At 40.6% G+C, this 72,089-nt stretch overlaps 2 protein-coding genes across 4 annotated transcripts; one reads left to right on the top strand and one right to left on the bottom strand.

Moving 5' to 3' along the window:
• Nucleotides 1–4,817: 4,817 nt before the first annotated feature.
• On the bottom strand, nt 4,818–47,142 carry zic6 (zic family member 6). 3 transcript variants are annotated; one of them, XM_034181674.1, is made up of 4 exons: nt 38,416–39,848; nt 36,288–36,952; nt 32,398–32,400; nt 4,818–4,859 (listed from the first exon to the last, which is right to left on the bottom strand). In XM_034181674.1, the coding sequence occupies exons 1-2, from the start codon at nt 39,476–39,478 to the stop codon at nt 36,333–36,335; spliced, it is 1,683 nt and encodes a 560-aa protein (XP_034037565.1). In that variant the 5' UTR covers nt 39,479–39,848; the 3' UTR covers nt 4,818–4,859; nt 32,398–32,400; nt 36,288–36,332. The 3 variants fall into 3 exon arrangements, 1 of the variants encoding a protein (XP_034037565.1); XR_004563615.1 differs by lacking the exons at nt 4,818–4,859; nt 32,398–32,400; nt 38,416–39,848 and adding exons at nt 46,124–46,282; nt 46,903–47,142 and having other exon boundaries at nt 36,890–36,952; XR_004563614.1 differs by lacking the exons at nt 4,818–4,859; nt 32,398–32,400; nt 38,416–39,848 and adding an exon at nt 46,124–46,304 and having other exon boundaries at nt 36,890–36,952.
• Nucleotides 47,143–47,218: 76 nt separating this feature from the next.
• zic3 (zic family member 3 heterotaxy 1 (odd-paired homolog, Drosophila)) lies at nt 47,219–52,445 on the top strand. Its single transcript, XM_034181675.1, has 3 exons — nt 47,219–48,374; nt 49,153–49,316; nt 50,027–52,445. The coding sequence occupies exons 1-3, from the start codon at nt 47,384–47,386 to the stop codon at nt 50,207–50,209; spliced, it is 1,338 nt and encodes a 445-aa protein (XP_034037566.1). The 5' UTR covers nt 47,219–47,383; the 3' UTR covers nt 50,210–52,445.
• The last annotated feature ends 19,644 nt before the right edge of the window (nt 52,446–72,089 follow it).

Here is a 72,089-nt window from a genome sequence, read left to right on the forward strand (position 1 = left end):
GCAGCCAAAATTTTGTGCAGCTCAAAAGTCCTGGCAACGGAAAAACGTGCCTCTGCGGATAATTGCGGATGTGTGCACAGCCATTTTCAGATCTCTCCAGAGATGTTCAATTGGATTCAGGTCTGGGCTCTGGCTGGGTCACTCAAGCACATTCACAGAGTTGTCCTGAAGCCATTCCTTTGATATCTTGGCTGTGTGCTTAGGGTCATTGTCCTGCTGAAAGATGAACCGTCACCCCAGTCTGAGGTCAAGAGCGCTCTGGAGCAGGTTTTCATCCAGGATGTCTCTGTACATTGCTGCATTCATTTTCCCTTAATCCTGACTAGTCTCCCAGTTCCTGCTGCTGAAAAACATCCCCACAGCATGATGCTGCCACCACCATGCTTCACTGTAGGGATGGTGGCTAGTTTCCTCCAAAAATGATGCCTGGCATTCACGCCAAAGAGTTCAATTGTTGTCTCATCAGACCAGAGAATTTTGTCTCTCGTGAAACTCCAGGTGGGCTGCCATGTGCCTTTTACTAACAACTGGCTTAGGTTTGGCCACTCTACCATACAGACCTGATTGGTGTACTGCTGCAGAGATGGTTGTCCTTCTAAAAGGTTCTCCTGTCTCCACAGAGGAATGCTGGAGCTCTGACAGAGGGACCACCGGTTCTTGGTCACCTAAGTGACTCCCAGTCGCTCAGTTTAAGCCCCGGCCACACTGCATTAACGAAGGACACCGAAGCCGAAACTAAACAAGAAATCTGGACCTACGTTGACTTTCGGAGACATCGTTTAACCATCGTCCAGCTTTGTTTCTTTAGCTGCCGCTTCGTCAGCATTTTCAAACTGTTGAAAAATGTGAACAAATCCTGACGACAACCTCAATTCATCCATATTCCATTTTACTTTCTGTCTTGACGGTTCCTCATCATTTGCATAGTTCCTGTACTGTCAGCGTTCCGTTTGTCATACAACTTCGTCCAACCTCCACCCTCTCTCTCTCTTTCTCTCCAGCCTCTCAACTTCTCTGGCTAAGGCGTGCGTGTGCATGCACACATTGTCAAGACAGCGGTGCTGCAGGTGGCTGTTGACAGCACAGACTCGCTGCAGAAATGATCACATGCTGATGCTTCATTTTGATTTTGTTTATGTGTCAAGGTCACTGTTTGCTTAGTTTTGCTTTCATTTTGGTCTTTTATGCGCTCTGCACTCGCAGGTTTTTCCATGATGTGAGAAGTCCATGCTCATTCGTCCACTTTTTCTCAATGATTTCTGGCTTTGGGACTTTTTTCCTTCATTCAGCTAACGCCGTGTGCCAAGTGACCAGGACATAAGACAGACGGTCAGCACTAGGAAGAGTCCTGGTGAATCTGAACATCTTCCATTTACGGATGATAGAGGCAACTGTGCTCATTGAAACCTTTAAAGCAATAGAAATATTTCTGGACTCTTCCCCAGATTTGTGCCTTGAGACAATCCTGTCTTGGAGGTCTACAGACAATTCCTTTGCCTTCATGCTTGGTTTGTGCTCTGACATGCACTGTCAACTGTGGGACCTTATATGTAGACAGGTGTGTGTCTTTCCAAATCATGTCCAGTCAAATGAATTTACCCCAGGTGGACTCCAATTAAGCTGTAGCAACATCTCAAGGGTGATCCGTGGAAACAGGATGCACCTGAGCTCAGTTTTGAACGTCATGGCAAAAGGGTCTGAATACGTATGTACATTAGTATGAAGTATTGTGTGTAGAATTTTGAGGGGAAAAAAATATTTTATCCATTTTGGAATAAGGCTGTAACAGTAAAAAATACGGGAAAAAAAGTGTAGCGCTGGGAATACTTTCTGGATGCACTGTAATATGACTAGATTTGTAAAAATGTGAATGTATCCACTAACAGATTAGGTTATCTTAATTTATTACACAGCAAAGGGCACCAAAGTTTGGGCTGGAATCTGACTGACATTTGACTGATGTCGTTTGAAAAAACACCACGGTATTGAGCCATTGAACATAAATGTTCCAAACTTCTGCTTGTTCAAACATTCAGATGGAGCAAGTTAGTTTGACAAAAGAAGGTTCAGCAAATTTGTACACAACAGACAAGAATGGGAAATGATAGTACTGATGATGAACCACAATTCACTTCATCCAGCAGAGTAACTGCCGTGCTTTTTTACAACTGGCAAAAATGTACAAGAGGTAATGATGCAATTATCCAACTATGGTTCAAGTGTGTGCATTGATTTTGTGTTTAGTCTTAGATATATCTAACCCAGTGTTACATGATAAACCAAAGCCAAATTCCAGGCATACTGGTTGCCCATAAACCAATCTAACTATATAAGCTGAATTCAAGAGGAAAATTATACATATAATATGAAGTTCTTTTCAGCCTTGATGAGTGCAATATGAGCTCATAAACCCCTCTGCTGTGTTCAGTGTGTGTACTTTATGGAGTCTGTCTTGTGATTAATGGAATGAAAAGCTATACTGTTATGACAAAATTGACCATCATGTCTGGAATAATAAGGATTAAATTCATGCTGAGTTCGCCTTGTGTTTCCATCACTTCAGCCAACTGGCACCAAGATGGCGTCCTATACCCGGCACAGAGCCAGGGACAGCATCATCTCGGGACGGCGTGGCATGTAAAATTGACAATAAAAGCAAAGATTTAGAGCATTTGTAACATCTAAAGACAATTAAATTGAGTTAATTAAGTGGTCTTTAAAAAAATACACATTCCACTATGAAAAGGTTGCAGCCTCAACATAGGCTTAAAAAACGGATAACTACAGTTTGAAAGTAGCCATAACTCAGTGCTTTTGAGACATACGAGGTCTGTGAGAAAAGTAACGGACCTTTTTATTTTTTTCAAAAACTCTATGGATTTGATTCATATGTTTTTATGTCAGCCAAGCTTGAACCTTCGTGCGCATGCGTGAGTTTTTCCACACCTGTCGGTTGCGTCATTCACCTGTGAGCACGCCTTGTGGGAGGAGTGGTCCAGCCCCCTCGTCGGATTTTCATTGTCAGGAAATGGCGGAATGATTTGGGCTTTTTTTCCATCAGAATTTTTTCAGAAACTGTTAGAGACAAGCAGCTGGAAACCATTCGAAAAGTTTATCTGGCTTTCGGTGAAAATTTTACAGGCTTCACAGAGAATGTTACTACAGCTATAAGGATGCCCCACAATGGCGCACGGCGCGCTGCGCTCCGAGCCGCCATCGAGAGGCAGAAAACACCACATAATTTCTAAACAGATGGCTGTGTGGAGCCGGGACTGTTGTGTGCAATTTCTCTGGTTATCACAAGAGCTGGACATCAGCCATTTTCCAGCAGATTCACTTTTAACAAGAGATTTGGTCATGCAAAGCCGCGCTGAGGCTTCGCGCGTCAGGACCGATTCGCTGATCGAGCGAGACAAAGGAACACCTCCGTTTCGGAGTGCCAGGGGACAAGTTGGGACATGCCCAGCTCTCCACAATTTCTCTTATACTCACTGGGCTGGTAAGCATTGAAAGCCGAGATAGGCATGTTCAAATCAAATCTTCAAATCTCGGTTGTCGTCCTGCGTCTTTGTTTGTCTGTGTGATTATTGTTTTTCTGTGCTGATGGGGGTTTTTTTCCTCATTGCTGCTGTGTAACGCAGCGGCTATGAGGGTTTTTTTTCTCTCCTTTTTCCCTCGTGTGTGCTTTTTTAATATGTGTTTATGTACCGGGCCGGCCTATGTGTGTTGTGTGTTGTGTGTCGTTTGTTATGGGTCGGTCTTGGTTTGCTCAGCCCTGCTGTTGACCAAGGCAGGGATGTACATCTGGAGCTGGTCCCCGGGCGCCTAATGGCGACTTCTGCTCCTACTGGCAATTAGGATGGGTTAAATGCAGTAGACACATTTCATTGTGCAGGGAACATGTTCTTTGTGCATATGACAATAAAATTCTTTTGAATCCTTTGAATCCTTGAATCCTTGAACATTATAGTCCATATTTTGCATTTAATAAGTAATTTTGAAATTATATATTTTATTATAGAATGTTGTTAATAATAGTAATATTTAATGAATTAGTGTGTGTTGATGGTGGGCAAGATAGGCAAGGGATGTTCTTCCTGCCCCTTCTTGAACATATTTCTATTGTTTGCATTGTAATAATCCACCTCTTGTTGCCTGTCTTTAACCTTTGTTAAAAATAAATCAACATCCAGTTTTTGTTATTACTGTGACAAGAAGGAAGAGTGGACCATTTTTAACTTTTGATGGCCCATACAGTCACAGTGGTAGAATTTTCCATCACCTTCTCACTGAAAGTAAAGTAACATCTGGTTTAGTATCTGCTGCATACCGCCTGCATGTGAATGCATCACAAACCATAAAGAGACAGTGACAACTGTCTCCTGGATCTGCAGTCAAACCCAGATCCATCACCAAAAGTAATGGATTCTTTATCTTCCAACAACTGATTTTTGCCACCAGCTTTCATAGAAATCAGTGGATTTGTTTTTGAATAATCCTGCTCCCAGTTCGTGCATTCCCACATTGTCATTGTCTTCAGCTGAGGGCGAGTGATGGTTTTGTGTGTGTGTTGTGTGTGTGTGTGTGTGTGTGTGTGTGTGTGTGTGTGTGTGTGTGTGTGTGTGTGTGTGTGTGTGTGTGTGTGTGTGTGTGTGTGTGTGTGTGTGTGAATACCCTGCTGCCAAATGCAGCATCAGCAATCTAAACACTTTAATTGGTGTGTGAAAAGCTGCAGCATTAAGTGAACATCACATAGATTTATGTGTCCTCTGGACGTTGGCCTCTTGTAAACACACACATACACGCACACGCACACACACACACACACAAACACACACACACACACACACACACACACACTTGTCAGCAGTGCGTCTAATTTGTTGGATAAATCTGCGTTTGTGACAGCAGGCTGCTGTTCTGAAGAGTTGATTAAATATTTAATTTAGTCATTAAAAAAATGATTTTGGTTACATGATCTTACACTTTTACAACTCATTTGACAGCTACCCTGAATTGTTCTTTGGACATTTTAACTGTTTGCACAGTCTTCATATATCAGCTAGAATTGATGAATAAAATAAACTTATCAAAACCATAATCAAAATCACAGTGATGATCACTTGTAATTTCACATGGAATTACAGAAGGAAAACTTTCAACATGGGTATAAAGTATGAAAAACTTTAATGCATTTTGAGGCCTGCTGAATTCTAAATTTATTAGTCACTGATAAATTCTAATCACAATTCTGATCTATAGCCCACTTTTGTACAAAGTGGATATTTTAAACTCCAAAGTAATTATTCTGGGGGGTTTTTAAATATATATAAGTAAGGTAAGTGACTTTATGTGATAATTGCATTTCAAAAAATACATTTCTTTTGAAACGAGTGATTACAGACCGTTTCCTCAGAGCAGTAACAAAGCTATGAACAATTCACCTCTGTTTTTGTGGATGACTGCTGGCTGAACTCTCTACCCCCACTGAGGCAATAAAACAGCTGGATGACGAGCAGAAAGGATGACAGTTTATAACCCAAAGAGGCAAAGCTACATATAAAGATTTAGTAATGGTAACAGATTGGAATTCTCAGCCCGAGGTCAGATGGCCAAAGTTTACCTTTTTTTTCAATTCCCTGAAGGTGTATGAGGAAACAAACCAGGACAGGAGCTGTAGCAGACACTTACATCCCTTTAGTTTTAGACAAAAGAGTTTTCAAGCTAAATCAAAAGTCTCATCATGTTGAGTTTTGTAACATCACTGATAAGACATAAACATTCACTTTCCTGCTAAATGATGTGTTTTCTCAAAGGAGGAAAGTGGTGATGTCCTGACAAAGACTTTATAATAATAACTACCTGTTTAATTCAGCCGACATATTTTGATTGAAGTCTGTAAATTTGTTGCCTTTCAGACAATTGTTTTATTTCCATTTTTTTTCATAAAATCTCCCAGCCAAACATTCTAAAATGGTCTTTTTGCACCTGTTTAGTCCATTCAGGTGACATATAAATTAAAGTCTTTGTTTTTATTAAATACAGTTGTAAAATGTTTTAAAAATGCAGACTACATAAGGCAGAAAACACTCATTTGGGTTTTTTGTTTTTTTCAAAAGAGGGAGGAAAATAAGTAAAATCCCGGAACAATGTTCATGTGGAGCGTGAACTGATATGTTACAATATTATTACAAATAACAAAAATAAAATTAGTCATTCCTCACCTATTATTATTACAACTCGAACTTGTTTTAATATATTTGCATATTATTGTCATCTAATTTGATAATGGGTTACTAGGTTATTTTTCAAGCAAAATATCAAATATGTAAATATGTTCCAACTTTGTCCAATGTACAAATCTGTTGCTTTCATCTCTTCTTTTTATGTTAATTTTATAACAGAATATGAGCATTTTACGTTGTTAATCAGACAAAGCAATACTTCATTAAGCATGAGGTATTTTGTTTTCAATTTTGAACAGTTTGCAGTCTAAACGATTAAGTAAATAGTTGAAGAACTGTACAAAAGTGTTAAATATCAGAGTCATTTACAAAACATTAATTTTCAAAAACAAGTGATGTAAAAACCAGATTACTCTGTAATGCCTGATTCCACAAAGATAATAAATGTCATAACAATCAAAGAATTAATTAATCAAGATGATGCTTTTGTAAAAACCATACACAAAATAATTAATGTTCAAAGTTTGTCTGTAATGGTGAACATATTCTATTGTAAAACCTTTCATTGTTTTACAGTATTTTTACTTTATAAATAGCTACATGCCTCCAATCTTTGAGCATACTGCAATCGGCTGTATTTGTTTTACATATAATTTGATAAAACAGCTTCACGTGTACATAGTGCATACATACTTAATTTTTATTTATTTATTTATTTTAAGCAGTCGCACTATAAAATATTACTGCTGTTAGACTGACAGGTACATTATGATTTGAGAATTGTGTAAAACTCTTGATCTTTTCACACTTGAAGAAAGAACGGCTCTTGGAGAGGATTTGGTGTGAGATTCTCTTTTCATTCTAACGGCATTAAAAAGCGTAAAGACTCTGAGACAGAGGAGTGAGGCTGACGTCACAGTCCAAGAATCACCCGCCCGTGTGTTTCGGCGTCTCCAAGTAAAGACTTATCTGTAAAGAAGTTTGGACGGACAATGTGGGTGGACTGGGTGTGAAACTACTATCATCATCAAGTTTTGAATGAAAAAAGAAAACATATCTTCCACAAAAAAGAAGGCTCATTCCATTCAGCTGCGTTTGTTAGGACAACGAGACCTCCCTCAGATGATTAGTTCCCTTCAAAAGAATTTACTTCCGCAATGGAAACGTCCCCCTTTTGTGTCCTTACACAGGGTTTTCCTCAGCCCAAAAGAAGAATCGTATGTTTAGTCACCGTTTATTATTCCTTCTGTTCACACTACAATTGTATTAAATAAATAGAGTACTGCTAACAAAGGCCTATTAGCCCATAAACAGTGTCCTACTACACCAAAAAAAAGACTAAATCACAGTCTCCGCTAAAGAAGTTAAGACCACAAATGCTGGTAAAGCCATAAACTACATTGCTTAGGATGTGGTGCCAAACTGAAGATGTTTTGTAACTGACATCATGAAACATGCATGTTGTGCGTTTTTGTCTGAGGATTTGTCTCCATGTTGAAAGACTAAAACAAAGCTGGTCACTGGTGATGCTGTCAGGTAGCAGAGTTTTATTTTCAAAAGACACCAAATCCGCTTTACAGGCTGTTCTGTTCCACAGAAAGACTCGGATGTGAAAGCTGGACTCTTCAAAAACAATTTGGAAAATAAACATTCTTTACACACTTTTGATCTCAAAAACATAATTAACTGCTATTTTACAGTGTTTGAGATGCTGATATTAAAAGTCACTTGAAAGCAAATTTTTGATGTAGCCTGCCCCTGCAAAATCGGTTGAAGTGTTGATTTTGCTAGCGTTTTTTCTTACAAAACGGCCTGCTGATTTTGAGATAAATGTTGTGAAGGAGCTGGTTGAGATAAAATAAAAAAAAAATACAGTTGTTGTGATGATTGAGATGACATCAGTTTAATACAAGCTCTGTCCTTAACATTCTTGCCTTATGACATCACAAAGATACGACAAGATCCTCAGTTGGCTGGTGATTCTGATCCCCAGCAAAGGTATAGCTCTTTGATGATTAATTTCAAAAGATAAAGCCTAGAATTCCAGAAGAAGAAGAAGAGAAATACCTGTGGAACAGATATAGCATAAGGGCAAAGCACAAACTTTATTTCTTAATGGGTCATAAATAAGTTTGTAGTCAACTAATTTACTTCTTTTTTTCCGACGGAAACTACTATTTTTTAAAAATGTCATCAAGCTACTTTGATCCTTTTAGAGGTCTGCTAACACTGTCTTTGATGGTTTTATAATCCAATGAGAAGTAGTTTACTGGAATCATTCCTGGTGGCCATTCAGGGGTAATCAGCTTAATTATCAAAGCATCATGTAAAATGAATGAACCTCCTTATGATCAAAACGATATTTATACACTGGGCAGGAAATCAATCAATTCATCAATTTTTTATATAGCGCCAATCACAACAAACAGTTGCCCCAAGGCGCTTTATATTGTAAGGCAAGGCCATACAATAATTATGTAAAACCCCACGGTCAAGAACGACCCCCTGTGAGCAAGCACTTGGCTACAGTGGGAAGGAAAACTCCCCTTTTACAGGAAGAACCTCCAGCATAACCGCTCAGGGAGGGGTGCAGTCTTCTGCTGGGACTGTTTGGGGCTGAGGGAGAGACCAGGAAAAAAGACATGCTGTGGAGGGGAGCAGAGAGCGATCACTAATGATTAAATGCAGAGTGGTGCGTACAGAGCAAAAAAGAAAGAAACAGTGCAGCATGGGAACCCCCCAGCAGTTTACGTCTATAGCAGCATAACTAAGGGATGTTCAGGGTCACCTGATCCAGCCCTAACTCTAAGCTTTAGCAAAAAGGAAGTTTTAAGGCCTAATCTTAAAAAGTAGAGAGGGTGTCCTGTCTCCCTGACTGAACTGGGAGCTGGTTCCACAGGAGAGGAGCCTGAAAGCTGAAGGCATCTGCCTCCCATTCTACTCTTACAAACCCTAGAACTACAAGTAGCCTGCAGTCTGAGAGCGAAGCGATCTATTGGGGTGAATGGTACTACGAGGTCCCTAAGATAATGGACCTGATTATTCAAAACCTTATAAGTAAGAAGAAGAATTTTAAATTCTATTCTAGAAATTAACAGGAAGCCAATGAAGAGAGCCAATATGGTGAGATATGCTCTCTCCTTCTAGTCCCCGTCAGTACTCTAGCTGCGCATTTTGAATTACTGAAGGCTTTTTAGGGAACTTTTAGGACAACCTGATAATAATGATTACAATAGTCCAGCCTAGAGGAAATAAATGCATGAATTAGTTTTTTCAGCATCACTCTGAGACAAGACCTTTCTGATTTTAGAGATATTGCGTAAATGCAAAAAAGCAGTCCTACATATTTGTTTAATAGGCGCTTTGAATGACATATCCTGATCAAAAATGACTCCAAGATTTCCTCACAGTAATACTAGAGGTCAAGGGTAATGCCAGGGCCAGAGATAGGATCTGGTTAGGGACACCATGTTCTCTAATATTTGTGGGGCCAAGTACAATAACGTTCATTTTATCTGAGTTTAAAGCAGGAAGTTAGAGGTCATCCATGATCTTATTGTCTGTAGACATCGCTGCAGTTTAGCTAATGTGGTGGTGTGTCCTCTGGCTCATGGATAGATAAAAAAGCCTCTTGGATACAGGAGATATGAACAATAGCACATTTCGATGTTAGCAAGTGTCACGAGCTTTGGATTTGTAAATTATGAGTGAAGGTCGTAAGAATAATGTCACCTCACCACCATTTGTACATAAGCTGGGAAACTAAGCCTGCAACATAGGTCCGTGAATCCGTAGCAGATTTGGACACGATCTCATACTTTGGTTGAAATTCCACTTACATTGCATAGATAGGTTTACATACTGAAATCTTGGCTAACAACTTTCAAAAGCATTTTTCCCTGCTACGCTGCTTTATTTCATTTTTAAACATAATTACCTCTGAAAGATTGCTCAAATTGATTAAATGAACTTCTAAAAGCTTTGGAAAGATAACAAACTCAGGGTTGTTAACCCCCAAAATGTGAATCTGCTGTAATCATGAATTATCTGCAAACCTTGAATGCAAAATGTAATACTGACAAAACATATCTCACAAAACGTGAATGCACAACTCCCAAAATTCTTTCTTTACAACTACGGATATTTCAATATGACTATAAATAATTGTTGATCATTAATGGAGCAAACCACAAGAACAACATAGAAAATCCATACATTTTCCAAAACATATTAAACTACTCAACAACTCATGCACTTCTTTGTTGATTTTACTATTTATACTGCCATGCCAAAACCACATCTGAGTGAGAGAAACATACATGTATACATACGCACATTAAGCATATATACCTATTCATGATGCATGGAATGCTTAAAATCATAACTGACGATAAAGCAGGAGAAATATTTACATGTTATAATTTAATATTTTTTAAGAAATTTATCAAATGCCCAACTGTAAAGATTGAGTGAATATCTATTTAAATCAATGATCCCTCTGAAAAAAAAATCAGTCAGCTGTTTGTGTTGTGAAAGTGTAGGAACACGGACCTACAACAGGGGGCACTAAATGAACGGACAATGGATAAGCCAAACAGTAACAATTTAATGTTGTGAAATGCACAACGGAATACAGACAAACACAGTTTTGGTACCACAGACAATTAAATGTTAAGTGACATGTGGGCAGGCTTGAGGATAGGAGACCTCCGTCTAGAACCGAGCCGGATCCCACACAGCCTCCACCGCCAACGGATCTGAAGAACACCGGAGCCGCCAAGTCCTGGAGCCCCAGGTGCCCACTGTCTCCAGCTGTCAGACCGGGTACTGCTGGCAGAGAACAGAAACAGTTTTGATGAGTTTGAGTTCGCACACTCAGTAATTCCACCGTCTGTGTTCTTTTGAGAGGGAGTACCTCCAACTCCAATCACACATTCATGCAGCTCCTGTCTAACCACTTATCTGGTTGGAGTGTGAAGCGAAGCCGTCGCTGATCACACTTTTACGCCAATCCCACAGATAAGGAAACGCCACAGGAAAACGGCTGCAAAGAAGTTCAGATTATTACTCAATGTTTTAAGTCAGCAGAGAAAATTACCTCCAAGGTAGCAGATTTCTCGGCGGGGAGGTGGAGTTGCAGTCCGGCCTTTATGGTGGTGGTGGTATGATGTGAAATGAGTGACAGCTGGTGCTGATGACGGGTGACAGCTGCCACTCCCAGTTGCTATGACGCCCTCGTGCTTGAAGCCCGCACTTCAAGCAGGGCGCCATCTGGTGGCGGTGGGCCAGCAGTACCTCCTCTTCAGCGGCCCACACAACAGTTTGCCCCCAAAATGGCCTTTTATTGTGGTCATCCTAAGGCACACCTGTGCAAAAATCATGCTGTCTAATCAGCATCTTGATATGCGATACCTGTGAGGTGGGATGGATTATCTCAGCAAAGGAGAAGTGCTCACTAACACAGATTTAGACAGATTTGTGAATAATATTTGAGAGAAATCGGTCTTTTGCGTATGTAGAAAATATTTTAGACCTTTAAGTTTAGCTGATGAAAAATGGGAGCAAAAACAAAAGTGTTGTGTTTATATTTCTGTTCAGTGTAAATGGATGGTGATACTGAAAGGAATAGTCTGAAGCAGAGCTTAGGGCCCGTCGCCACAGTGATATATGTTTTTAGTTATGTCCACGTGATGACAGCTAGCAGATACACGTGCGTCACAGTGGGCAGTTGTTAGTCCATGTCTGTCCAAACACAGTACGTGTTGTCCAGCTGGGATGTCCAGAGCGACAGATCTCCACTGTCGGCAGCCACACCTCCTGTCAGTTCAGTGCACAGACCAAAGCCACACTCGTGGGGCACTTAGACAAATTTCACTGACAGCAAAACAGTGATTGTCTGCTGACTGTTGTTGTGCTAATAGTGCGAATGGCCACACAATTTCTAAGCGCCATGCGAGCGGTGTTAGATGTATGTTAGTGTGATATATGACACGAGCCTAGGCTAAGTGTTAGCTGGTCAAATTGATGCCGATGTCTCACTGGACCTCTAACCTTGGTGACATGAAATACGGGGATCTACAGGGGTTCGACTTAGGCCCCCTGCTATTCTCCCTTTATATAACACCCCTTCAAGCACATACTGCAATGTTATGGGGTTACTTTTCATTGCTACACTGATGATACTCAGTTGTACATGCCGATAACTGCTGGTAATCTCATACATATAAAGTCTTTAGAGGATTGCTTTGTGTCCATAAAAAGCTGGATGTCAAGCAATTTCTTACTTTTAAACTTTAACGAGACTAAAATGATGGTCCTTGGTCCAGCGAGAAATCAACATCAGTTTGACCAGCTGACGCTTAAGTTAGGGCCCCTTCACACATAGTACGAATGAAAGTGCGCATGAAGTTGGAATCGTATGCAATATGTGTATAATTGTAGCTGCCTCCAACGCCTCATACACCTGTTGCTACAACTATTTGTGCACACCAATGGCTGAAAGACAGAGTGTGCCCTGTGAGTGCCCATTCAATCCGTTTCACGGCAGGTGTCGGCCAAATTCCAGGTGACACGCTCGCACATATAACACCGCTCGCTTGGCACTTAGAAAATGTGTGGCCATTCGCACTATTAGTTTGAAAACAGTCAGCAGACGATTGCTGTTGAGCTGGATGTGAAATTTGTGTCCATGAATGTGGCTTTGCAAACAGACACAAACAGAGACATGCATATGGTCTGCATGTGTATCACACGTGTGCACATGTGTCGTGCTCCGTCCAAAACACATGTGGCATATGTGTGGTTGGGGCAGGTCAGAGCGCCCAGAGCACAGCGAGGTCAGCTGCTGACCAAAGACTCACTGACAGCTCACATAACACAGACACAGTGACATGTTGGTGTGTGTGCTGAACTGACAGGGGGTGTGTCGGCCCAGAGGAGCAGCTGTGGAGATATCTGGTTGTGGACGTCCCAGCTGGAGAACATGTACCGTGTTTGGACAGACATAAACTAACAGCTGCCCACTGTGACACATGTGTGTCTGCTTGCTGTCCTCATGTGGTTGCAATGGGCTGCAGCGAGTGAGCGCACGCCGCGCACATTGATAGGCTACCCCAGGTGAAACGGACTATCAGATCATAACATGCAGCAGGCGATCTGAATGTCACGTCATCCACGTGAGCTCTGTTCCACATAACGCAGTGTCTGTCCTGTGGTGCGCTGTCCACAAGACACACAGGTCTGGCCTGAGACATGTGTGGGGCTGGCTGGACACACCGCCAGCAGAAATGGACATGATAAGAGTGCCCTGCTTCATTATTCATGTCATTTCATGACTGTACGCCTGTGACCATGAGTCATCTGTAGAGGAACAGACAGATCATACTTGTATTGTCTGGTTGATAAGAGGGATTCAATAAAATGGGGTGTTTTTATATGGTGTGTGGTTTTATTTTTTTTAAATACGTCCATGTCCTTCTTGATATCAGGCATTTTCCCACACCTTTTACAGGGCAGTGATGGTAGCTCAGTGATAAAGTTTCTGGCTCGCAATCAGAGCTTTTGGAAATTGCAGGTTCGAATCCCATGGGTGGCTTGTATTTTTTTTATTTTCACAGCAGCTGCGCGATGTGGATACATATCACGCAGCTGCTCGCACTGTGTTCCTGCATGCACAACACCACCGCAGCAGCATTGTTCACACCTGCCCATCGATCAATGTTTTCGTGGCTTGCTCACACAAGTTGTTCCGCCTTGATTCTCCCTGATTTATACTTATTCATACTATGTGTGAAAGGGCCCTTAGGCTTGTGTGCCATACATCACACTGACAAAGTGAGGAACCTTGGGGTGATTTTTGATCCCACACTGTCCTTTGACCTCCACATTACAGATATTATGAGAACTGCTTTCTTCCACCTAAGAAACATAGCAAAGATTTGTCTCATCCTCTCTATGGCTGATGCAGAGACTCTGATCCATGCATTTGTCGCTTCTCAACTGGACTACTGCAATGTTCTATTTTCGGATTTACCACAGTCCAACATTATGGTTCTCCAATTGGTTAAACATTCTGCTGCCAAAGTTTTGATGAGAAGCAGAAGGTTTGACCACATTACTCCAATTTTGGCATCTCTTCACTGGCTTCCTGTCCCTGTGAGGTCAGCTTTTAAGTTTCTGCTATAAACCTATAAAATTATTGACAAACTAGTACCTCCCTACTTAACTGACTTAACTGAACCATACACACCGGCACAGGCTATACGCTCTCAGGGCGCAGGACTACTTTGTGTCCCGAGGATGAATAAAAAGTCCACAGGCCACAGAGCCGTGTCTTATCATGACCCTGTTTTTCTGGAATGATCTCCCTGCAAAGATAAAACATTCAGATTCTTTAGAGATATTCAAATCCAGACTGAAGATGCATTTATTCTCCCTCTCGCATGGCTAGAATACTGGCATAGTATGGAACTATGCTTCCTATCTATTTAACTCATCTTATTTGCAACGGAACAGGTCTCAGACTCACTTTATATTAGTGAAGCTCAGAGCTAGCTGCTGGGGAGCACCTTAGTATTTTCTCTGTTTCCCTGTCAATTTACTGCAGGTGAATTCATACCTTAAGTGTAGGTATTTCCGGCCGACTGATTCTGCTCTTTTTCTCTCTGTCTGAAGCATAGATCACATCACACAAGGCTGACCACAGGGTGCTGAATTGACCAAGAGATGCCCTGGCTGAAGCTGATGCAGCACACTGCAGTCTGCTTTTGGAATGTACTCCTACATGATGACGTGATGGATGGATGCTGGACCTGCATCCCAGGAAGCTGGACAACCCCTGCCAGTGATTGTGTGCTCATCTCAGTGATGCACTTTGTTTTGATGCTATTCTGGTTTTTCTGTTTCCTGTTTCTTCAGCTTGGTCAAAAACTTTGTAAAAACCTTGTAACTATTAGAATGGCCTAAGCAGTGGATCCTCCCTCTGATTCTGGTCTGCTTGAGGTTTCTTCCTCAACATCATCAGAGGGAGGTTTTCCTTACCACTGTCCCCTGGGTGCTTGTACAACCCCTGGCAATAATTATGGAATCACCAGCCTCGGAGGATGTTCATTCAGTTGTTTAATTTTGTAGAAAAAAAGCAGATCACAGACATGACACAAAACTAAAGTCATTTCAAATGGCAACTTTCTGGCTTTAAGAAACACTATAAGAAATCAGGAAAAAAAAATGTGGCAGTCAGTAACGTTTACTTTTTTAGACCAAGCAGAGGGAAAAAAAATATGGACTCACTCAATTCTGAGGAATAAATTATGGAATCACTTTGTAAATTTTCATCCCCAAAACTAACACCTGCATCAAATCAGATCTGCTCAATAGTCTGCATCTAAAAAGGAGTGATCACACCTTGGAGAGCTGTTGCACCAAGTGGAATGACATGGATCATGGCTCCAACACGAGATATGTGTTGTGTGGGCCGCCAGAAGAGGTACTGCTGGCCCACCACCAAAGGGCGCCCTGCCTGAAGTGCGGGCTTCAGGCACGAGAGGGCGCTGCCGCCACGGACACAGCTGGGAGTGACAGCTGTCACTCATTAATTCCTGACAGCTGTCACACATTCTTCATCATCACACTCCATAAAGACCAGACGTCATCTCCACCTCGTTGCCGAGATATCGTACTTCATTGTAGGTAATATCCTCAGCCTTTTTGTGTTTATCTGTAATCTGTACATTGTGAGTGTTTGCAGGCGTACCGGTTCCTTGTTTTGTGGAAGCTGAGTGAGTGCAGGACGGCACTCTTTTTCTCTGAGGGATCACTGCAAACACATCAGCATATTGAGTGAGAGGTGGAGGTGGCATTCCCACCGTTATTGTTACTGGGTGTACACACACCCACACTTGACTGTCTTTGTTCTCGCCAGCAGTACCAGATCCGACAGTCGGGGACGGTGATCACCTGGGAATTCGGGACTTGGCAGCTCCAGTATTCTCTGGGTTCGGTGGCGGAGGAAATCGTGTGGTTCCGGTTCATCTCAGGACAGACGTCTTCTATCCTCGAGCCTGCCCACACGTCACCTTTGTGATTTGACTGTAATTATATTCTGAGGTTGTCTGTATATTCGTTGTGCACGTTTCACAACATTAAATTGTTACTTTTTGGCTTATCTATTGGCCGTTCATTTGCGCCCCCTGTTGTGGGTCTGTGTCACTACACTTTCACAACAATATGTCAATTGAAACAAAGGAGAGGATTATCAAACTCTTAAAAGAGGGTAAATCATCACGCAATGTTGCAAAAGATGTTGGTTGTTCACAGTCAGCTGTGTCTAAACTCTGGACCAAATACAAACAACATGGGAAGGCTGTTAAAGGCAAACATACTGGTAGAGCAAGGAAGACATCAAAGTGTCAAGACAGAAAACTTAAAGCAATATGTCTCAAAAATCAAAAATGCACAACAAAACAAATGAGGAACGAATGGGAGGAAACTGGAGTCAACGTCTGTGACCGAACTGTAAGAAACTGCCTAAAGGAAATGTGATTTACATACAGAAAAGCTAAACAAAAGCCATCATTAACACCTCAACAGAAAAAAACAAGGTTACAATGGGCTAAGGAAATGCAATTGTGGACTGTGGATGACTGGATGAAAGTCATATTCAGTGATGAATCTCGAATCTGCATTGGGCAAGGTGATGATGCTGGAACTTTTGTTTGGTGCCGTTCCAATGAGATTTATAAAGATGACTGCCTGAAGAGAACATGTAAATTTCCACAGTCATTGGTGATATGGGGCTGCATGTCAGGTAAAGGCATTGGGGAGATGGCTGTCATTACATCATCAATAAATGCACAAGTTTACATTGATATTTTGGACACTTTTCTTATCCCATCAATTGAAAGGATGTTTGGGGATGATGAAATCAGTTTTCAAGATGATAATGCATCTTGCCATAGAGCAAAAACTGTGAAAACATTCCTTGCAAAAAGACACATAGGGTCAATGTCATGGCCTGCAAATAGTCCGAATGTTAATCCAATTGAAAATCTTTGGTGGAAGTTGAAGAAAATGGTCCATGACAAGGCTCCAACCTGCAAAGCTGATCTGGCAACAGCAATCAGAGAAGGTTGGAGCCAGATTGATGAAGAGTACTGTTTGTCACTCATTAAGTCCATGCCTCAGAGACTGCAAGCTGTTATAAAAGCCAGAGGTGGTGCAACAAAATACTAGTGATATGTTGGAGCGTTCTTTTGTTTTCATGATTCCATAATTTTTTCCTCAGAATTGAGTGATTACATATTTTTTCCCTCTGCTTGGTCTAAAAAAGTAACCGTTACTGACTGCCACAATTTTTTTTCCTGATTTCTTATAGTGTTTCTTAAAGCCAGAAAGTTGCCATTTGAAATGACTTTAGTTTTGTGTCATGTCTGTGATCTTCTTTTTTTCTACAAAATTAAACAACTGAATGAACATCCTCCGAGGCTGGTGATTCCATAATTTTTGCCAGGGGTTGCACTAGGGGTTGGTAATGTTAGACCTTACTCGTGTGAAGCACCTTGAGGCAGCTTTGTTGTGATTTGGCACTGTATAAATGAAACAAATTAAATTAAATTGAATTCTAACTAGCTTAAAATGCTGCATGATAGTGAGGCACAGTAATTGCTCTTTTTTAAAGCACCTTAAGTTAAACAGCAACAAAGAAGGAGTCATGATGCAAACTTCATGAACCTGGTGATAGATGCAGCAGAATCATCAATCAACTCTCAAGTAGCAAAGAGAAGCAACATGACAAAGTTTTATTTGAGATTTTAAAAATGCTAACACTCAGAAAAAGTTCCCACGGTCCTATAAACAACAGTGTGTAAAATTTAAAATGAGGGCTGCCCATGAAATGTAATTTTAATTTTGTTACTTTCACATAAAAGCATTTTCTTAATTAAAAAAAAAACAGATTTGTTTTTCAGAAAGCCTTTTTTTAAATAATATGTCTTAAAAAGGGAAGTTGTCTTATAATCAGTGTCCCCTTATATTTGGATGAATGCGGTAATACATGCTTTCCTGTGAATATGAAGAGGTAATGAATTGTTTTAATCTAAAGTGAAAAATGAGGAAAGAGAATAAAATAGGTTTTAAATCCATAATTTTGTTCCTATTTCTAATGAGGATGAGATGGTTTGGGAGGGGGGAAAGATCCCAAATCAACTGCAACTAATTGGGTCTTTCATCTGCCCAATTAAAAGCAGAATTTTAATTTGAGTAGTTTATTTCTTGTTTTGATAGTTTATGGCACACCACAGCCTTTTAATCAGCACACAGAATGTAAGTGTTGCATTTTATTTCAGCACTGAGGGCTGAGCTGTTATTGACACTGCTGATTTTCATCATTCTTCAAACCTTGCACAAGGGGCCCTCTAGGGCCAATCCCACAATGACCGACAACTATGCTGAGCTAACAGCTAAATACTGACATTTTCAATCCACAGCCACTCAGGTGTGCACGTGTGAGAGAGTGTGCAGAGGTGGTTAAACGGTGCAGAGGATCAATAGGGTGTTGTTGTCAGGGAGAGACCTTTCAAGGCAAACACGAGTGAGGTGGCATCACGAGTTGTCATGTGTGATGTTTGTGAGATGTTCCAGTGACTGAATGCCTCTTCTGCATGCCTGTGATGAAACAGCTCAAATGCATCAGGTAATCTCAGCCGCAACCAAATGAGATGGTAATGTGTTCGCTCAGAGAGCTCAGCTGCACCCTCAAGTCCCTTGCATAAGACTAATAATAGTGCTCCTCTTCTCTTAATTTGAAATCTATATTGTGTACTTCAAAAATGAGATCAACTATATGGGTCAGTGGGATTTCCATGTGGAAAAAAAAAGAAAACACAGAAAGCAGCAACTAAAAAGTGGGGGGTGGGTGGTACAAAAAAAACACTCTCCTGACAACACATCTAAGGAACGCGGTGACTAATAAGAAAATGATTTGGGCAGAGTCACAGCTCAGAACTTTAATTAACAGAGCTGCTTTTAATTGATTGAAAGGGAATACATGTCCACGCTCATGCTAGTCTAATTATTTTCAGCGCCTTGATTGTCTAAATAGGTTTTATAAATAAAGGCACAAGTGACTTGAAATGATTAAAGGAAAATATTTTAGAAATGATCAAAGCCAAATCTTTCAGAAATTCTGTGATCTATGAATACATGAGAACTTCAGTCTTCCACAAGCCTCAGCTTCATTTGAACTTTGGCAGAGAAACACCCCTATTATCACAACACATACATGTACGTACACACCACCGTAACCATGACTCCACATGCAATAAGAGCTTTTTTATGAGCTAAAATCTCAGCACAAGCTGCACATAGATAAAAACCAAATGAAATAAGACAAAAAAATTATATCAGGACTAGTGATATGATATGATCAACCGGATCTCATGCCAAATTGGTGATGGCGTCACGAAAAGTGATTTAATCCATTTGTTTGTGATACCATCATGAAATGGAGTAGATTTTTGTGATGTGTCATGCAAAAATTTTGGATGGTATAAAAAAAAGCATGAGACTGGGCAGGATATGACATGACATGATGTGACATATGATACCAAACAATGTGATAAGATGTGTTATCACATTTACAACAAAAAGCTTCCCTATATTCATAAACCAGCCCTCATGAGATACAAGAAAAATAGGGCTGATAAATAATACACTTTTCCTATCAATTTTACTACCCTGGAAACTGTGGCAAGAAAATCAGGGTGATACAAATCTTAAAACAGGGCAATACAAAAAAGACATTGAAAATACCAGGCTTTGTATCGCCTCGTTTTTCATCCACTCAGGAGCCCCCATTTCTCAACCCCATCAATGACACACCCCCATTTTGTGTTACCCTGGTGAGAAGTGCAGGATCCTGATACAGGATCCAGATCATTTCATTCAGCCAAGATGTCTGATCAAGGTGAGAGAGTTTTAGCCTCCCTAGCAGGGACAATTCTACAACTTGAGTCTCATACTGACATTGTTAGACATCAGTGAAGAGGACACTCATGACTTTATAGAGAGACATAAGAACATAACACCACCAGGAAAATGGAGAGTGGTGTGGATTTTTTTCACTGAATGTTTGAGTGGAACCAAGGACATGAAAGGGCTCCTTGTTCTTTCTCCAATGGAACTTGACAAATGGAGTTGACTATAATTATATGGTTCTTGTTTTTTATTTTTGTTGTAATATGTGATAAATATCTTATCACATCTGTTTATGTATCATGCCCTGTATCATGCCCCAATGTATCTGTATACAGATATAAGGTATACATGCGATGTGATATGATACAGTACAATACAATATGATATATTAGATAACACGACATAGCCTGATTTTTTTTTTTTCCTTTATATAGCACCAAATCACAACAGAGTTGCCTCAAGGCACTTCACACAGGTAAGGTCTAACCTTACCAACCCCCAGAGCAACAGTGTTAAGGAAAACCTCCCTCTGAGGAAGAAACCTCAAGCAGACCAGACTCAAAGGGGCGACCCTCTGCTTGGGCCATGCTACAAACATAAATTACAGAAATAATTCACAGAACAATTCACGGACAAATATACAAGAATTGCTGTTGGTGCACAGGACAGGAGGATCGCCATCACAAACACAACTCCCATCTCTGGATGGAGCTGCACCTATAATATGATTTTATATCATATAATATAAAATCATATGATATAAAACAGATATATATAATATGACATGACACATGAAATATCTCCTTCTTTTGGCTGCTCCCATTAGAGGTTGCTGCAGCAGATCATCTGCCTCCATCTCACACTGTCCTCTCTATCTTCCTCTGTCACAACAACTACCTTCATGTCCTCCCTCACCACTTCCGCAAACCTCCTTGTTGGCCTCGATCTTCTCCTTCGCAGCATTTTCAGCTCCTGTTTTCTTGTTCACAGCAACCACATGTAAACATACACTTCAATACCACCTTGTAAACTTTCCCTTTCACTCTTGTGGATACAGTTTTGTCACAAATCCCTCCTGCCACATTTCTCCACCCACTCTACCCTGCCTGCACATTGTTCTTCACCTCTCTACCACACTCTCCATTGCTTTGGGTAGCTGACCCTAAGTATACCTTCACCACCTCTAGTTCATGCAACTGCTCCACCATCTTCACATGTTCCCTTCACTATCATAGCCACTGACGCAACTCATGGAGAAATGTGCAGGGTGGGGTTTGAACCATGAACCTTCCACACTGAAACCAAGCACATTAACCACTTACACCACCCCTGTGTGTGATATACACGATATGATATGATATGATATGATATGATATGATATGATATTACTGTGGGTCATGTACACATTTTTTAAGATACATGTAGTAGCTTAAAAAATGCAGCATAAAATGTTCTACCCAGTCTTTCAGTATAATCGTTTTTCCACACAACATGAAAGCCTGTTTTATAATGATGATGAATAATAAAAATGTGTTTAGATAATTGTGTCAGTGCGTTTATGTCGCCTCTGGCATAAAATACATATTTGTGTGTGTTTTCCAGCCCACGCTGCCTCTTGATCCATTTTCAGTCTTTTTTTTTATGTACAGAACCGGCTGGTATCTTTGCTTTGTTTGTTGATAAAAGGAACAAATACAATATTTCAAAACATATGTATTAAAAACAAAACCACACACAATTTGTTACTTACAGCTCCGTGGTAATAAGTCAGGGTGGGAGTGACATCTTTTTCTTTTTTCTCTCAGGCTCCGTGGCATTATTCATGGCTGGTAAGAGGTGGCATAATCTGGATTAAATTAATACAGAGGGCATAGTTAATGATATATTTGACTAAGTCTTAATAATACCAGTGCATGGGTGATAACATATGTAGGGTTTTTTGATGATTATTTTATAGCTGGTTGCTGTAAATTTTCAAATATTATGTGATTGGCCTCTACTGGTGGTTGGCTCTCATTGCGGTATTGTATCACTTCCTGTTCCGGAGCACAGCGGTGTTTTTCTGTATCTGTTAGCTGTTTAATCTGTGCAGTTAGATTGATCTAGTTATCTAGATTACGATTTGTTTCCCAGTGTAATCTTTACGTGCCTTAACTAAAGCACTCCTTCTGCTGAATCACCTCTAAATTATTTACACATTATTCACTTTGCGTGTTTTTAGGAATCCGCTAGCTTACGTAGCTACTAGCTCTTAGCCAATTTAGCATGGCGGCTTCTCCTGTCTCTCCCGCACTTTTCTGCTCTGGGTGTGAAATATTTAGTTATTCCTCGGCCTCCTTTAGCAGTAACGGTACTTGTAATAAGTGTAGCTTATTCGTAGCTTTGGAGGCCAGGCTGGGCGATTTGGAGACTCGGCTCCGCACCGTGGAAAATTCTACAGTTAGCCAGGCCCCTGTAGTCGGTGCGGACCAAGGTAGCTTAGCCGCCGTTAGTTACCCCCTGGCAGATCCCGAGCAGCCGGGAAAGCAGGCCGACTGGGTGACTGTGAGGAGGAAGCGTAGCCCTAAACAGAAGCCCCGTGTACACCGCCAACCCGTTCACATTTCTAACCGTTTTTCCCCACTCGACGACACACCCGCCGAGGATCAAACTCTGGTTATTGGCGACTCTGTTTTGAGAAATGTGAAGTTAGCGACACCAGCAATCATAGTCAATTGTCTTCCGGGGGCCAGAGCAGGCGACATTGAAGGAAATTTGAAACTGCTGGCTAAGGCTAAGCGTAAATTTGGTAAAATTGTAATTCACGTCGGCAGTAATGACACCCAGTTACGCCAATCGGAGGTCACTAAAATTAACATTAAATCGGTGTGTAACTTTGCAAAAACAATGTCGGACTCTGTAGTTTTCTCTGGGCCCCTCCCCAATCAGACTGGGAGTGACATGTTTAGCCGCATGTTCTCCTTGAATTGCTGGCTGTCTGAGTGGTGTCCAAAAAATGAGGTGGGCTTCATAGATAATTGGCAAAGCTTCTGGGGAAAACCTGGTCTTGTTAGGAGAGACGGCATCCATCCCACTTTGGATGGAGCAGCTCTCATTTCTAGAAATCTGGCCAATTTTCTTAAATCCTCCAAACCGTGACTATCCAGGGTTGGGACCAGGAAGCAGAGTTGTAGTCTTACACACCTCTCTGCAGCTTCTCTCCCCCTGCCATCCCCTCATTACCCCATCCCCGTAGAGACGGTGCCTGCTCCCAGACTACCAATAACCAGCAAAAATCTATTTAAGCATAAAAATTCAAAAAGAAAAATAATATAGCACCTTCAACTGCACCACAGACTAAAACAGTTAAATGTGGTCTATTAAACATTAGGTCTCTCTCTTCTAAGTCCCTGTTGGTAAATGATATAATAATTGATCAACATATTGATTTATTCTGCCTTACAGAAACCTGGTTACAGCAGGATGAATATGTTAGTTTAAATGAGTCAACACCCCCGAGTCACACTAACTGTCAGAATGCTCGTAGCACGGGCCGGGGCGGAGGATTAGCAGCAATCTTCCATTCCATCTTATTAATTAATCAAAAACAAAGACAGAGCTTTAATTCATTTGAAAGCTTGACTCTTAGTCTTGTCCATCCAAATTGGAAGTACCAAAAACCAGTTTTATTTGTTATTATCTATCGTCCACCTGGTCGTTACTGTGAGTTTCTCTGTGAATTTTCAGACCTTTTGTCTGACTTAGTGCTTAGCTCAGATAAGATAATTATAGTGGGCGATTTTAACATCCACACAGATGCTGAGAATGACAGCCTCACCACTGCATTTAATCTATTATTAGACTCTATTGGCTTTGCTCAAAAAGTAAATGAGTCCACCCACCACTTTAATCATATCTTAGATCTTGTTCTTACTTATGGTATGGAAATAGAAGACTTAACAGTATTCCCTAAAAACTCCCTTCTGTCTGATCATTTCTTAATAACATTTACATTTACTCTGATGGACTACCCAGCAGTGGGGAATAAGTTTCATTACACTAGAAGTCTTTCAGAAAGCGCTGTAACTAGGTTTAAGGATATGATTCCTTCTTTATGTTCTCTAATGCCATATACCAACACAGTGCAGAGTAGCTACCTAAACTCTGTAACTGAGATAGAGTATCTTGTCAATAGTTTTACATCCTCATTGAAGACAACTTTGGATGCTGTAGCTCCTCTGAAAAAGAGAGCTTTAAATCAGAAGTGCCTGACTTTTTGACCGTTGGGGTTTTACATAATTATTGTATGGCCTTGCCTTGCAATATAAAGCGCCTTGGGGCAACTGTTTGTTGTGATTTGGCGCTATATAAAAAAAATGATTAAAAATTGATTGATTGATTGATTGATTGATTTCAAACCCGGAATGTCATGGTTTCTGCAGCAGTGCATATTTAATACACATCAGATTTTGTTTCGGCAAACAACATGATATCTGACACTTTGGGGATTTTGTGCTGGTTTGACTGAAATCTATGTGTTTTTACAGGAATGTGCTGTTTTTGTTGCAGACTAACATTTCCGAGGCCCACAGCAGTCACACAGATGGATTGCAAAATTCTCTCAGTTACATAACTGAAGAAATAAAGTGACGCTCATAATAGCAATAGTATATACATAGTGCAATAATTTCACCAATAAGCTACAGTAACAATGTATACCGCCACTAATTCTGACCTCAGATTGATTCTGTGACAAACAAACTACAGCTTGTTATGATGGTAAGTAAACAAGTACACACAAAGCACTGCAGAACGTTGTGTAAGCCATTACCATATCATAGCGTATGTCCAATACAAGGTTAGGATTCTTTATTGATCACCTCAAAGATAAAGGGACAGTCCAACACTTTGCCCAGATTAAACCTGAACTCCTCAAAGCTGGTGTAAAACTAATCACTCTCTCATGCCCCGAGAGCTCCCTTTGGTCTGTCGCTGATGCCGGACTGCTTCCATCAATATTTCTTTCACTTCAAAAAGAATTAAATGATCTGTGAGAGTTATTATATTGATGAGTGTACATAAATTAGCCAATGTGAGGTTGTTAGATCTGCCTCAGGGGTTAGGTTTATCTATCTGTCTGTTAGCAGCATTTGTCAACAATTGTTGATGTGATGTCTCCAAAAAACAAAACAAAAAAATTAATGGTCAGTTTTATCCATAGACAAAAATAAAATAAAATAAAATAACAAAAAACTATTATTAGATTTTGGTGTTGCCCTGAATTGGGATGTGGATTGTAATTGAATTGTTTTTACTTTCTTTTAAATAGAAAATGGAGGTGATGGTCTAGTGGTTAAAGTGTTGGGCTTCAGACCAGAGGATCCTCGGTTCAAATCCCAGCCTGACCAGAAAATCAAGGTCCTTAATCCCCTAGTTGCTCCTGGTGTGTAGTGGGCACCTTGCATGGTAGCAGCCTCACAATGGGGTGAATGTGACACATTTGATGTGTAAAGCACTTTGAGCGTCTGATGCAGATGGAAAAGCGTTATATAAAAGCAGTCCATTTACCATTTATGGAAAGATATTTATTTATTTATTGCATTGTAATCAATTTCTTAAAAACTAATGCCCCGTTTACACTGGACCGAGACCCATATAAAACCAACAAGACCATGACATGTTATCAACTCTCAGAAGTCTTGGTTGGTCTCCAGTTTGATCTGTTATTTGTGTTTACACCAAGCGTGCATTGCAATTGAATTGTGCAGGTGAAATATATATTAATATCCATGATCAGTGATTCAACCCCATGCAGAGTCAATTCAGACTCTATATCGACCAATAGGATGAGGTTGGGAGTGGGTTACTACCTGTGAGAGTTAACAAGACCGATTATGAGACCCATGTATCCTTTAACTGGACGCACAACTGCTGCGAGTGTTTTAAACAGTTCAATACACTCGTGCACCTGTTGGAGACCGATGGAGAGTGAAGGCGAACAAGAGGGATCATTGTTCCGACCATGGAGACCCCACTGTGACCAGCCTGCAACCCAGTGAGAGCCAGTGAGAGTGACGGGGAGCAGAAGCCATTTTTCAATCACGCATAGGCCGTGGACTCGGCATAAACAGGGTGTAACCCAACAATCATGATGAAACCTGTCAGTTTCACCTATTTAATCAAACTAACACGGGATATTTTGTGCAGATCTGGATAAGGATCTGGATTTTTCACAATGTAATAATGATGAGAAAAACATCTTCTCAGCACTTTAATGTGGCTTTTATAGATGTGATATTTTTATTTAGCATAACTTGGAACAACCTTGCCAAGCCAAATCTTCCCAAAACAAAGGTTATTGTTACACAGTCAGAATTTACAAGTGTTCACACACATGAGGGATCGTCTCTTGATGATTTATAACATGTGGTCTAACGTGCATGTGGGGAAGTGCATTTTCATCCATGCTCCTATCTTTGTACAACCGCAATTCCAATGAAGTTGGGACATTGTGTAAAATGTAAATAAAAACAGAATATAATGATTTGCAAATCCTCTTCAACCTATATTCAACTGAATACACCACAAAGGCAAGATATTTAATGTTCAAACTGATAAACTTTGTTTTTGTGCAAATATTTGCTCATTTTGAAATGGATGCCTGCAACACATTTCAAAAAAGCTGGGACAGTGGTATGTTTACCACTGTGTTACATCACCTTTCCTTCTAACAACACTCAGTAAGCATTTGGGAACTGAAGACACTAACTGTTGAAGCTTTGTAGGTGGAATTCTTTCCCATTCTTGCTCGCTGTACAACTACAGTTGTTCAACAGTCCGGGGTCTCCGTTGTCGTATTTTGCGCTTCATAATGTGCCACACATTTTCAATGGGCGACAGTTCTGGACTGCAGGGGGCCAGTCTAGTACCAGCACTCTTTTACTACGAAGCCACGCTGTTGTAACACGTGCAGAATGTGGCTCCAAGAATGTGCAGCATGTGTTGCTCCAAAACCTGGACGTACCTTTCAGCATTGATGGTGCCATCACAGATGTGTAAGTTGCCCATGCCATGGGCAAAACACACCCCCATACCATCACAGATGCTGGCTTTTGAACTTTGTGCTGGTAACAATCTGGTTGGTCTTTTTCCTCTTTTGTCCAGAGGACATGATGTCCATGATTTCCAAAAACAATTTAAAATGTGGACTCATCAAACCACAGCACACTTTTCCACTTTGCGTCTGTCCTTTTCAAATGAGCTTGGGCCCAGAGAAGGCGGTGGCATTTCTGGATGTTGTTGATGTATGGCTTTTGCTTTGCATGGTAGAATTTTAACTTGCATTTGTAGATGTAGCGATGAACTGTGTTAACTGATAATGGTTTTCTGAAGTGTTCCTGAGCCCACGTAGTAAGATCCTTTTTTAATGCAGTGCTGCCTGAGGGATCAAAGGTCACGGGCATTCAATGTTGGTTTTCAACAAGTAGCTCACGTGTAGAAAGTTCTCCACATTCTCTGAATCTTCTTATTATATTGTGGACTGCAGATGATGGAATCCCTAAATTCCTTGCAATTGAACATTGAGAAACATTGTTCTTAAACTGTTGGACAATTTTTCACGCAGTTGTTCACAAAGTGGTGATCCTCGCCCCATCTTTGCTTGTGAATGGCTGAGCCTTTTGGCTCCTTTTACACCCAATTATGACACTCACAATTAGTGTCTTCAGTTCGCAGCTTTGCTGCAGACCAATGACTGATGATGATGATGATGATGATGATGATGATGATGATGATGATGATGATGATGATGATGATGATGATGATGATGATGATATCCAGCACAAGCAGAGGATGCGCATTTTGGAAACCCAACTACTGTATGTAAGGTGTATCTGAAAATTGCTCAGTAAAAATAACAGTTGAAACTATGTGCTTGACTTTGGAATTGTTTTTTATCTATCTATAGTACAACCACTTTCTTCTGCTCAATCTAAGACCAGCACACCAGTGCAAGCACAGAGAAGCATAAGTACATTTGGTATTTAAACGCTGTCTGGTCTGTCAGCCACATGGCTCATTTTTGTTGCCTTTGCCAATTTTTCAACTTCACAACTTCAAAATAGTGCACCCACCCAATAGTGTATCCCACCAACAAGCATGACCATTGTCTTTTTTGTCTTTCATTTGGATGGAACCAAATGCCTTATACGAAACATTTGTAGTAAAATGTACAAAAGGTAATGCACAATAATGTGTATATGACCCATGTATTCATCAGGTGGCAGTCTGTGACAACATGATCAAAAAAAAGTTGACATTATGAACAAAAAATAAAACAGGGATGGGCAGAGGGAGTCATCTTATTCTTGTTATTTTTGTTATTCTAACGCTAAACCTAACCCTAAATATAACTATAACCCTAATGCTAACCATCAGGTCTGAACAGTTATTGTAAGATGCACATACATATGTATTTATGGGATTATGCACAAGGTATTGTGCATAATGTTTCGTAACATATCATACAAACCATTTCACAAGAATATGTACGAGGTCTGTTAGAAAAGTATCTGACCTTTTTATTTTTTACAAAAGCTGATGGATTTGAATTACTTGTGCTTGCATGAGCCAACCTTGAACCTTTGTGCGCATGCGTGAATTTTTTCACGCCTGTCGATTGCGTCATTTGCTTGTAGGCAGCCTTTGTGTGAGGATGGGTGTAGTCTCTCATTGGATTTTCATTGCAAGGAAAATGGCTGAACGACTGGAGCAGCACGACTGCATCAAATTTTGCCAGAAACTGGGCGACAGCCAGGTGGAAACCATTCGGAAGATTCAGATGGCTTTCAGTGATGATCCTTTGGGCATCACACAGATTAAGAAGCGGTACAACCGGTTTAAAGACGTCCGCACAATGGTGGAGAGCGAGCCACGCTCCGGTCGGCCATCAACATGCTGAAATGACCAGATCATTTCCAAAGTAAATGCTGTGGTGATGCGTGACTGTCATGTGAATATCCGAGAAATTGCTGAAGAGGTGGACATCAGCACTTTTTCAGTACATTCCACTGTGACAGAAGATATGGCCATAAAAAGAGTGGCGGCGAAATTCATGCCGAAGCTGACGACGGAGCAAAAGCAACTCCATGTTGAAGTCTCACAGGACATTCTGGACTCCGAAAAATGAAGCCCACCTCTTCCACCATTCGGAAGATTCAGACGGCTTTCGGTGGCTTTTCAGTCGTGTGACTATCCGAGAAATTGTGGAAGAGGTGGGCATGTCACAGCATGTCCTGTGAGACTTCTACACGAAGGTGCTTTTGCTCCACCGTTAGCAGCTTCGTGCCAATTTCACCGCCACTCTTTTCATGGCCAAATCTTCTGTCACAGTGGAATGTACCGAAAAAGTGCTGATGTCCATCTCTTCCGCAATTTCTCAGATAGTCACACGACGGTCCCGCATCACCACAGCATTCACTTTGGAAATGATCTGGTCATTTCAGCATGTTGATGGCTGACCGGAGCGTGGCTCGCTCTCCACCATTGTGCGGCCGTCTTTAAACCAGTTGTACCGCTCCTTAATCTGTGTGACGCCCAAAGCATCATCACCAAAAGCTGTCTGAATAATCTGAATGGTTTCCACCTCGCTGTCACCCAGTTTCTGGCAAAATTAGATGCAGTCACGCTGCTCCAGTTGTTCTGCCATTTTCCTTGCAATGAAAATCCGACAAGAGACTATACACCGTCCTCACACAAAGGCTGCTTACCAGCAAATTACGCAATCGACAGGCGTGAAAAAATTCACGCATGCGCACGAAGGTTCAAGGTTGGCTCATGCAAGCACATGTGATTCAAATCCATCAGGTTTTTGCAAAAAATAAAAAGGTTGGATACTTTTCTAACAGACCTCGTATAACTGAGCTATTTAGAATTTGCATCAAGATGATGCAAACGTATTTAATGTGAGCTCTACCCTGGATAATTACTCATCAAAATTCAAAAAGATTTGCCAAAGAACAACACAGACATTTACAATTCTGAAATTGTGCATGTTGCAAAATCTACCAAGAGTATCTTCTTGCCACAGAAATGAAAGCTTATAAGTTCTCAATACAAATTCAAGAAATAAGTGCAAAAACCAAGATACTGTATGCCTTATCAAATACAAAGCTACATTTAATGCTGCATTGCTCAGCGTGCATTATTATTACATTATTGTATTGTAAGCAGTAAGACTACAAACACAGTGTTGTTAAAATTCCATCATTATCTGAAATCAGCAGAGGTATGTGCTGTTTGAATGCCCCTCTCCTTCCTCCATTTATTTCTGTTGCCTTTATCCTTCTGTCTTTCACATGCACTTTAGGGTCAGCACCACACCAAATCACATTTGTCTGCTCTATTAACATCGCAGTCTTAAAGCAACATATCATCACAGTCTGGCGCTTGGTCTAACTGTAATTGAAAAGGCCCAAGGGGAATTCTCGGGTTGTGTGCGGGGCCCCCTAACCCCCTACACCCTGCATCCATCATTGTACCCTCAGGCCCTGGGGTGCTCTTGTAATGCATAAAGTTAACAGCGAGATAGCCCTGCAACACACATCCTTGAGCCCAGCTCTCTCAAATGTTGCCTCTTGGATCCTCAGTATGGCTATAGGAGTAATAAACCTCACCTAAAAACAAGTTTTTTTGCATCATGTCGAGTATATGTGTTAAGCTACCGGGTACATACCAAAGCTGTAAACCCAAGAGCGTGAACACACCCATGTTCAGCAAATGGATGGACTTCAGTAGGGATGTGATCAGAAACAGAATCCTTCCGTCAGATGTCGAGTTCACAGGCTTGATTACACAGCTGCCTTGCAATGCATACTGCAACACATAAAATTAAACACTCGCGATTGCTCACTGCTGTGAAAAATCCTGGACCATGATCAGTGTGATCCTTTTTAAGGTCCACCTCAAACAGCAGAGATTTGAGAAATCACCCCAAAAAAAAAGTATTCAAACGCACTCTCTCGCAACAGAACCAATTTGGTGCTAATGAATGTGATCATTTTGAGAGACAAGAAAAAACACACCAAGCATTTAGGGTCTCTTTGTGCTTTGTTTGAAACATGAAGGTGTTCGTGCTCTTTCAGCACAACGATCAAAGACGTCTTAACGTTTTCTAAATGCATTCTGTAGAATGTGAATCATTAAACGCAGCTGTACAAAACGTAACCAATAATTTCTTAAAGGCATTATTGAGCTTTTAAGGAGCTCAGATAAGGATAAAGATGTCAATTCCTGCTCCAATGTGGAGGTTTATGCACGTTCATCTGGCTGCTTATCATACGTGAACGCAACCACGTGCCTGTGCCAAAATGTGGCGGGTGTGGGTGTGGAGGTGGGGACAGGCACATTAACGCTCAAACTGGTTGATCTCTGCTGGCAAAGGTCTGAAGGAGGTCTCTCTTAAAAGGACGGTGTTGCATCTTGAGCTTGCAAAATCCGAAAGATCTTCAAAGGTCTGCTCACGCCAAGCAACCTACTCTAACTCCCATAACACCTTGGTAGCATGAATTTTAAAAGATGTGGATTTTTAAAAGTGCATTTCTTTTGCTTTTGCTGTGCACAAGGAACTACAAAGCCACACATGATAACCTTGCTCTTTTGGAAAAGGGAATCACGGATAATCATGTGGTGCTCAATGGAGATACTATATTAAAGTCTTCATAAATTCTTTGTCATCATAAAGTGTCTAAATTGTTGGTTACACAAGGCCACAGATACTTTTTTAATACAAGAACTATCCACAGGGGTAAACTGCAATGTATCACAAGATAACTGCACATTAGATAAGAAAGTAGGTGTCACCGTTCACTCTGTCCTACTGCATATCATGCATTCAGCCATAACTCCATCTCTGCTGCAACAATAGCCAGAAGGCTGAGTGTGTGAGGGGATTAGACTGAAGATGACAGTGCAGCAACCAGAGGGCAGAGTGAAAAGGAGCCTATTTAATAAGCCCATGTGCAGGCTGGATGACACAGCTCCATGTGTGTGTGTGTGTTTGGGGATGTGGATGGGGGGGATTCTAAAATTAGATAAATGCAGTGCAGATGAAGATGAGGGAGAATCTAAAAAATCAGCCCGCGTCAATCCAAAAGCTGAGCCACTGGCACTCTGCTGTCTTTGTCACCATTGTGTAGTTTGCACATCACTCGACACAAACCTACCTCAGTGCACGTTGAACATAAATGATTGTCTTACATAAAACCAGCTTCTGATGGTGTATTTGTTTAAGCCTATTAACTACCAAGCTGTCAAATTTGCGCAGGATAAACCGATTACCTTATTATGCTCTCTGCTGCTCTTCTGCTTGCAATATTTACCTAGAGTCCATCTATTGTTCGTTATTGTGCATTGTAATGTTTGGATGCCAAACCACTCAGCAGCTGTGTATTCTTGCTAAAAAAAAAAATTTAAGAGTGAAATGGATGCAGCTGTGCAGAGCAGACTGAAGCACAGCTCCATCCAAAAGATATTTGTGTCAGACTACATGCATCTGGTAAAGCAAACCTACTTAAGCACACAGGCAGAGATTAGGGAGCCATCGTGAAGGAGCCACAGAGGCTGAACACAGCCAGGAGCTGCAGGGGCACAAACAGCTGAGAAACAATACGACCTGGCCAAAGCAGGGAGGTGGCACAGAGCACGAGACGGGGAGAGGAAAAAAAAAAGTCAACATCACACCGGCTTGATCTGGGATTATGAAGAAACCGAAGATCCAATTAAAATCACACATCACCGTCCTCGCCACTATACTGTCAGTCAGAGTCAACCGCAGCAGCTCAGACAAAGCGGCCTTATGCCGGAGCAGCGCGGTGTACGTTACGCAAGATGACATACATGATGATGCATAAAACCAAAAAACCAGGAGCGACAAAGCAGCCCACCCTCTGTTACACAGCTGGGGCTCATCCCCAACAATGCCGGGGTGCCAAACGCCAGTTTAATGAATCACAAGATGAAACTATTTTATTTACATTATGTCGACGTACACGCCATATACCCTGTCCAAAACGGAGCATACTGCTTGTTGCTAGGCAGAGAGCGCTCAAGTAAAAATGGCGGCCGACAAGTGGCACACTGGGAAGCGGAGGCCTAGTCGATTGTGATTGCTGGAGTGGGGGGGGGAGGGCGTGGCAGGGTTCAACGATATAGAATATCATCCCATTTGGTCAGAAGAACGATATCACACTGTATATTTGTCGAAATTCACCAACGTAGTCTGGCACAAGCTTCCCCTGCACAAAAAACTGGAAAAGGTGATTTCTTTTAAAGACGCACAGATAAGCGTTTGAGCACATCATCTTTGATCACTTCTGTTATGTTTTTCTGTGGTGAGGTTTACTATTTTAAGACAAAGAAGAGAAAAAGGCTGCAATATGTAGCACTTACACTCAGAAGACAAGCACGGAAAGAAAAATGTTAAGACTTCGTTTAATCCAAAAAACAAAAACAAAACAAAAAATATATGCTGGTGTGATTTGACGCTATTGAAAAACTTTCCAAAATTTCAGTTGTGTTAATGTGTATGGATCAAAGGCAACCCACTTCACCTCAATTTATGAGAAGAAAGAAGCATGTCACCATTAAAAACTCATATAGCAAGCATTTTAAAGGATTTATCGCAAGCCATATCAGAGTTCTTACCCAAAACTCAACAAAAAAAAAAGCTCATTGTCCTGACATTTCCAGGTGCTCTTCTAATGCTTGCTGGCTGAGCAAAAATCAAGAAGAAGGCAGTTTCACTTGACAGCTATAACAGTTAGGTTACAAAAACTGGAATTATAGCTGGTGTTCAGAGAGTGAGGCCTCTTAAAAACTTGAAAGAAATAAATCTGAATCCTACTACAGTCACTCTCAGAGGAATCTGTTAAAAACACTACCAAAAATATGCACAACTTTCCCCAAAGATGCATTCCCATGAGTTTGATGTGCAGCATATACAGTTTAACAAATTAAAAGTAGGAATAAACAGACTCACCTCATCTGTGATACACTGTGGAAATATTCCACTGTGAACATCCTAAAGTTAAATGCACACCTTCTAGGTTTTGTATTATATCTGTTCCCATTTAAAGTACTCCAGATGTGTTGAGAAACATTATTTGCTTGTATTTTGTCTTATGTAGTTTCATGCAAGTGGACATAATGTGGTGCTGAGGCCCAACTTCGATGATGGTTAATTAACCCAAATGTGGAAGCTCCTGCAAGGGAAAATGCATTAATACAAAATGATTTTGAGTATTATTAGCAACATTTCTGAGTACAAAACTTAAAAGGAAATCTGAATTTATACTATATGCATCTCAATTATTTCATTTTATTTTTTGTAACCAAATTTGTGTATGATTGTGCATCATCATCTGTATATATAGTAATAAAATTTTAACTTTCATACACATAGAGGCAAATGTAAATGTTATGAACAGCTGAGGATTTGTATATTTTTGTTACCCTATTTTGCAGTGTGTGTTTATATATATATGTAGCACGATGTAGCAATGCACCATTAAATAAACACTATAGTGTCATTTAAATTTAAATTATTATTTGCCAATTACTGGCTCTTTGTTCTTCTATGAAGGCAGAACAGATATAATCACTGACAGATGATATAGGGTATGTAAACTAAATATGAGCAATGTGATACTAATAACTATTCAGAGATTAATTTTATCTTTGCACCAGGATTAGCACTGAAGCTGAATTCAAGCTCTGCAAAATGGAAAAGTCAAGATTTAAAAAAAAAAAAACGTTTTTTCTGATATAATGAGGTGCTTGTTGAAATTTGCATTCCAGAAAACAGAAAAAGCAAATGAAAAGCATACTTGCCAGCGGAGCCACAACTTAGACAAAGTGAAGCAAAAACATCACCAATAGTGTAAAGTAAAAATATCTTTTGAAACAAGTCAAAGTCCATTTCCAAACCAGATATGGAACACAATTTGTCTGCTTTTGTGAGTGGATGGTGAAATCCAAACTCGTAAAACAGCATCTGATTTAAAGTGGGAGACCAGTTTCAATGCTAAAATATGATGTCATTTAAAAAACAGATGAATAAAGTTAGTTTGAAAAATATCATCTGGATCCAATCGGAATTGAGTGCAGCTTGTTGTAAAGAGATTATTTATTTATTTACTTATTTATTATGTTTGATTGAGAGGACACAATTACCAGCCGGGGCTCACGCAAAAGGGGCAAATATTCTTGACAAATCTGAAGTCGCTCAGCTAAATTAAAAAACGCACTTTTATTCGCAATTGTTCAACTTTACTGTTTTTAACGTGCCAGACTTTCGGATTAATATCATATTAGACTGGTTTTACCTGCACTTTTTTTTTTTTTTTTTTTTTTTTTTTTTTTGCTTTTCCATTTTTCTCGAACTGAAAACCAGTAATAATGACTTTTTTGCGAGACAGGCGGGGGGGGGGGGGGGGGGTGTCACTGGCATGAAAATGCGCAGATTGTGTGTCACCATACGCGCCCGATCAAAGAGAAGAGACACTTTAATAAAATATACAATGCATTATTAATTACACTGTATGCTAATTGAACGTGTTTAATTGTATATCACGAACACTGTGGTTTATTTTCACACTGACTTTGCACAAACATGTGAAATATACATTTAATACAATAAAAAATAGGGGGAAAAATATTAAAATAAAAAAATAAAGTATAAAAGTTGTGTAAATCCTACTGAGCACAGCAGTATTTTAATTACGGACAAATAAAGCTCCAGGCCAATGAAACAGGCTTGTTAACGTCCCCAAATTAAACTTAAAAAGAAAGAAAGAAAGAAAAAAAGGTCTGATATTTATTTAATTTTGCCACAAAAACATGAATAATTTTCATATTTATACCTACATTCAGCTAAGATCCCCACACTTATACAGGGCTACATTCAGAAAAATCTTTCAGTTCCATTAAAAACACTCATTTTTTATTGTTAATTCTGTATTACTTATAGATATTTGTTATAATGCTACATGTTTCGCCCATTTCGATCCAAAGCGCACAGGCCACCGCAGCAAACAGATAGAGATTTGGTTTTACATTCCAACAATAACTGCACAGAACATTTTTTTTTTTAAACACACAGACACGTGGCTACAGAAACGAGTAGGTCCAGAAGGTTGGAAGTCAGATTGTCGGGATGTTATTACACTGCTTTGTTGGGAAGGAGTCCACTCCGCTGTGGCATGTGTACCATCCGTTGACGAGACTTTTCTGAAAGGAGGGGGCGGAGGAGAAGGTCCGTGCGCTCTGGGCAAAAGTGTGACCCGCCTGTCCGCAGGGGTACTGAGAAGACTGGGACCTGTAACTGCTCCTCTGCACCAACAAAGGCTCCAAGAGGGGCTGCGACATGTGTGCGCAGTACTCCGAACTGCTGTCAAACGTGTGATGGAAAAGTGACCTCGGGGTGGACTTGTCCCGACTCTCTGGGGACAGGGGGGCATCATCGTGAGTGGAGCTCTGGGGCTGAGTGGGGCTGATCTGGGCCCCGGTTGATCTGGACTCGGCCGCGTTCTCGCCGACGGGACGCGCGTCCCCGTCTTTGGCGTGCACCTGGGCCTTGCTGCTGCAGTGGAGCTTCATGTGCTTGCGCAGGGAGCTCGGGTGGGTGTAGCACTTGTCGCAGCCCCTGACTTTGCACGTGTAGGGTTTGTCGCTGGAGTGCACGTGAGAGTGCTTCTTTCTGTCGCTGCTGTTCGCGAACCTCCGGTTGCAGCCCTCGAAATCGCATTTAAACGGTTTCTCACCTGAAGAGAGAAATGAGGGCGTGTTACTCATGTCCGTGCACGTGCGTCAAAAGTATACATCCAGAATGCACTCCACACAGAAGTGTCGCGATTTTACAACCTTTCAACAAAAGAAATTGAAGCATTTTTACTGGATAAAGCCTTTTTTTTTTTTTACTTTTTGCGCCATGCGCTTGGCAACAAGGGCGTAAATGGATCCATAAATCAGATGACTTCATTTGACTAGGTGGAACTTGCACAATTATTAAAAAATTATCATAAATTAAAGGAATGATTGTGATCAATAATGCAAATTATGCACGACAGTGCAATCAGGTGCGTGCAAATCCTTACGGGCGGACAATCAGCAAAACCTGAAAATCGGGGCTTATAAATATAATAATTTTAAACATCTGAATACGATTAATTAGTTAATTAATCGTATTAATGGCTGCTTTCTCATAAATACAATTGGGAAAAACTAAGATATTTTTCATTTGTGTGAAAATACCGCTTGCACGTCATTAAGTGTCATTTTGTCTTGCTTTGATTTAATTAAAAAAGCAAATGGAAGCACAAAATAGTATTTTCGTTTGTTTATTTTATTTTGTCAGGGTTCGTTCATTCTATTTTTCAATCCAAAATCATTTAGAATTGTGAGATGTTGCATTCCCTATTTATGAAGGTAATTAAAAAGATAATGTTCAGCAAAAGCTGTTTAATTAAAAATTCTGGAAAAAAAACCCTTGAATAAGTCAAAGGAGCGTAATTTCATCACTTCGTGGGGCCTGCAAAAGCTATATAAATATCACAAGGATAATTTATTTTAATGCATTTTCACGCATGTTCCGTTTGTATTCTGGCTTATTTCCTGTCCTGGCTGAAATATTGCGTTTATATACCCATTTTAATTATTTATTTCCCTCTAACTCACTACGTGATGCGCTGTGCTGCTGTTTTGCGCAGCAGATGAAGCCCTGGGAGGCAGAGGCAACGTAACGGTTACGTCACAACTCTCCGGTGTCCCAGCATTTATTTATTCATTTTACTGAATGAAGTGAGAGAGGCACCCGAACGGCTGCAGGCCTGCAGACTACAATCGCTTGGAACTATAGTTTACTATACTGGCCATCTGTGAAAACCTGTCCAAAACAAGTGACGGCCGAAAAAACACAGCAGTAAAATGAATACATGTGTAACAAAATTTAAGAAATAATTATTGCATAATTTAAATAATAATAATTACATAATTAAAATAATAATAATACCTTAAAATGATCATGCATAATTAAACAGTTTTAACAATAGTATTGGAATATTTTAAAACTGTAAAATTTAAGTAAAGGTTATTGTTATTATTTATTAATCTGACTGTATTATTTATTCTTTATTATTATTATTGTTATTATTATTATTATTATTATCATTATTATTATTATTATTGTTGTTTTGTTGTTGCTGCTTTTGTTGTATGGTAAACTAACCTGTGTGAGTCCTCTTGTGGATCTTTAGATTTTCTGATCTCGCAAACACTTTCTCACAGCCGTGAAAGGGGCAGGGAAACGGTTTTTCCCCCGTGTGCACCCTGACGTGGTTCACCAGTTTGTATTTGGCCTTAAAAGGCTTCCTGTCCCTCGCACAGTTCTCCCAGTGACACACATATTCGGAGGGATCGGGTCCTCCGACATGCTCCACTGTCACATGAGTGACAAGTTCATACATGCTCCCGAATGCTCTGGAGCAAGGCACCTTCCCGGCCCCCTCTTGGCCGTCGCTCCACTTGCACACCAGCTCGTGTTTGACTGTTTGTTTTGGGCACCTGAGGAACGCGTCGCCTCCTCCGCGCTGCTGAAACGCCATGTTCAGCGGATTGTACAGATCCAGGAACTGCGTAACGAGCTGCTGCTGCTGCTGCTGATAATGATGATGATGATGATGATGATGATGATGCTGGTTGTTCCCTTTCGGGTGGACGGCTTGCCCGTAAGGGTGAGTCCGGGTAAGAAGGTCGCCCGGTAAACCCAGCGTCATTTGACTGCCCAGATCGCGCTTTGCTGCTTCGGCGGAGCCGTGGGCCTGCTCCTGGTAGCTGCTGAAAAAAGCTTGGCTTCTGTTGTCTCTGCAGCCGGGAAGGTCCCGGTACCTTCCGATCCCGCCATGTTGGTTTGCTCTTGATGCCAGCTGATGATCAGTGACGGGTGGCATGCCGGCTCCAGGGAGGGTGGCTCCAATGAAAATGCCCCTAGGGCTGCTGTGGTATCCAGAGTCTGCAAAAGTGGGAACCGAATGGTCAACATATGCACTGGACCTCGTCTCGGGGTAGTCTCGCAAATTGTGCGAGGGGCAGAGTTTTAAGGAACTGCCAGTGGGGTGTCCCATGTGCTCTCCTGCCAAAGGTGGCAGCACCACGCTGGGTTCAGTATTGCTCTCCCCGGGGTTGACGCAAGAGAGAGGGCAGCCACTGAACCTCGACAGGCTTGTCATGTTTTTTGGTTGTGAGCGTCTAAAAAACCAGTGCAGCATACACCTAGAAAATATCATCTGCATGTGAAATTCTTGGCAGTGAACTTCGCAAAAGTATGCACCTGCAGACTCGGTTTGGTTCGAGTTGGTGTGAGTCCCATGCCGCTCACTTTGCCCTCTTGATTTGTGGCAATAACCGTGGTAGTCAAAAAAATGCTTCGAAACAGGCCATGGTGCAATATAAAAGCACAGCAGGCGAAACCTGCTTTTAAAAAGGGAGCTTTGGGATTGGTTGGAATGCGCGGTGATTGACAGGCGCTGGGTTTGTTTTAAAAGGGACACGCAGGCGTTCGCCGCACGACTCCGCTTTCAAATATGGCAGAGAAAACGCTTTGAAACGTGCCGCATTACTCCCAAATATTGGTGCCTTTTTAACTCCAGTCTTCTCATAAGACTCCTTCTCCAAATCTGTGTCAAATGCACACAGGGTAACACTAATCATCTGATAATACATAAATAAATAAATAAATAAAATCAAGTGATAAAGCAAAGCAAAGCACAATCTCCTTTTATTTATCCGGAAATCTTGCCAAAAAATGTGCCACTCTGCACTGCAGCAATAATAGAGAGACTTGCATTGTGTGTCTAGGCCACGTACTGTCAGGACACATTCTGAGTGAGACAAAAGCGGAAAAAAAAATGCAGCAAACTAATTAAAATAATTAAATCACTTATATGGGATCAAAACTCATTTCGGTTTGGGTGAATTTGCTCAAAAGTGTAATGTGCATGCTTTTTCATAAAGTCAAGTGTGGCAAAGCAACAAGTAGACCAACTGCTCAACACAACATAAACATTTATATTTTATTAGAAATCCTCTCCAACGTCTTAAAAAAAATAAAAGAAGCAAACTTTAATTAGGAGTAACTTTAATATTTTCCTATGCACTGCACATTAATTAATATCATCCAAAAGTACAGGTAAAATGTGGAGCGATGTATCAAAATGAAATATAACGAAATATGCAGCATGCAGCTGTGTGCTCCACTGCTCATATAAGAAACAGATAATATGGCTCTGGGGTCCCATAAGGACACTGCACCTTCAAGCTTTGCACACTCCTCCACTGAAGCACATATTTCTGCACGTGTCCTCATTTGCAAGACTCTGCAGCTGCCCAGCTCCTACTTATAGAAGAGTTCACTTCTGAATATTAAAAAAAAAGTTTTAAACTGTTTATTTTAAGCCTGCACGCTGCATGAGCTCTATAGGCTGGGGCTTTAAGATTTAAAGGGGTCATATTCAAGAAGCTAATATAAGTTATCAGATGTTCTAAAAGTTGCATATTAAAATTTGTACCCAATAATTGAAAATAAATACCACAATGATGATGCATCCTAAAAATTAAAGAAAAAGTCTGCAAGAAAGAACAAGCAGTTAGTTGCTTGCCGCATCGGTTGCTAGAGACCTCGGAAGGAAACAACCCCAGGACCAGCGATTTTGGAACCACTACACAAAACTTATGAAAAATGGTGAAAAATCTCCTGTTCTTTTTTTTTTATTTATTTCTAATGTAATTTCTAACACTGAACGCTGTGTACTCGTCAACCTGTCTTAAAGTCCACTGCAGAAAACACGCGAATTCCACAATATAGTGGCTCAGAGATCATATTGATACCGGTGTTACCGAAGTCATTTGAGAGATTTTCCATAGATGGTATATATACTGGATAAAGCCTGCATGACGACACCCGTAGAGACCCGGAGCAGACAACAAAAAGCCCATATATGGGGATCCCCATGTTGGCACCCCTGACTTGGGCTACATTACAACGAACCCATAAATGGGTAAAGAGGTGGAGTGTAGGGGAGTGTGGGGGACAAAAGAAGCTTGAACACTCCCATCTTCAAGGCCTAACCAGCTGCTAACAGGCTAACCTCAGTTCAGGTGTTTATCAAATCATATTTTTGGGGACTGCATGGTGGTTCTCACAACAGTTTTCTTTGGTGTGGGCATTAAAAGTTATAAACTGATTATTTTCTCATTACTCAACCATTAACAGGACCTAATGGATCAAGCTACAGATAGCTGCTAAAAGCGCTAACACAATTAGCAGGCAACATTAAATGAGACGAGAATTTTCCTCAGTATGAACATTGCAGCAGGGACAGCTGATCTATAGGACATTTCACCACATAAGAAACCATATTATTACAGGTGTTTGTAAAAAAATACTCCAAACAACACACACACAGCCTCCACAATAGCTAGCAGCTACTGCTAGCAGACAGTGAGTTACAGACGTTACAAGAGTTGGGATTGGCTTAGTAACTGTCACTCAAAGTGACCACGCCCCCAATTATGCATAATTTTCTGTCTTAAAATGCCTTAAACTGAATTCACCCTTTGTGCTTGTAATGGAGTGGAAAACTAGCTATAGAGACCCAAACCATTTTTTGTACAAGGCTGTAAATATGTTAATTCTGCTCTAAAGTTTGACATTTTAACATGTACTTCAATGGGAACCTGGTCGCTTCTGGAGCTAGTCAACGAATGCAACTTTTTCCTTCTTCCAAGTGGGCAACATCTGCGACCAAAGCTTACCGCTTGGAGACATCTCTCTGTTTCTGTGTGGGTGTGTCCCACACAGCAGATCAACTCAGTGGGTGTGTCTCCCAGAACAATCAGAAGTCCTGATACGGACTTATATAAAAGTACAAAATATAAAAGTATGGACTTATATAAACCAAAACAGTGCTTGTAGCTGGGAAGTTTCTGCATCCACACACATAGAATAATTATGTGTGGATTGACATGAAACTCCAATCATATTTAACTGTTACAAGCTAATATCTGATTTTAAACAATAAGTCCCTTCAGCTGCTCCCTTGTTTGCACTAAGGATCGCCACAGCAAATCCGAGGTGAATCTGCTTGTTGAATTGGCACAAGTTTTATATCGGATGCCTTTCCTGACTCAACTCCACATTACATGGAGAAATGTGGCAGGAGTGGGGTTTGAACCGGGAACCTTCCACACTGGATCCAAGTGCACTAACCACTTGGCCTGATTTAAAACAGTACAACCCCTTTAATATGACCCAACTTGCCCTGCTTTATTTTTTGGTTTCCAAACATTGTATTGTTGACATTTTAAGAAACTCCTTCTTGCACATTATATTTTGCTGATATCACCTACAGTGGTTCCTGTGCAGAGACAAAGCCAAGGGGCCCACTTAACAGCAGCAGACTGGTTCAGTACAGGGCTCATTCCACCGTCACTGTAAACGATGCTCACATTTGTCAACCTTTAACCCGATGCATTTCCGAAAATGACTGAGGTGAAAGGCCAATAAAGCAAGAGTCTTTAATCTGTCATTCAGATAGCCAAAAAGACTGAAGACCAGCCCCTCGGAAGCCCTTATTTGGAGCAAAAAGGCAAAACACAAAGTGCACTGCAGCAAATTAACAACACTTCATGATTTGACAAATGTAGATCCCGTGCGTTTTCATTCACTTCTCTGTGACTTACAAGCTCACAGCGAGCAAAATCATCTCTACTGCTAATGAAACAGACTCTCTTCCGTTATATAATAAGATTATAAAATCTGATTATTTTTAAATTACCCTTAATGGGGTCATAAGTTAATTCATGTTCAGCCTAAATGTTTTTCATAAAATGGATTTCTGTTCAATCTGTTATAATAAATGTCACTGTAATAATAACACAGTCAACAAACTGCACAAGAAATCAGTGGATAAAAATACACAAATTATCTGATCACATTTAAATTTCAAAGAAAATTTGTAGTTATAAACTTAACATCTTTAGCAATATATGAAAAATTTAAGATATGAAAATTCATGCAATTACTGCAATTATTTGTTAACTGGGGCCTGGAATTGTACATTTTCATCCATTAATATGGAAATTTAGCAAAATATGACAAATCGTAAACAGATTAGTGGCACTTTTACCATTTTGACAGCCCTTTCAATCCATTAGGTCTATACATCCAGTCTGTTATGTTGGGTGGTTGACGGGTTGACTAAATCCTTGTGACTGCAGCATTCACAATATCACTCCAAACAATCAAAACATTTGCACGAATCATTCATAATGTTTAAGTCACCACAAGCAAAGCGAATATACAGAGCAAATTAACAACAGCAAAATGCAAAAGGCCGAAGAATTCTTTTTTAAATACACAGAATATTACATCTTTAATTTTGAATTTAAAAAATAGTCCAACTCAGTCAAGTATGTATTCACAAGAAGAATATCGGTGTAATGTAAAAATGTGAGTTTATGTTAAACAAATGCATGTGTGGGGAGTGTTCTGAAATAACTGATACAGGATAGCAGTGCACACTGCCATGACTTTATATAATTTAGATGAATTAACAGGTTTAGGAAGAGTCCACGGACAGACGGATACTCCAGTAAATCACAGCAAGGAGTCTATTAGTCGATTTTATGAAGGGCAACAGTAAAAAGTCACCCAAAATACAGCTGAAGACCCAACTGTGTGTGTAAAACACAGTAATAATTTACAGTGGTGCAGTACGCAAAGAAAATGTACAATGATCCTTTTAATTCTGTGAAAACTAATAAAATGTATATTATCACAATGCACAAAAAATAACAGTGACCAATATACAAATATACACTAGATCGTCAAATTGTAAATTACAGAGAATGGAAACTGTCATTCATCATATTAACCTAAAGCATGAGGCATCGTGATGGGGGCACGAAAAAAGTATGAGACTGGGCTGGTTTGTGCACTTTGTTTATATGGTCCATATATCCACAGACACACACACACACACACGTATATATATATATATATATATATATATATATATATATATATGCATGTGCACATCATTCTGAAAGATGAGCATATTTACCTGTGAAATTAGTATGAAGCTAATGAAGCTAACCATGCAGGTTAGAATCGCAAATCAGTGCATGCGTATGCATACACACACACACACACACACACACACACACCAACAACAACAAATTATTTTTTGCAACCAAAAATTCAATAAATTCCATTAGGAAAAAAACTGCATACATACATTAATAATAATGATTATTTACTGTCAGAATGTGCATTCAGGTTCTATTAAAATGCATTAATTAAAAAGCATAAAGTCAAATACATGGTGTTTAAGAATGAGAGGCGATAACAGCAATTGGTCTTCGAAAAGATAAAATTTATAACACCAACGAGCTTGTATTTCTGGCTACAGGCTGAATTGTGTATATAAATAAATCAATGACTGTGTCAGTCTGTTGAAACAAGACACCAATGATGCATCATGTTCAAATATCAAATGAAGTCCCACAATTAATTTTGTATCTGCTGACTAACACTTGACAGAAAAAAAAATGTGTAAATGTCACCACGTAGCATTCTGGCTGATGTAGTGCTGCAGCTGCACAGAGGTGTGCATGATGTTTAAGGTAACGCGCATGCTCACTTAGTAGAATCTGACGCTAAAACCAATGGGTATATCCCAACGCCCAATGAGGTAATCCCAGCAGGGATAGCCGAGTAACAACGTTGCAATGGCATGGCATTAAAATATATTCAAATACTCAACAAGGCAAAGTGTTGTCTAAAATTTTGTAAAAGAAAAAAAAAGTGCTTAAATTTTTTTTTTATTGCAATTTGTGAGTTGCAGGACAAAAACGGCGCTGCAAGTGGAACTGTAAAAATCTGGTTTATGAAAAGGGATTCCCCTTCAAAACAAATTAATTAAAAAATTCTAATTACCTAATCTGCAGTGAAAATAAGCAAACAAACTGTAAATATATAAATAAATAAATAAATAAATAAATACTTCGAAGGCAGCACGACGTTTTACGTGTTATTTCCTGGCGAAAATAAGAAGGATACCTAAAAATATATTAATAATAACAACAATGTCCGCCCTGACAGAATGACACGCAATTAAAACCACGTGTTTGGAGCCACTAAATGTAACTGCTACCATCAAAGCAACAGTTGCTTTACATTACTTGATGACAGCTCCTCTTTTTCGCGCCCACTCCTCTGCGTCGTTCACTAACATTTGTGCCTCATCCAAACCATGTTAGTTCATTATTTTATAACCTCGCGCGAGCGCAAGGCGTATAACTTTTAAGCCTCCACGTTTGAACAAGTCAATAAAATATGGAAGGACGAGTGGAGAACTTAACAGGCTGCTCGTCACTTGTAGAAGTTCACAAAGGTCGCCATAAATCTGCAGAAGCGCACAGGCAAGCTGTGTGTGCGTGTGTCTGTGTGCATGTGTGCGCGTGAAAGACTGTGAGAGGGTAAAAAGGGGAGTAAACTGTGAGGGGCCAGAAAGAGAGAGAGAGAGAGAGAGAGAGAGAGAGAGAGAGAGAGAGAGAGAGAGAGAGAGAGAGAGAGAGAGAGAGAGAGAGGAAAACAGGGAATCGTATTCATCCTGTCGCTTCAGCACAAGTTGCTGCGCTTTTTTTGCGCAAATTGCGCAAGTGGCTGTAATAATTTTCACCCGTATAAAACACGCAGAGGTGTGCAGCTGATACATTACCGTGCGTAACGGCGATGTGAGCGTGCGGCTGGAGCAGGAATCCCGTGCGAGCTTCATCCTAAACATCATACAGTGATTTGATTTCCACACATTTTCACGCGTCAGGCCAGCGCGAGTCACTCGGCAACACGGGAATAAATAAGCAAGCAAACTCACCTCTTCAGTCCCCAAACTCTTTCTCCAGAAAATGTTCGGGGAGTGAATGCGGCGCGATGATGGCGAGAGCGGAATGGACTGATTTGAAGATTTTTTTTTTTTTTCATTCTTTCTTTCTTTTGGTCCACATCCCATAAAATAAAGAATGCGAGCTCCTTCCTGGGACAGATTGAGGAGAGAAAGGGGGAGGAGGAGGATGGGGAGGAGGAAAGGGGGAGAATGGGGGGAGAAAGGATATGAAAAGCTCGCAGTTAAAAAAAAGCGCCGCTTGAAGCTCTCAGCGCGTCTCTGAACTTGATCAGATTTTATGTGTCCTGCAGCGAGTCAGCGGCAGCCCTGTGAAACTTACTCAATGGCACGAATATTTTGGCTGAACTGGAGGGGGGGGGGGGGGGGGGGAACTCAGGATATTACAATTACTGCCATCTTTCTCTCTGTCTTTTATTCCTCGGTCTTTCAACCCACAGAGCCTTAAAAAATGTGAGCGGTTTCAGAAAAGGAGCTGTGCCAGATGTATCAAGTTGATAGACAGATACATACACACATAACATACACACATACACATACACATAATGCATTTTGTGTACTTTTTGTGACTTTATTGTGACAATTTTCCACTCTACCTTGTTAAAAATATGCTCATGGACCGGTGGCAGACGCTGGCTGTGCATATATTCTCAATAAATCACTCTTTCCTACTTTCTTGAGGAGTTCAAACCTGCGCCAGACTCGCATTTTGCGCGTAAATGCGCAGGACGTGCGCCAGAGCGCTGCGTTACCTGCAGAATAGCGCTCGTAAGAACCAATCAGATGAATCCAGTTGAGATGAGCTGCCATCTTCAATACCAAACCATGCCAATCACCAGAAATCCAGCCAATTAACGCCCTCCTTCGGAGTCACGTGTCGAAGGAGCATCCGAGCCCCGATTGGCTGTCGTGGCTCTGCCTCCCGAGTTCATTTATGTTCAGGGAGTGAGTGATTGACTTTATCAGTCCAAGGACATCATCCGCCTGGAAAGGGGGGGAAGTTTGATCTTCTTTCTCACGGATCGCAGTCAACGGGAATTTTTTTCCCCCCAAACTCTTGACGCGCCGGATTTTACCCGCTTTTCTTTTTTTTTTTTCTTTCTTTTTTTTTTTTTTTTTCTTTTGAGAAATAAAGCCAAACGTGGTCGATCGCGGCGCAGTGTCTGCAGCGTGCGCGCTCCGCTCTACACTGGATTTTAATTTGATTTTCTTTCCTAAGTTTGCTTCGAGCTCATGACTATGCTTCTAGATAGCGGTCCGCAGTTTGCATCCTTAGGAGTCGGGGGCTTCGGGACGCCGCGGCATCACGAAATCGGGAACAGAGACCCGAGCCTGGGACTGAATCCCTTCACAGATTCCTCCCACTCCGCGGCGTTCAAAATCAGCCCCGTGGCTCACGACATCGCCGCCAGCCAGACATCGGCGTTCACCCCGCAGGCCGGTGGATATGCGGCTGCCCTGGGACACTCTCACGGGGCGCAGATGGGCTCATACGGCGGAGGAGCTTTCAATTCCACGCGGGACTTTCTATTCCGGAACCGGAGTGTAGCGGAACCCACAGCGCCGAGCGCGCAGCATGGAATCTTTGCTGCATCGGCTGGGAGCCTCCACGGGCCGCCCGGCATCAGCGATAACCCCGGACATCTGTTGTTTCCAGGACTTCACGACCAGGGGGTGAGCCACAACTCACCGAGTGGACACGTAGTTAACAGCCAAATGCATCTTGGCTTACGCGGGGACATTTTTGGGAGGCCTGATCCCTACCGTCCGGTCGCGAGTCCTCGGACGGACCCGTACGGGACTCAGCTGCACAACTACAACCACCCGATCAACATGAACATGGGCATGAACGTGCCGACGCACCACGGTCCGGGGGCCTTCTTCAGATACATGAGGCAGCCCATTAAACAAGAATTATCCTGCAAGTGGATAGACGAGAACCAGATGAACAGACCCAAAAAGACCTGCGACAGGACTTTCAGCACCATGCACGAGATGGTCACCCATGTGTCCATGGAGCACGTCGGCGGGCCCGAGCAGAGCAACCACGTCTGCTTCTGGGAGGACTGTCCGCGAGAAGGGAAGTCTTTTAAGGCCAAGTACAAACTGGTCAATCACATCCGCGTGCACACGGGCGAGAAGCCGTTCCCGTGCCCGTTCCCGGGATGTGGAAAAATATTTGCCAGATCGGAGAATTTGAAAATCCACAAAAGAACGCACACAGGTAGGCGTGAAAGAGGGACGTTTCACGAGTGTCACGCAGAACAACAACAAATAATAATAATAATAATAATAATAATAATAATAATAATAATAATAATAATAATAATAACCTCCCCAAACAAGAACAACAAAAAGAAAAACAGAGCAGCAATGTTGCCAGATTGGGCTGTTTTTGCGGAGTTGCTTCAAAACCAAGCAGTAACAAGCTTTTTTTGTTGTTTGTTTTGTTTGTTTGTTTAGTACAGCTTTTGTGCAAACAGTTGGATATTACGCGTAAAGTGTGCATGTTAAATATCACCACGATGTGACTGAAAAGTGCAGTATTTTGTAGATGTGTGTGTGTGTGTGTGTGTGTGTGTGTGTGTGTGTGTGTGTGTGTGTGTGTGTGTGTGTGTGTGTGTGTGTGTGTGTGTGTGTGTGTGTGTGTGTGTGTGTGTGTGTGTGTGTGTGTGTGTGTGTTTCCTTAATAATCAACCTGGCTTCTCGCAGTGAAGAAATTTCCTGTTGATTCAGTGTTTACTACAACAGATGAGGCCAGCAGCAGCATAAAAGGAGCAGGCCTGCTGAATAAATAAAGCCTGACAGGGCAGCGTGTGTAGTATAGTGGGAGCTGCATCCTGTGCCTCCTCCGAAATGTAGGTTACTCTGTTACATAACGCAGCGTGCGTCCCCTGCGTCACCTGACAGGTTGGTGTTACAATTGAGGCTTTATTAATTCACTCTGTGTGTGTGTGTGTGTGTGTGTGTGTGCGCGCGCGCGTGTGCTTGAAATCCTGCAGGTGAGAAGCCGTTTAAGTGTGAATTTGATGGCTGTGACAGACGCTTCGCCAACAGCAGCGACAGGAAAAAGCACATGCATGTGCACACGTCGGACAAACCATACATCTGCAAAGTGTGCGACAAGTCCTACACGCACCCCAGCTCTCTCAGGAAACACATGAAGGTAATTAACGTCTTTAGTTAAACACATTAACGCGCGGCTACAAATGTCACTGCAGCGCTGCAAACTCTGGAGATCTTTTTGTTTTTTGTTTTTTTTTGTTTTTTTCATAAGTGGAGAATAGCAGCCACATTAGCCTCACTTAATAGGCTCATTTATTTTAAAAGATGTAACTTCTGGTTCTCAAACTGTGGGGGGCGGCCCCCTCCACGGGAAGGAGGGTGTGATGAAGCGCAATAATAACAAATACATAAAGAAGAAAATCATATGTATTCGGGATGAAATTAGTTTTTCTTTGTTTGTTTATTTGTTTGTTTGTTTGTTTAATTGACTGTAAAGTTGCTTCATTATAATAAATCCACTGTGGCTCCTTATGTTTAGTCACTAATTTGTTCAAGAATACATTTTGTGAAAACTTTCAGAGAGAGAGAAAAAGTTTAAGAACGAATCAATAAAATTCTTTAAATTTGAAGAGAGCTGCATGATAGGATTTATCTTTAATGTTACTTTTATATGGATTTTTTGCAATATAAAAATATTTTTTCTTTTGTTATATTAGGCATTTTATTATATTGCATTAGACACCTTATTATATTAAACATTTTCATCGATCCTATATTTATTATTATTATTTTTTTTATTTGTATTTTTATTTTTAATTTTAATTATTATTTTAATTTTATTATTTTATTTATTTATTTTCCTTAATGCAGGTCCACGAGTCTCAAGGATCTGAATCCTCTCCAGCAGCAAGTTCTGGATACGAATCATCCACACCGCCTGTTCTGGTTTCAGCCAGCACCGAAGACCCCACAAAAACACCCCCGTCCGCCATCCAGAACACATCCGGACACAGTGAAGGACTGGCACCGAACTTTAACGAATGGTACGTTTGAAGTCAGACGCAAATCCCGTTCTCGATGTGGACCACGTGTTGGGAGAGGGTTTGAAGATAAAAACCTTCATTAAAAAAAATATAATAACAACAAATCAACAAAATCTTTTCATTTACGCGCTCACATGCACGCACGTACACATTGGATTGAGACATGAACAGGAGAGCAAAAGGCCACGTCTGTTCTCAGGATCTCTCTCTCTCACACACACACACACACACACACATACACACACACACACACACATACACACACACACACACAAACACAAAATTTTTGACTTCAAACAAATCTCGAATAAATTTCTATAAGTATAAATAGCTGTTTTTTATCTTTTAGTTTACAGATTTCAGAATAATAAAAAATGTTTTATTTTTCATTTTATGTATTTTCTCAAATTTTTATTTAAAAAGGAATTAAAAGAAGATTATTTCACGCTGTTTTATATAACGGTGACGCGTCACCTCTTCAATTGATTGTTGGAACTTCAAACAGTCTTAAGAAACGTGCCAAAGTCTTTGTCATGAACTTGAACAGTTAAAAAAAAAACATAAATAAATATTATACTCGTGAATGTATTTCCTTGTTTGATGGGGTCGAATCTGTTGTCAGCATCCGTTTTCTTTTTTTCAGGTGGAGAAATGTGGTATTTGGTTATACGATTGTTACCGTTGAATATAACGTTGCCTTTTGTTAATACCGTTGTAAATACATATCCATGATGCCATATTTATCAATTTGTAATTTAATTATGGGTATAAGTTCTGAAACTTAAATGATATTTATGGAAATGTTTTCTAACAAGAACTGTACAGTTTTGGTCATAACCAGCTTAACGATAAAATCTTATCTCCAACACCATGATTGTATCCTTTTTTGTTTATTTGTTTCTTTCTTTTTCTTTTTTAATCAATAGGCCTACATGTGTCTTATTTGGAGTAAAGAAATCGTCTATATGATTATTATGGATTATCAATATATACTGCAGATGTTACAGTCACTTTTATTTTGTTTATGAGACCATTGACATGTAAACCCTTAGACTTTATAGACACGAGTTCAGTTGAGCTGAGAATCTGTAAAACGGTTCTGTTAATATCTTTATTTATTTCAGTCCAACTTTTTTGTGTGTGTTTTCTTTTTATAGAATCAGAGGTAGATGTCAAATCCTAGCTTTTTTTTGGGGGGGTAAACATCAGCCTATTGCACTCCTACACAGGTCTTAGAGTGTTTGAGGTTCATGATCAAATCAAGGTGACAGCATTTTGAGAAATTAATCAAATTACACCCAATTTTTACATGCGCCTGTTTGGTAACCTTTCGAGTTCCAGCAATGTCTTTGTGCAAGTATGTTTAAATGTGTGTATCGGCAACATGAGAACTGTCACAAACACAGTATCTTCAAAAATAAAAAAAAAAACAGGTTGGTTTTTTTTTCTGTCTGTCAGCTTGCATTGTTTTAAATGTAATTTTTCTGTGAATCTAAATGTGTTCTTTGTTGTGGTGTTTGCGTATAGAGCAGTTTGCTGACAAATTTGCTTGTTTTGTGTGAATAACTTGTCAGAAGAAAAAGGACTTTTTTTGGTTGTTGTGTTAACAAAATTTTTTTGAGGAAGGAATCTTAGCTCTATGGGTTGGGGGAGGAGGGGGGGGGTGCAAAAAAACAAAGTCACAGCATTGCATTGTAACCTATTCTCAAGAATTAAAATATTATGCATACACAAAATATATTGTACTCCTATACGAGAACAATTTCAGACCACCAGCACTACTTTTAAAATAAAAAATGTCAAAAAAGGTACCTCGTGACAGTGATATATAAAATAATTTTATTTAAATAATTTAAGGAATATATGTTTTATATGCTATTTTCTATACATTAATTTAAAAAAGCTACTTTTTCTTATTTCTCCCCATCTTTCTGCCCCGTGTCCACAGGTCAGAAGAAAAAAAACGTATCTGATGTATAATCACAGCTAGAATGTGATGTAACACTTTCTGGAGTCAAGTTATTCTTGAAGAGCAAAAAATTGTTACACTGATGAACTCTGTCACTGTGCCACATACTGACGCACACCAGTGGGCCTATAAGGCGTCAGACTACATTTAGAGCAGAGGCAAAGGTTCTTGTACTTTTTAGGCTACTGTACATGTTGGTTGAGTTGTTTTACCAACTATTTATGAAGAAATGTGAACGCAAGTTTTGACTGAAATTAAAACACGTCATGAAAAGCGACTTTCAGACTGCGCCGTTGATTATTATCGTCAGTGTTGTTCTGCTCTTTAAAAAGAAGAAGGGAAAAAAACAAACAGACCAGGGGGACACGCATGTTAGAAGCAGACTATTAGGAGTCACTTGAACTTGACACTGATTATTGAGGCGCCATTTTAGCGTCTTGGCTGTGTGAAAAGGGAATATTGGGAGCGGGGAAGGGTTCCAGCTTGGTACGCATTTGGCAACGGCGAGGCGAAGACTGGAGCTGAACTGCAAAAATTCTGCAGGTAAAGTTTATTTAAAAAAAAAAAAAAAGAGACAGGGGGATAGCATATGAGCTGCATAAAAATAAAGGATGGAAGGCGCAGACTGCGTGGAAGGCGGGTAACTGACACTGTGACCGTGAAATTGGAGCAGAAAGCGTTCCAAAACTGATATAAATAAAAGTGGCGCTGCTTCAGTATCTCTCACTGCAGCGATTACGGAGGAACTGCTTTGATATATGACCAACAAATAAATAAATAAATAAAAACAATCGAGCTGCCGCGTAAAATGGGCACAGTAATAAACATTTAACCGGCGCAAAATCACGAGGGCGAAATTTTGGAAATATTACGCAACGTCTTCAACGCAGATGCGCTGGAAAAAAAAACAAAAAACATTTATTTATATATTTTAAACCATGGCGCAAACGGAAGACTTCCCATTTTGGTTCATGTCATCTGAAGCAGTCGTATAAACCCCCCACATGATGCTGACTCCCCCTCCTCCTCCATCTCTCCCTCCACTAAAATGCCCCCAATCCTTCAACAAGAATATTTTTGCGCAAGCGCGCTCCTGCAGCCCGTTTGATTTGGTGTCTGTTCACCCCCCTCCTCCTCCTACGCCCCCTCCCCCCACCGTGTATATATACACACACACACACACACACACACACACACACACACACACACACACACACACACACACACACACTGCCTGTCTCGTCACACATTTCAAGTTGCTCATCTCAGACATCATGACGTCAAATGAGTGAGACCTTGCGACGCAGCCCCCCCACTCCCCTATTTTTTTTTTTTTTTTTTTTTTTGAGGAAGTGTGTGGGGGGGGGGGCTGTTGTTTTCTTTTACGTCACGCTTTTTGATCGTCATAAACAAACATTTAAAGCATTTCTACGCGCAGTGTAACATGAATGAGTTTTCCACTCCAACATCAGTTTGACGTGTGCGCACGCGTTTTGAGATAACCCAGAAAAAAAGACCAAAAAAGGCGGCTTTTTTTTTTAGGAGATTCTCAATGGATAACGTGGTCACGTGGTCTACGAACTGGCTGCACGCTCATTGATGTCGAATATGCTGTATTCGATTGCGCTCCGATGATCTCTGTGGAGCGGGAATTGTGGATATTTTACCGTGCAGGGGGAAAAAAAAAAAAAAACGCCGTTCATGCGCCTCGATCTTGGCTGAACTTTGAATCCGGATTGATCGGTCAGCCCAGACTAGGTTTGTGTCTGTCCTCAGCTCTTTGGCAGAGCAGGATGTGTGCTGGTGACGGCGCTGCGTAAGAGGATAAAGTGACACAAGCAGGTCGCCTTTTGTCACGCAACCGAGGCTGTGATCTTATATAAACACGGTGGCTAATTAATCAGTCCTTAATATAGTGTGCACGTGCAACAGATCTGATTTAAGTGTAAAAAAAATACACAGAGGGAGGCGGTGCTGAGATTAAAGGCACTCGGAATCGAGCTTCAGTAATAACGCATGACCAAAAAGTTTTTTCCAAGCAAATCTCACGTGCGTGTTCGTACTTTTTTAAACCACTTGAAGTTAAGTGGTTTAAAAACACCAAATAACTAACACGCACGTGATAATTACCTGGCGGATGTGCTCGTGTCACCTCCAGCAGCGCACTGAATATGCGTTCACAAATGCACCAAATCCACCTGGTGACGCGCTTATTGGCTTTTGTGGTGCAAACTGATTAACACAATGGCTTTTGTCTTTCTCTTCAACTGCTCCTCAATAGAGTCGAAAAAAAATTTGCATAGCCTATCACACTGTATATTGTAGCCTGTGGGCGTTTTCCCCTGATGAGGGAGCAAGTGAAAGTGGTTGATTTGGCGTGAAGTTACTCCTGGAAAGCACTTTTTTTCTTTAATGGTGCATATTCACAACCTCCACCTCTCCAATAACATTTACCCAGTGAGCGCAAAGACCTGCTGTTCGTGAGGTGTCCAACAGGAGACAGCAGTTATTCTCCAACATCTGGCGAGGTGTCAGAAACTTGATGAATTCTTTATCAGAGCAGGCGCACGAATCAGCACTAATAGGTCCCCGGAGTGGTTGAGGCAACTCTCATTCAGCAAAGCAGATGTTCGCCAATTGTGCTTTGCGTTCGTCTTTTGACGGATATATTTTCAACACCTTTTCAGAGATGGATAAATGAGCAGTTGACATCCTTTAACTCTCGGCGCAAACAAGTCATCTCCGAGGAAGGAAGGAAGGGAGGGAGGCTGTTTTTATGAATTACGCATGGAGATGGTGCGTGTTTGAGGCCATACATTTGATTCAGACTGAAAGCGTTTATGCTTTAAATGAAGTGTGAGTGTGTGTGAGTGTTTCAGGGTGCGTAAATGTTATGTTTCAGCACTTTGGAGCAGCATGTTCACCTGAGATCCTGCCCCGCGTGACGCGCTCTGTCCCTCCACGGGGCGCCTGAGGGGACGGACTCGCGTAATTCATGCATTTATCAGGCTTTCAAACAGAAGGACAATAATCCTTTAAATCATCCCTTTTTCGTGCCCCCGTCACGAAATTAGTCACATTTCTGTGATGTGTGTTTATTTTTATTTTACTATTTCTAATCCTAGACCCTTTTCCAAACTCTAACAATAACCATAACGTAAGTCTGTCCCAGCCGCCTTATTTCGTGTCCCTGTCACAAAATGAATTTGTGCCCCTGTCACGAAAAGTTCTCCCCACTTTCGTTATGGTTTCGTGGATTGCGTTGAATGTCCCCCTGCGCCTGCGCAATGTCAATAGATAGATAGATAGATAGATAGATAGATAGATAGATAGATAGATAGATAGATAGATAGATAGATAGATAGATAGATAGATAGATAGATAGATAGATAGATAGATAGATAGATAGATAGATAGATAGATAGATAGATAGATAGATAGATAGATAGATAGATAGATAGATAGATAGATAGATATTCATAATGAGAACTCTTTATCTAAAAGTGTAAGAATTATTGTTTAATCTTATTTAACAACTCTGGTGAATGTTGAAAATATTTCAACCAAAAGTCAACAAATAAACAATTGTCTACATCAAGATCTAAGCTAAACAAAAGCATTGAATTAATGAATTTGAATGAATTCATTCATTCATTTGGCACACACAGACCCAAAATAACAAAGTAAACTCAAAAAGAAAACAATCCAACAACACACCCATGTGCCCAAAAGTGTGTAGACAAGCAAAAGCTTAAAAATGCCCACCCCTTTAACCAAAAAAAATAAAAATAAAAATGTATACATATGTATATAAAAATATAGATATACCCATGATAACTAGTATTAGTTGTGCCATATAAGTGTTAATTACTTGTGCTAAATTCCATGTGGTATTAACTGACTTGTGAATGTATTCATTCTCTGACTTTTCTGAAGCCAACTGGTTGTAAAAGTGATGATTTATTTGGGGTATATCGTCTGTATTTGTGCACGTGTTTGTATTTCACTTAGATATGTTGTAGAAATGTGCGATCACTTCAAGATGAAAGAACATTTTACATTAAAGAGTGTGGGTGGGGGGAGAAGTGCAGTGCTGAAATTCATGGATGAATGAATGAATGAATGAAATCAGTTTAAATTTTTGCTGTATAATAAGTTAATCACAAATATGAAGCAAAAGTAAACTGTATCTTTTGCACAATTCTGATTTGTGTCCCAGAAATGCCAATCAACACACACATCTCTGGCATGCACACACACACACACACACACACACACACACACACACACACACACACACACACACACACACACACACACACACACACACACACACACACACACACACACACACACAAAACGATTGTATGATGTTTGCACACTTTCTAATCCGTTATGGATATGAGGCAGGGACTGCACCATGCAAAATATCAATACGTCGGCTCCTGAGGCAGCCTCAGCATGTGTGCATGTGACTGGGGCATCATAAAGGAAATAATCAAAGTTAAAAATCTTGAAGTTCTATTAAATCCACATCCAGGCTCTAAAAATGATAACGTGCAGAATGTGTCTGGAAATCTGAAACTATGAAACTGTCACAGAGGCACTAAAGTTCCGCCATCCCCACATCAGTAAAGAAAAAATAGGTTTCTCAGAGACAATTTGTTTTGTTACAGTTTGGGGGTGGTGGGTAATTTCTCTCTCTCTCCTTCAATAACACATGCTCACATGCTGCAAAATTTAATCAATGTTAAGTTCAAATGTTTGTAACTTTTACAAAAAAAAAAAAATCAGATTTTTATTTTTTTTTTATTTCATAATACATTTAAAAAAAAAGGACAGTAATGGCTGGGGCTATCTAGGAAATGTCTCAGGATCCTCCAGAAAGGGGACATGGCAGAGAGTCGAGACATGAGGGATGAGCTGCTTGATTTCCTGCCACCATGACCTGGACCCAGATAAGTGGCAGAAAATGAATGAATGAATGAATGAATGAATGACAGCAGGGCTGGACTGGGACAAAAATTCAGCCCTGAACATTTTGGTTCAGCCTGGCCCACCACTATAATCCACATGCAGATACTGTGATATCTCGCCCCTGTAGAAGTACATATAAACACACAAGCCCTTGTGTATATACTGAACAATACACCTTTATATTCTGGAGCCTTGAATAAAATAAATTCTGATTATTGTGAAAATAGCAGATCTACATATTCAACCCACATTACTGCATCATGCGGGTTGTAAGCTTGTACAATGTAAAAAATTTCACCAATGTTTACTCAAAAAATTGTGGCAACAACGTGACATATAATTGAATAGATTTTAAGTTCTACAAATCTGATTAAAAAGTATTGAATATATTAACTAAACCTAACCTAAAAAATTAACTACATGTTACTAAATGCAACAGTTGAAATATGCGTTGGATTTAGTAAATCCTAATCAATTTCACAAGGAAAGCTGATTCATATTTACTAAGTATCTGAGCAAAGATCATTTAGATTTACTAAATATCTGGAGGAAACTCATATTCTAGCACAGAAGTAAGTAAGTCTCTTCAGGTGCCCCCTTGTGGGTGGCCTATGCTGTGTTTGCAGGCTGCAGCTGAGCTCTATGGGCCAGTGTATGTTTCTCTCCCTAGGCCGGGAGAGTTACCATGACAAGGCACAGCAAAAAATAAATAAATAAATAAATGTGGGCAGCCATTTGCCCATTATTGATCGGCCCACTGAGAAAAATCCCCATACTTCCAATGGCTAATCCACCCTTGAATGACAGTAATGAAGTGTAAATAAATACATTCTCATTCACTACATGGTATTGTATTGAAGGTAAATATTGTGATTTCCTTTCCAAGTGTTCCTTTGTGAAAAACGTTTTTTGAATGACTTCAACCCATTTCTCTTATACAGAGGGTAAAATAAACATTGAACATGTTACAATATTTTTACAGTAAATATATTTCTAAAGGTGCTGTTCACATAAAATTTTCAGCAGATGTTGGTAACAACCCAAGTAATCCACACATACAAATAAATCAAAACAAATAAGTACAGAAATTAAGTTAAGTGTAATAAAAAGGAATGACACATGGAAAAAGTATTGAACACTCTTACTGAAATGTAATACTTTGTATAAAAGCCTTTGTTGATAATGACAGCTTCAAGATATTTCCTGTATGGAGAAACTAGTCGCATGCCTTGCTCATGGGATGTGTTTGACTACAGTCTGTCTGACCCTGCGCACCTTGGGGGTAGTGTTAATGTTTCCTGACCCGTGTATCTTACCCATGTGGAGCATCCAGTGTAAGCTTTGTAATTTTTGCATATTTCCATATCTATATGGAAATTTCCATCCAGATATTACTAATAAACAAACATCTTTACCATATCTTAAATTAATGACACTCTTCGGCCATATGAATAATTTGAATATTACAGTATTCTCCACTTCAAAATGTTACAATAATGGGATAACGCCAATGTAATTATGACATTTTCAAATTCACAAGAGTCTATGATTCCAGGGGGAGTCATAGAGTTGCATCCGTGAAGGAAACCTGGGATAAGCGCGGGGAGCGAAAGGCCGCAGGGCCTGTATAGACCTTATTTCTATTTCCTAACGCAGGTCTGGACCACTCATTCATTTTCAAGAATCTCCAAATACAAGAACAATGGTGAACATGGGAAATGCTTGTAAATCAATGGCTTGAGTCATGAAGACGTATGAGTGCTATTCTTGCATGAAGCTGATTGTTTTTTGGGTTAATGTCTGCAGCTCTGCAGGAAGGATAACTAAGACAAGAGAGGAAATGTGAGACAATTACAAACTGAGACCTGATTGCGTCACAATCTTCAGTCAGGCTGGATATTTGCTATATTGCAGTAAGCCGCGTGGTGACTGGGTCTGCAGGAAAACAAGCTGGTTCTGGATGGGTCTCAAAGAGTTCCATTCAACAGCTGTAATAAAAACAACTGGCCAGAGCGCAAAGCGTTTTGTCCCCACTTTAATCCAGACAAACATCACACGTATTATTTATCTACAGTTGTTTGCTGTCCAGACAGGTTCACAGCTCAGTGTTCAACAGACATTTTTTCTTTTCAACTCCACCAAACTAACTTCCCACCTCCTACTTCTGCTCTCAGGGCAGACCTCCCGGTGACCATCCTGGGACAATAATGGGACGGATTTAGGGGAGGAGGTACAGGAGCAAAAAAGGGGATCAGGTCGGAGGGCCTAGTGAAGGGTGAGGATGGTGGGGAGGGGGGGGGGGGGGGGGGGGGCTAAGAAAGCCAGGTGCTGCTGGTGGAAATTGGCAGACGATTGCCAAAGCAACCTCATGCCAGGATAATGTATGGTGGCCATAGGTGTCCCCCGAGGCAATCCTAACAGTCATGCTGATAGCTTTTCAAAGCTGAGGGCCAATCTGCCCAATAATTGCTTTTCCTGTTTCGATTTTTTTCTTAGCACCAGTGACAAAAGAGAAAAGACTTTGTTTCTCACAATCACTGCAAAAATGCTTGATGTCTATTGGAGCCTCAATTCTTATTTTAAGTAAATCTTTGAACACACAGAGCATGACTGCAAGGTTTAGCTGTGCGAATGGCAGTGCCCCCCCTCCCCCAAACATGTCATATGCTTACAGGGTCTGCAAAGGTGGAAACATATCCTCTGTTTCTTAAAAACGTAGTCTTCCAAATATTTTCATCTGCATCCCTGAGACACTCTATCCATCCTCTACTGTGATGTGTTTCTTTCCCGATGGAAGTATTAAACCTCTATGGGCCAAGTGAAATCCAAAACCTCTCTCCACTGTTTCCACAAGTCAGTGGAAGGTGTGATAACAATAATAGTTATTAAAAAATGTTTTGTTTTTTTTACAAAAAAGTGAATTTTCCAATTGAATTTTTCACATTGTATCAAGTTACTGTATAGGGAATATAACCGCATTATTACTATTATTATTATTATCGTTATTATTATTCAAATATTTCTCAGAAATCACATGCATATGTTTGAAGGTGTATGGCCACTGGGTTTTTTTTAAAGATCTAAGTCATAAAAATAATGTTCTTGAGCACCACTATAATTTTATTCCTTAGGCTTTAACTAAACTTAACCTTAACTAAAGCACTCCTTCTGCTGAATCACCTCTAAATTATTTACACATTATTCACTTTGCGTGTTTTTAGGAATCCACTAGGTTGCGTAGCTACTAGCTTTTAGCCGATTTAGCATGGCGGCTTCTCCTGTCTCTCCCGCACTTTTCTGCTCTGGTTGTGAAATGTTTAGTTGTTCCTCGGCTTCCTTTAGCAGTAACGGTACTTGTAATAAGTGCAGCTTATTCGTAGCTTTGGAGGCCAGGCTGGACGAATTGGAGACTCGGCTCCGCACCGTGGAAAATTCTACAGCTAGCCAGGCCCCTGTAGTCGGTGCGGACCAAGGTGGCTTAGCCACCGTTAGTTCCCCCCTGGCGGATCCCGTGCAGTCGGGAAAGCAGGCCGACTGGGTGACTGTGAGGAGGAAGCGTAGCCCTAAACAGAAGCCCCGTGTACACCGTCAACCCGTGCACATCTCTAACCGTTTTTCCCCACTCGACGACACACTCGCCGAGGATCAAACTCTGGTTATTGGCGACTCTGTTTTGAGAAATGTGAAGTTAGCGACACCAGCAACCATTGTCAATTGTCTTCCGGGGGCCAGAGCAGGCGACATTGAAGGAAATTTGAAATTGCTGGCTAAGGCTAAGCGTAAATTTGGTAAGATTGTAATTCACGTCGGCAGTAATGACACTCGGTTACGCCAATCGGAGGTCACTAAAATTAACATTAAATCGGTGTGTAACTTTGCAAAAACAATGTCGGACTCTGTTGTTTCTCTGGGCCCCTCCCCAATCAGACCGGGAGTGACATGTTTAGCCGCATGTTCTCCTTGAATTGCTGGCTGTCTGAGTGGTGTCCAAAAAATGAGGTGGGCTTCATTGATAATTGGCAAAGCTTCTGGGGAAAACCTGGTCTTGTTAGGAGAGACGGCATCCATCCCACTTTAGATGGAGCAGCTCTCATTTCTAGAAATCTGGCCAATTTTCTTGGATCCTCCAAACTGTGACTGTCTAGCGTTGGGACCAGGAGGCAGAGCTGTGGTCTTACACACCTTTCTGCAGCTTCTCTCCCCCTGCCATCCCCCTATTACCCCATCCCCGTAGAGACGGTGCCTGCTTCCAGACCACCAATAACCAGCAAAAATCTATTTAAGCATAAAAATTCAAAAAGAAAAAATAATATAGCACCTTCAACTGCACCACAGACTAAAACAGTTAAATGTGGTCTATTAAACATTAGGTCTCTCTCTTCTAAGTCCCTGTTGGTAAATGATATAATAATTGATCAACGTATTGATTTATTCTGCCTAACAGAAACCTGGTTACAGCAGGATGAATATGTTAGTTTAAATGAGTCAACACCCCCGAGTCACACTAACTGTCAGAATGCTCTTAGTACGGGCCGGGGCGGAGGATTAGCAGCAATCTTCCATTCCAGCTTATTAATTAATCAAAAACCTAGACAGAGCTTTAATTCATTTGAAAGCTTGTCTCTTAGTCTTTTCCATCCAAATTGGAAGTCCCAAAAAACCAGTTTTATTTGTTATTATCTATCGTCCACCTGGTCGTTACTGTGAGTTTCTCTGTGAATTTTCAGACCTTCTGTCTGACTTAGTGCTTAGCTCAGATAAGATACTTATAGTGGGCGATTTTAACATCCACACAGATGCTGAGAATGACAGCCTCAACACTGCATTTAATCTATTATTAGACTCTATTGGCTTTGCTCAAAAAGTAAATGAGTCCACCCACCACTTTAATCATATCTTAGATCTTGTTTTGACTTATGGTATGGAAATAGAAGACTTAACAGTATTCCCTGAAAACTCCCTTCTGTCTGATCATTTTTTAATAACATTTACATTTACCCTGATGGACTACCCTGCAGTGGGGAATAAGTTTCATTACACTAGAAGTCTTTCAGAAAGCGCTGTAACTAGGTTTAAGGATATGATTCCTTCTTTATGTTCTCTACTGTCATATACCAACACAGAGCAGAGTAGCTACCTAAACTCTGTAAGAGAGTTAGAGTATCTCGTCAATAGTTTTACATCCTCATTGAAGACAACTTTGGATGCTGTAGCTCCTCTGAAAAAGAGAGCTTTAAATCAGAAGTGTCTGACTCCATGGTATAACTCACAAACTCGTAGCTTAAAGCAGATAACCCGTAAGTTGGAGAGGAAATGGCGTCTCACTAATTTAGAAGATCTTCACTTAGCCTGGAAAAAGAGTTTGTTGCTCTATAAAAAAGCCCTCCGTAAAACTAGGACATCTTTCTACTCATCACTAATTGAAGAAAATAAGAACAACCTCAGGTTTCTTTTCAGCACTGTAGCCAGGCTGACAAAGAGTCAGAGCTCTATTGAGCTGAGTATTCCATTAACTTTAACTAGTAATGACTTCATGACTTTCTTTGCTAACAAAATTTTGACTATTAGAGAAAAAATTACTCATAACCATCCCAAAGATGTATCGTTATCTTTGGCTGCTTTCAGTGATGCCGGTATTTGGTTAGACTCTTTCTCTCCGATTGTTCTGTCTGAGTTATTTTCATTAGTTACTTCATCCAAACAATCAACATGTTTATTAGACCCCATTCCTGCCAGGCTGCTTAAGGAAGTCCTACCATTATTTAATGCTTCAATCTTAAATATGATCAACTTATCTTTGTTAGTTGGCTATGTACCACAGGCTTTTAAGGTGGCAGTAATTAAACCATTACTTAAAAAGCCATCACTTGACCCAGCTATTTTAGCTAATTATAGGCCAATCTCCAACCTTCCTTTTCTCTCAAAGATTCTTGAGAGGGTAGTTGTAAAACAGCTAACTGATCACCTGCAGAGGAATGGTCTATTTGAAGAGGTTCAGTCAGGTTTTAGAATTCATCATAGTATAGAAACAGCATTAGTGAAGGTTACAAATGATCTTCTTATGGCTTCGGACAGTGGACTTATCTCTGTGCTTGTTCTGTTGGACCTCAGTGCTGCTTTTGATACTGTTGACCATAAAATTTTATTACAGAGATTAGAGCATGTCATAGGTATTAAAGGCACTGCGCTGCGGTGGTTTGAATCATATTTGTCTAATAGATTACAGTTTGTTCATGTAAATGGGGAATCTTCTTCACAGACTAAAGTTAATTATGGAGTTCCACAAGGTTCTGTGCTAGGACCAATTTTATTCACTTTATACATGCTTCCCTTAGGCAGTATTATTAGACGGTATTGCTTAAATTTTCATTGTTACGCAGATGATACCCAGCTTTATCTATCCATGAAGCCAGAGGACACACACCAATTAGCTAAACTGCAGGATTGTCTTACAGACATAAAGACATGGATGACCTCTAATTTCCTGCTTTTAAACTCAGATAAAACTGAAGTTATTGTACTTGGCCCCACAAATCTTAGAAGCATGGTGTCTAACCAGATCTTTACTCTGGATGGCATTTCCCTGACCTCTAGTAATACTGTGAGAAATCTTGGAGTCATTTTTGATCAGGATATGTTATTCAAAGCGCATATTAAACAAATATGTAGGACTGCCTTTTTGCATTTACGCAATATCTCTAAAATCAGAAAGGTCTTGTCTCAGAGTGATGCTGAAAAACTAATTCATGCATTTATTTCCTCTAGGCTGGACTATTGTAATTCTTTATTATCAGGTTGTCCTAAAAGTTCCCTAAAAAGCCTTCAGTTAATTCAAAATGCTGCAGCTAGAGTACTGACGGGGACTAGCAGGAGAGAGCATATCTCACCCGTGTTGGCCTCTCTTCATTGGCTTCCTGTTAATTCTAGAATAGAATTTAAAATTCTTCTTCTTACTTATAAGGTTTTGAATAATCAGGTCCCATCTTATCTTAGGGACCTCGTAGTACCATATCACCCTAATAGAGCGCTTCGCTCTCAGACTGCAGGCTTACTTGTAGTTCCTAGGGTTTGTAAGAGTAGAATGGGAGGCAGAGCCTTCAGCTTTCAGGCTCCTCTCCTGTGGAACCAGCTCCCAATTCAGATCAGGGAGACAGATACCCTCTCTACTTTTAAGATTAGGCTTAAAACTTTCCTTTTCGCTAAGGCTTATAGTTAGGGCTGGATCGGGTGACCCTGGACTATCCCTTGGTTATGCTGCTTTAGACGTAGACTGTGGGGGGGTTCCCATGATGCACTGTTTCTTTCTCTTTTTGCTCTGTATGCATCACTCCGCATTTAATCATTAGTGATCGATCTCTGCCCCCCTCCACAGCATGTCTTTTTCCTGGTTCTTTCCCTCAGCCCCAACCAGTCTCAGCAGAAGACTGCCCCTCCCTGAGCCTGGTTCTGCTGGAGGTTTCTTCCTGTTAAGAGGGAGTTTTTCCTTCCCACTGTTGCCAAGTGCTTGCTCACAGGGGGTCGTTTTGACCGTTGGGGTTTTTCATAATTATTGTATGGCCTTGCCTTACAATATAAAGCGCCTTGGGGCAACTGTTTGTTGTGATTTGGCGCTATATAAAAAAAAAGTTTATTGATTGATAGGCTTTAAATAAGAGATTCATAAGACATTGGTAATATAAACAAAATTCTCACTGTCTGGAAAAAAATAATAATTAATTACCCTGAAGGGGAAAAAATTCAAACAAATGGACGCCATGAACTTCTTTCTGTACTGAATATCATAAACCATGTGGGGCTTCCCCTGACTTGAGGGGAGATGCTGGGAAGCACATGGCAACAGCCAATCACAGTAGAGAAAGGCACAGTGACGTCAGCTGGCTGCTGCAGAAAATGCTCCAAAACAGCTTATTTCTCTATAAATCAAATATGTTTCTCATATATTTTTTCAGATGACACTTCTGATGTGATTTATAAGACATGTTACGGAAGGTCATAGGTAATTTCTGGTAATTTCATAATCTCATGCATGCACTTCCTGCTGTAGATAGTGTTTTGCCAATGCCCAGTGCTTAATTTGTGTATTGCATTTCTATTTATATTTTATATATACATACTATGTACATATTTGTTTGCCTGTTTTCCTTTTTTGACATTGATTGCCAAGACCTTCTGAAAGGAATTTCGTTATGTGTAACCATAATGACAATAAAGAGATCTATCTATCTATCTATCTATCTATCTATCTATCTATCTATCTATCTATCTATCTATCTATCTATCTATCTATCTATCTATCTATCTATCTAAAAGGAAAATAAAATATTTGTTTGGAATTCCCCCCAAGGTAAATATGTTCTGTTCATTAAAATGAGCTGTAATTTTGCAACAAGTTACAAAGATAAACTTATAATGTTTGGATTTCCGTAGAAACTACGTTTTTCCAGTTTTGTGAGATTTGAAAGGCGTACAGCTTTAAACTGACCTAAACCTTACTACTAAAACATGTTTTTCGGGATGTTCTGATCCAGTCTCAAAGATCAGTATTGGATGTAATCAAGTCTCTCTCTCTCTCTCTCTCTCTCTCTCTCTTTGACATAGGACTCACCCAGACCCACCTGCATTCCATTTCATAACTGCCAATGGGTGTGTCTGGCTTCAAGTGCCAGACACACCCATTGGCAGTGTCAGAATTAGATTCACAAGTGCTAGTTTCCCACCTCTCAGTATTTTTTGTTGTTTTTCCAGTCTTGTCTTCTATTTCTTTTACTTCTTCTTCCATAGTTCATTGGTGGACAGTCTGTTGGCAGATTACTGCCACTAACTGGATAGGAGTGTGTACTACGCCTTACCACACATTTTCCTAACAATACTGACACCTAGGTGTCAGAATTAAAACACCATAGTGATCACCATTCACCATAATGATGACGTGATTACTGCTAGGATGCTGTACTTATTGGAATTGATGACTCACAATCAATCATTCTATTTGTTTACAATGTTGGTTTTTAATTTAGAAACATTAAAAACCACTTGGATTGCAGATAGTTTTTATGCATTGCAGAGCTACTCAGTTGGATTGTTATCTACGTAAATGCATAATTTAGCCAAATGTATGTATCGACTCAGGAGACAATATTGGCAGAAACTCAACAGTGAATAACTCATGTCAAGATTGCAGGGAAAAAAAACTGATCAGATGTATTAAATGATGAAAGGAATCCAAAATGCCATCTCTTTTCTGGATATATATTTTTTCTTGTGCAAGTGAAATCACAGGAAAACAAAAATTTGTGCACTAATATTATTAATGACAAATTTGTCTTGTACTAGAAAGGTTTTGGTGCAATAAAATTTAAGATGCTCTATAGTTTTATTCACAAAATTGTGTGTATTTTATGTGTACTTGAAACAAAATGCAACTTTTGTTGGTTGAGAAAACAATCAGTCACAAAAATGGTTTTCTTTTTATGAGTAATTAATATTTTGAGTTGTTTGCATCACACTGCTTTTTTTTTTTTTTTTTTTTTTTTAACTCAGCTGCACAAATAAGATCCAAAATAAAGATAACATTATTACACTGGATTTCTTCTTTAAATGAAACAAAAATGTTGGAGCTTGACTCAAACTGTGTGGACGTCCGGATCCAGTTTAATTCTGTTACCACAAAGACAGTTTGTTTTCCTTCTTGTGAAGCATAAATAATGTATAATCTGCCCTGTCTGTCACTTACATTTAATATGTTGTCATGCATTAGCAATGAAGGCGGCGGAAGCTGTTGTAAAAGGTGATATTATGAGACCTGACACGGAGGAAGTGGCTCAGCCTTCAACATGCAAGTTCACACCTGCAGATGAAGAACCTGGCCTTTTTTAAAATGCACAGTATAAATAAACAGCCTCTGTGAAGGTACTGGATGCCTGTTTGCTTTGGACCAAAAGTCAGTCTAAAGAGCTCGATTTTACTTGTAATATTTTATAGATAAGTTTATAGTGGAAAAACAAAAACAACAAATCAGTCCTTACGGTGTCTTGTTTTTAACATTGTGTTCAAACTGGAATCAATGCGCTGAACCTACTGTACCTTGTCTTGTGAGTGTTTTTGCTGTATTACCTAAATAAGGTGAAATGTGGGGCATGCAGAGTCTGTGCTGCTTGTCAGAACCAGTGGAGTATGAAATTGCAACAACAGACAGCCAGGATAATAGCTCAGAAGGGGGCTAATGTCCCTGCTACATTCACAGAACATTTTTATAATGACCAAATTAAAAGAGAAACATATAGATTTACGTTATAGCCTGTTTGTCCTTTTCTCCCCCCTTGTCTTGATATGTACTTTAGCTTTTCATCATATGTGATTGAGTATTTTTATTTTATTTTTTAAGAAAAATGGTTTGCAAATCCGCCTTTGGGTCCTTTAGAGCCCTGACCATCAGCCACAAGCTGCAGTGTCGCACGTCCAGACCTTTTCTTCCCATCTCCAGACACACTTGTGTTCTGGCACGCACATAAATGACACGGGGATTACTGTGACATGGTTGTGGTCTGTAGGGGTGGCACCATCAGGGCCCGATTTTCCAGGCTTTACTGTACCTAAATTCAGCCAGTAATACATCTGCTTTTAGATCATTCCAAACCGGCTCCCCCCCAAATCCCTGCAAGTCACCATTTAATGCTCCAACTGGTGCTAAACTTAATCTTTCCTCTGACTGGGGGGGGGGGTCACAGTTCTGGTGGTGGTCTCTGGACCCGATCCCACAGGCACACGCCAAAGTCAGTGCTACATGTAAGACACAGCAGAGTCAAGGAGAACTTATTTTTGGTGGTGGTGGTGCATCTGAAACTGGAGCAAGAATTTCACAGAAATATCACTGAATAAAGCAACATCTGCTTCATCAAATGGATAAATTGATCAAATAAACGTTGCAGTAACACTAAAAATCTGTTAAGATGTCCTACTGATGTCAAAATGATGATAATCCTGGTTTGTTCTCGTGAAATCTCCTTAAATAAACATGGTTTCATGTTCTCCAAAAGCCCATAAAATAAACCCAGCCATCTTCACATAGTGTTTTTAGATTGTTTTGATGTGGTTGGTATAGCAGACGGGCTACGGGCTAAGCATTGGGGGGGGAAAACAGACAGACAGACAGTCCAAGCGGTTTAGCCTTGTTTAAAATTATTAATCCACTTCTAATTCCAGCTGGCCCCCTGACAGCATAGACCCCTATCAAAAAAATCAGCGCCTCCATTGTGAAGCCTGGCAGAAGGAGACTGGGCGTATTTTTTCTGCTCCAATCATCTAGAGGTTGGATGATTAAAAAGAATCCCCTACTCCCCCTCTTCCAGGCTCAGCAGGGGGAATAACAGAATCATTAATTCCCCATCAATTTCAGAAAAAAATTGAAATGTCGACTTGAGGTTAAAAAAGAAAAACAGAAGCCAGAGAGAAGAGCAACAAGTGCTTTTAGTTTCTGGAAAACAGCCAGTGGATGGCATTCCGACTGTTGACCCCGATGTCTAACAGTCGGTATGTGTAGAATACTCAAAAAACAATTCGCAAACGTATCATCATTTATGGCTACTGAGGTGACTCAAACTACATGCAGTTATGCAATCATGAAGACAACTTATAATTCATTTTTAGATGGCCATGTTCATATATTTTCTCTCTCTTACACACCTTATATTTTTACACACAAATCAATAAATTCTCACTTACAGGTAGGTCACATTAATATCGATTCATTCTTAGTTTAGGCACACTTCAGGTTCATTTATGCTCCATTTATAAATCTGTTCATGCATTTCAAATGAAAAAAAACCATCACTGCGGCATAGTTCCATATGTCCTTTAGGGCCCCTTCACACATAGTACAAATAAGTACAAATCAGGGCGAATCATGGCGGAACAGCTCGTATGAGCAAACAGCGAAAACATCGAGCTGATGGGCAAGCGTGAACGATGCCACTACAATGGTTTCATGCACACGGGAACACAGTGCAAGCAGCTGCTGCATGTGTAACCACATAGTGCTAGGAAAAAAAAAATACATGCCCCCCACGGGATTCAAACCTGCACTTTCTAAAGGCTCTGATTGCCAGCCAGAAACTTTACCACTGAGCTACCATCGTTGTCCTGTAAAATGTGCGGGAAAATGCCTGACATCAAGAAGGACATGGACGTATTTCACAAAAATACAACCACACACCATATAAAAAAACTCATTTTATTGAATCCTTCTTATCAAGCGGGCAATACAAGTGTGATCCGTCTGTTCCTCTGTAGATGACCCATGGTCACAGACGTACAGTTATGAAATGACATGAATGCGAAGCCGGGCACTCTTATCATGTCCACATCTGCTGGCAGCATGTCCAGCCCGACATGCATGTCTTGTGGATGGCGCGCCGCAGGACAGACACTGCGTCATGTGGAACAGAGCTCATGTGGGTGACGTGACGTTCAGATCACCCACTGCGTGTTATGATCTGACGGTCCATTTCACCTGGGATAGCCTGTCAATGTGCATGGCATGTGCACGCTTGCTGCAGCCCATTGCAACAGTGATATATGTTTTTATGTATGCCCACGTGAGGACATCAAGCAGACACACGCGCGTCACACTGGGCAGTTGTTAGTTCATGTCCGTCTAAACACGGTACGTGTTCTCCAGCTGGGATGTCCAGAACCAGGGATCTCTACAGCTGCTTCTGTTGGCAGACACACCCCCTGTCAGTTTAGCGTACACACCATCATGTCACTGTGTCTGTTTGCAAAGCCACACTCGTAGGGGCACTTAAACAAATTTCACATCCAGCTTGAAAGTAATCATCTGCTGACTGTTGTGCTAATAGCGAGCGGTGTTAGATGTTCGTGTGTGTCAGCTGGAATTTGGCCAACGCCTGCCACGACAGGATTCGATGGGCTCTCACAGCGCACACTCTTGTCTTTCAGCTGCTGGTATGTGCAAATAGTTGGCGCAACAGGTGTACAAGGCGTTAGAGGCAGCTACAATTTTACACGTATTGCATACGATTCCTGCTTCATGACCACAGTCATACTATGTGTGAAGGGCCCCTTATTTTTTCAAGGGTGTTAAGCAATACATCCACGAGAGGGCACTGTGCATGCAGAAAAGTTTGACAGCACAAAATATTGGGATGGCCGTAATAATGTTTCTATGACAAAAGAGTCAAAGGTGTTGGCGGCTTTGTAGCTGGAGGTGGTCTGTGAGGCCATTAAATACTTCACAACATTCTATGTATAAAAGTCTTATCAACATTATTTCCTATTGTTAACAGTCTTCTGTGTGGCCTTCTGGGATTGTGTCTCTCATGAATCCCACTATTTTCAGCAGTACTGCTCCATTTCAGCCATATCACAGATCTTACAGACACAATTTAAATGAATGCTGAGTGCACACAGAAGCTCCGTCTGTGTCTGTATTTAAAGTTGAGCATAAATGAGACTTTAGTGTGTCTGAAACTTTTGCACATTACCTAAAACTGCTAAATGTATTATATTATACACCAGTATAAATAAGTCAACTATGTGAACATTTTTCACCTTTTCTTTAAGGTGGCCTTCTGCCATTTACGAAGAAGACAGGCTGAATTTAGTCAGGATTTTACACTTGTTTTAATGACTGACACATAGTGTGACAAGAATATATGTACCACAGAAAAATTATATGCATGTGTGAGACCGACATACATGAACCAGAATATACGCATGTGAGAACAACATATGTACAGTGAGGAAAATAAGTATTTGAACACCCTGCGGTTTTGCAAGTTCTCCCACTTAGAAATCATGGAGGGGTCTGAACAGACCCGGTGCCACGAGGGGGCAACGTCCCCTCACGTCATCAACCCCGCCCCCTCGGATGTGAGAGTTATCAAAAAATAAAATAAAAAAGAAAGAAAAATAAATACTGGAAAATATAGCAAAATATTAGTTATTCAATAATATCACATATTTAACAAATAAACCAAATTAATTAACTAAAGTAATTAATTTTAAAACAAACAGATATGGCGTGTGTCTGTGTTCAAGCGATTTGATAGGTTGAGGGTTGCGCTTGTCAGTGCGGCAGAGGGAAAGGATTCTGAGTCCAGCGATTATGGCAAGGTGGACGAACTAAAGCATGATCGATTTATTCAAGCAGTGTCAGAGCTGGAGTTCCTGGGATTCGTCAAGTCCACCAAGAAAAAAGGCAGATCATGCAGCACAACTCACTTGGGGAGGGTGTTAATGCTACGTTTACACATAACGACGACAAGTCACGAATGCCACGAAGTGCACATTCTTGGCCGCTGATCACGAATGTGATAATTCGGGGCAGAGGCGTCAGGTGTCCTCAGGAACTGCTGCAACCTGTTACCACACGTTACGATTAATGGCACGTGTTGCTGGAGAATTATCAGGAACCATTACGCACGGTGAATAATAGTGTTCCGTGTTGTTGCGCGTTATTGCGCGTAACAGTGCATCGTTAAGTTCTGTCATGTTGTGAACGAGGTGAATTGTCTATACACACACCCATATTGTTCAGATCGCTCCAGTTTTTCAGAAGAACTTTGTGACTGCATGCGTAGTTGGGCTCTGTGCCAAGGAGTGGCACAAATGCCCAATTGCGCTGTGTTTGCGCTTGTGATGGAGGGCTGTATGTGGGGTTAATCTGTCTTGTGTCGTTTTTCAGATCAGTTGTTGGTTTGGTTTTGTGGTATGCAGGAGATCACTTGATTGAGGGTCCATACGTTCAAATAATAATTAAAAAAATACTGTCATCACTCTTTACTCTTACTCAGTCAGTCTCTTACAACGGTGTAGCCTAAATACGACATGAGCTTTCCAGGAGCGCACCCAATTCATTACGCACGCTCAGAGGCACGTCCCCTAGGGGCGCAATTTTTTTTTTGGGGGGGGGGGGGGGGGGTGC

The sequence above is a fragment of the Thalassophryne amazonica genome, chromosome 11 (genome assembly GCF_902500255.1).
Source record: "Thalassophryne amazonica chromosome 11, fThaAma1.1, whole genome shotgun sequence".
Lineage (NCBI taxonomy): Eukaryota > Metazoa > Chordata > Actinopteri > Batrachoidiformes > Batrachoididae > Thalassophryne > Thalassophryne amazonica.

What these genes read in the sequence shown, in the direction of transcription:
- zic6 (XM_034181674.1), bottom strand. Translation starts at nt 39,478, where the DNA reads ATGCAGATGATATTTTCTAGGTGTATGCTGCACTGGTTTTTTAGACGC. An exon ending in CCACAAGAGGACTCACACAG is followed by an intron (nt 36,953 to 38,415) that starts GTTAGTTTACCA and finishes TTCTCTCTTCAG; the next exon opens with GTGAGAAACCGTTTAAATGC.
- zic3 (XM_034181675.1), top strand. Translation starts at nt 47,384, where the DNA reads ATGACTATGCTTCTAGATAGCGGTCCGCAGTTTGCATCCTTAGGAGTC. An exon ending in CCACAAAAGAACGCACACAG is followed by an intron (nt 48,375 to 49,152) that starts GTAGGCGTGAAA and finishes GAAATCCTGCAG; the next exon opens with GTGAGAAGCCGTTTAAGTGT. An exon ending in CTCTCAGGAAACACATGAAG is followed by an intron (nt 49,317 to 50,026) that starts GTAATTAACGTC and finishes TCCTTAATGCAG; the next exon opens with GTCCACGAGTCTCAAGGATC.